General features: G+C 42.6%; 1 protein-coding gene across 1 annotated transcript; it reads right to left on the reverse strand.

The window, feature by feature from the left end:
* Nucleotides 1-35,247: 35,247 nt before the first annotated feature.
* Nucleotides 35,248-52,601, reverse strand: LOC138372583 (leucine-rich repeat-containing protein 37A3-like). The gene is made up of 2 exons (XM_069338066.1): nucleotides 52,530-52,601; nucleotides 35,248-38,238 (listed from the first exon to the last, which is right to left on the reverse strand). The coding sequence occupies exons 1-2, from the start codon at nucleotides 52,599-52,601 to the stop codon at nucleotides 35,248-35,250; spliced, it is 3,063 nt and encodes a 1,020-aa protein (XP_069194167.1).
* Nucleotides 52,602-72,089: the final 19,488 nt, after the last annotated feature.

A 72,089-nucleotide genomic window follows, 5' to 3' on the forward strand; every position in this document is an offset into this window, starting at 1 on the left:
TACCCACCTCAAGACTCCGCTCCAATATAGAAGCATCAAGAAATATGGACCAATAGGCTTTCTACAAACACTTCTATTCAATACCCATTGTTTCTGTTCTGTCTTGTGTTGATACTTTTAATACCCTATTAATATCCCCTAGTGTTCTGTCTTGTGTTAATGCCACATCACCCTTCCCACCTCACTCAAATGTAATGCCACATCACCCTTCCCACCTCACTCAAATGTAGATATAAAATCAGGGAAACGCAAGTTCTAATCAGTTGTGTATTTGTGAAGTCTTTGAAAATGTAATAAGTTTTACGAAACGCGCCCGTGTCGCGTCAGACTAGAAATAAAAATGAATTTTGGAGAAGTGATTTTTGATTTACCCCCAACAGTGAAGCGTAATGTACGAAAGATTGAGAAAATTCGTGTTAGAATTATTAATCTTACTTTTTCGGTCATATTTAATAATATATATATATATATATATATATATATATATATATATATATATATATATATATATATATATATATATATATATATATATATATATATATATATGTCGTACCTAGTAGCCAGAACGCAATTCTGAGCCTACAATGCAAGGCCCAATTTGCCTAATAAGCCAAGTTTTCATGAATTAATTGTTTTTAGACTACCTAACCAACCTAACCTAACCTAACTTTTTCTGCTACCTAACCTAACCTAACCTATAAAGATAGGTTAGGTTAGGTTAGGTAGGGTTGGTTAGGTTTGGTCATATATCTCCGTTAATTTTAACTCCAATAAAAAAAAATTGACCTCATACATAATGAAATGGGTAGCTTTATCATTTCATAAGAAAAAAATTAGAGAAAATATATTAATTCAGTAAAACTTGGCTTATTAGGCAAATCGGGCCTTGCATAGTAGGCTGAGAAGTGCGTTCTGGCTACTAGGTACGACATATATATATATATATATATATATATATATATATATATATATATATATATATATATATATATATATATATATATATATATATATATATTTATTTATTTATTTATATTTATATATATAAATATTTATATATATATCCGTAGAATATATATATATAAATATAAATAAATAAATAAATATATATATATATATATATATATATATATATATATATATATATATATATATATATATATATGTATAGACATATGTCGTACCTAGTAGCCAGAACGCACTTCTCAGCCTACTATGCAAGGCCCGATTTGCCTAATAAACCAAGTTTTCATGAATTAATTGTTTTTCGACTACCTAACCTACCTAACCTAACCTAACCTAACTTTTTCGGCTACCTAACCTAACCTATAAAGATAGGTTAGGTTAGGTTAGGTTAGGGAGCCGGTCGGCCGAGCGGACAGCACGCTGGACTTGTGATCCTGTGGTCCTGGGTTCGATCCCAGGCGCCGGCGAGAAACAATGGGCAGAGTTTCTTTCACCCTATGCCCTTGTTACCTAGCAGTAAAATAGGTACCTGGGTGTTAGTCAGCTGTCACGGCTAATATTATAATTTTGAGGTAATATAGAAGATAATTTATACCAGAAACTGATCCGTATATTAATGATAGGTTGTAAGCATCACATGGAAGAAAATAGGGTATTTGAATCCTCTCCCGTGGCCGAGTTGTGTGAGCGACGGGGTTCCAGTTCCCCCTAAGGCAGAAAAAATGAGATGTATCCCATTGACAGTCTGCGCCTCCTCGGGATCTCCACAGGTGTTTGAAGCATACACAATGAGGCCTGGAGAGTTAGAGAGGTGCGCTGCCTATGAGCAACAATATAGTCAATACAGTTCGGAGTACAACACATAAGCTCTGCCCAATAACATGTATACACAATGGAGGCGGGCGTTAGGTCTATATATTGGATTCACGACCCTTTATATAAATGGGAGCCGCCTGGTCCTATGAATACACAAATGTTATCTGACCCTATGTAATAACAATAACTGACCCGTATGTATACAAGATACAACCAAATCCCCTTATGTATACTCAAAATGCAGCTTGATTCTGTCTGAAAATCCTGAGCCCATTCCTGTGTATTTAAATGATAGCCTGACCCTATGCATTCTAAGATCACCCGAATTTATGTAAAAATATCAGCTACCTTATTTTGGGTATACACATGTATATCCTATGTATAAGCAATGTCTGTCAGACCCTATTTATACAACAGTATATCAAAGTCTGACCTTTGTGTATATTCTCAAGTATCCTGTGTATACACTAGAGCCACCAGACCTAAGTTGTACATAATGTTATGGATAGAATGTACTTCTTTACCCAGCATCCGTGCCCTACGTCCAAACCCTGCATCCGTGCCCTACGTCCAAACCCTGCATCCGTGCCCTACGTCCGTACCCGGCTTCCGTACGCAACGTCCGTGTCCTACCTACATCCTACGTCACTTCTATCCGTGTCGACTCTGCGTTTTTCCAGCGAACGTCCCTTGCGTTCATCCAATGCGTCCCAATCCTGCATACGTTCCCTGCGTCTGAACCCTGCGTCCGTCCTATGCGTCCGTTTCCCTTGCGTCTCTACCCTGCATGTTCCCCTGCGTTCTACGCCTCTGTGGGCACGTCCTACGCTCCAGCAAGTTCCATCACGGGAAGCAAAAATTTACCTCTGCTAACCCCGATACGCTTCCAGATAGAGATGAACAGGAAGTTAAAAGCAAACTTAAAGCACTTTTCCGCACGCAGACTGTTTGCCCCCGGGTGACTGACGCGAGAGACTGTCACTCAACCAGTCCTTCATCCGTAACTGAGCTTAGCAAGATAAATAGACGGGATAAGAACCACGAATTATCCGGATTTTCGCGAGGCTTATGGGATCAGCCGCCCTCAAATGGACATAATCCTTTCCATTAGGGGCGCACTAAGCTAGAAAATCAGTAGAAACCAGAGCAATAACATGCGTATTTGACCGGACTTTATCATATATACGACACCATTGATTTTGATTACGTCAAAATTAAGTTGAGTTATGATATTGTCTCCTGGAAGCCATTTGTGTTCCAGAAAATAATGGGTGTCAGTGTCATGAAATGTGATTGATTAAAAACTAAAAAAAAAATGCGCTCTTTTATGCGCAAAAGTTAATATAGAATGATTACAGTTTAAAATTTAAATTTGAACGACATGTGTGTCGAGGACATCTGTTGCTTAAGCTACTGTTGTCTGTTTGTAGAGCTACTGTTGTCAATTGGTACTACTCTTGTCTGTTTTTGGAGGTACTCTTGCCTGTTGAGGAGGTACTGCTGTCTGTTGTAGAGGTACTGTTGCCTGTTGAGGAGGTACTGTTGTCTGTTGTGGAGGTACTGTTCTCTGCTGGAAGAAATAAAGTGCTGTGCTTGTAGAGCTACTTTTGTATATTTGAAAAGAAACTGTTTTATGTTAACAGGGAAACTTTTGTATGTTAACAGGAAAACTCTTGCATGTTGACAGAGAACCTGTTTTATGCTAGCAAAGAAACTGTTGTAGGTTACAAAGAAACCATTGAATGTTGGCAAAGAAACTCTAATATGTTGGCAAGGAAACTGCTTTTTGTTGACAAAAAACTTTTGTATGAATTCAAAAAAACTATTGAATGTTGACAAAGAAAATGTTGAAGGTTCGCAAAGAAACTGTTGTATTTTGGCACTGAAAACGTTGAATGTTGACAAAGAAACTGATATATGTGAACAAAGAAATTGATATATGTTGACAAACAGATTGATATTTCTTGAAAAACAAATTGATGTATGTTGTCAAAGAAACCTGTATGATGACAATGAAACTGATGTATGTTGTCAAAGATACCTGCATGATGACAATGAAACTGATGTATGTTGACAAAGAAACCTGTATGATTACAATGAAACTGATGTATGTTGACAAAGAAACCTGTATGATGACAATGAAACTGATGTATGTTGACAAGGAAACTGATTTGTTGCAAAGAAACCGTTGAATGCAGGTACAACAATTCTGTTACTACACATGTAAAGAATACAACATTGAATTTCCTCATATATTACACATCATGCCTAAAAAAATAAAAAATCAGGAATACCAAAGCGCTTTCTGCCCGACGGAGCCAGCAGCTTCAGTGGTAAGATTCTTACCATTGAAGCTGGCCTTAATAATACCATCTGTCCTCTTACAAAGAATGTCGATTTTCGATCGTATGCGTTACATAAAATCAACAATTGTCGTACTAGAAAATGAAAGCAGCCGGCGAAAGTAACGTACTTTCACGTTTTCTGTTTTGGGTTCTCTGGTAGGATAGGAGAGGACACTTTAAATCGCCCGTCTTCTTGACGATGACCTTAGAAGGACGAACTGAATAAAAATAATAATAATAATAATAATAATAATAATAATAATAATAATAATAATAATAATAATACCATGGGATTAATCACACTAACGACAAGTATCAATGAGAAAATCCGTACGAGCCATGAAGAGGATTCGAACCTATGCTGTGGGTAGTACCACAGCACCCAGATTGTCTGGGGCGTCTGCGCGGGACTACCCACCGCATAGATTCGAATCCTCAATATGACCCCTAGAGATTTTCTCAATAATAATAATATTAACTAGTAGTAACTTATAGCAATAACAGTAAAACACTTAAAGATTAATAATTAGTAGCTAGAGTCAGCTTATATCAAGATCAACGGTGGCATGATGCAAAGTATTGCTCTAACCGTATAATATATATCATGATCGACGGTGGCATACTGCAAAGTATTGCTCTAACCGTAAAATATATATCATGATCGACGGTGGCATACTGCAATGTATTGCTCTAACCGTATAATATATATCATGATCGACGGTGGCATACTGCAAAGTATTGCTCTAACCGTAAAATATATATCATGATCGACGGTGGCATACTGCAATGTATTGCTCTAACCGTATAATATATATCATGATCGACGGTGGCATACTGCAAAGTATTGCTCTAACCGTAAAATATATATCATGATCGACGGTGGCATACTGCAAAGTATTGCTCTAACCGTATAATACGTTGTAGGAAACTCAGGAGCTCGGGGCTCGCTCCCTCTAGGATCCCGCCAACATAGACGGCCCTGAGTGAGGACCATAAAATCTGCTCCCTCGCCAGTAGTTACGACTAACGAGGCAACAGCCCAACGAGGCCGTTCGCTACCCTCGGCACGTGCAGACTCCAGCACTCTGAAATATTGACGCCTGTAAACTTATGTATCTGAGGGGGGCCGATTACAGCTAGTTCCTTCTTGTTGGTGACTGTGTAGTGCTGTAGTCACTGTTGGTGACTGTGTAGTGCTGTAGTCACTGTTGGTGACTGTGTGGTGCTGTAGTCACTGTTGGTGACTGTGTAGTGCTGTAGTCACTGTTGGTGACTGTGTGGTGCTGTAGTCACTGTTGGTGACTGTGTAGTGCTGTAGTCACTGTTGGTGACTGTGTGGTGCTGTAGTCACTGTTGGTGACTGTGTGGTGCTGTAGTCACTGTTGGTGACTGTGTGGTGCTGTTGTCACTGTTGGTGACTGTGTGGTGCTGTAGTCACTGTTGGTGACTGTGTAGTGCTGTAGTCACTGTTGGTGACTGTGTGGTGCTGTTGTCACTGTTGGTGACTGTGTAGTGCTGTAGTCACTGTTGGTGACTGTGTGGTGCTGTAGTCACTGTTGGTGACTGTGTAGTGCTGTAGTCACTGTTGGTGACTGTGTAGTGCTGTAGTCACTGTTGGTGACTGTGTAGTGCTGTAGTCACTGTTGGTGACTGTGTAGTGCTGTAGTCACTGTTGGTGACTGTGTGGTGCTGTAGTCACTGTTGGTGACTGTGTAGTGCTGTAGTCACTGTTGGTGACTGTGTGGTGCTGTAGTCACTGTTGGTGACTGTGTGGTGCTGTAGTCACTGTTGGTGGTTGGTGACTGTGTGGTGCTGTAGTCACTGTTGGTGACTGTCGTGCTGTAGTCACTGTTGGTGACTGTGTAGTGCTGTAGTCACTGTTGGTGACTGTGTAGTGCTGTAGTCACTGTTGGTGACTGTGTGGTGCTGTAGTCACTGTTGGTGACTGTGTAGTGCTGTTGTCACTGGTGGTAATTCTTGGTAATACCTCCCCCCCCCCCCCACAGATCCAGTGACCAGTTCTCTAATGCAATAACTCCTGACCAATTGTTCTGCTTTATAAATCATGAACGCAGATCTCTTCTTCATCCTGAGCACGTAGCTCACTCAATTTTACAACTTCTGTTAAGCTAAGACAAAAGTTTTGAGCATCTTTGTAGCTCTTCTGTTTCTCAAGCTTCCAGCCATGCCCTCAGGTTCAATCGGAATTTGTTATGAACTTATCTGTATTCAGTGTATCAATGCCGTGAATTATTGTATATATATGTTTTTTCCTTGTGTTTATCTCTCGTCTTTTCTAACGCCGTTAGGTCTAACTCTTTCAGTCTTTCTTCAAACCACATTCTTTAGCTCTTGGAGTCCGCCTATCTAACCAATCTATTGTTCCTCTTTTATGTTTACTACATATATTTCTCTCTAACACGCGCGCGCGCATACACACACACACACACACACACACACACATAACTTTGTATACCACATATGTCAGGCCAATCCTGGAGTATGCAGCCCCAGCATGGAGTCCATATCTAGTCAAGGATAAGACTAAACTGGAAAAGGTTTAAAGGTTTGCCACCAGACTAGTACCCGAGCTGAGAGGTATGAGCTACAAGGAGAGACTACGGGAATTAAACCTCACTTCGCTGGAAGACAGAAGAGTTAGGGGGGACATGATCACCACATTCAAGATTCTGAAGGGGATTGATAGGGTAGTTAAAGACAGTCTATTTAACACAAGGGGAACACGCACAAGGGGACACAGGTGAAAACTGAGTGCCCAAATGAGCCACAGAGATATTAGAAAGAACTTTTTTAGTGTCAGAGTGGTTGACAAATGGAATGCATTAGGGGATGATGTGGTGGAGGCTGTCTCCATACACAGTTTGAAGTGTAGATATGACAGAGCCCGATAGGCTCAGGAATCTGTACACCTGTTGTTTGACGGTTGAGAGGCGGGACCAAAGAGCCAGAGCTCAACCCCCGCAAACACAACTAGGTGAGTACAACTAGGTGAGTACACACACACACACACACATACTCACACACACACACACACATATATATATATATATAACCCTGTATACCACATATGTAAGACCAATCCTGGAGTATGCGGCCCCAGCATGGAGCTCGTACCTTGTCAAGCACAAGGCGAAGCTTGAAAAAGTTCAAGGATATGCCACCAGGCTAGTCCCGAAGCTAAGAGGCATGAGTTACGAAGAAAGGCTGCGAGAAATGCACCTCACGACTCTAGAAGACTGAAGAATAGGGGGAGACATGATCACAACCTACAAAATTCACAGAGAAATTTTCAGTGTAGATAAAGATAAACTATTTATAAATAAATGTTTATTTAGGTAAGGTACATACATACAAGAGATTTTACAGAGATTTTAATTTAACACGGGTGGTACGCGAACAAGGGGACACAGGTTGAAACTGAGTACCCAAATGAGCCACAGGAAAGTTAGAAAGAACTTTTTCAGTGTCAGAGTAGTTAACAGATGGAATGCATTAGGCAGTGATGTGGTGGAGGCTGACTCCATACACAGTTTCAAATGTAGATATGATAGAGTCCAGTAGGCTCAGGAATCTGTATATCAGTTGATTGACAGTTGAGAGGAGGGACCAAAGAGCCAGAGCTCAACCCCCGCAACCACAATTAGGTGAGTACAATTAGATGAGTTCACACACACACACATCCTCAGGAAGCAGCACGTAGCAGCTGTCTAACTCCAAGCTAAATATTTACTGCTTGATGAACAGCAGTAAATAAATACTTAACTTTGTGGTAAATAGGTACTTAACTAAATTAGCTTTGTAAATTAACCACAAATAGCAGTGAATTTACTTTCATCACGGTGAAAGAAACTCTGTTCATTTGTTACTGACTCGCCCGAGAATCGAACCCGGGCCCTTAGGGTCCGGGTTCCCTTCATCATGTACCGGCCTTTAGGTCTCTTGGCTCCTGATCCCATTTCCATCGCCGTATACTTGCTGGTGTTGAACTCTAGCAGCCATTTCTCGGACCGGCTCTGCCACCTTTTCAAGTCTTCCTGGAGAATCTTACAGTTCTCATGTGTCTCAATCTTCATCATTAGTTTTGCATCATCATGGACATATAAGAATCAACTCCTGTAGTCAAGTTGTTTACATAAATGAAAAATAATATGGGACCCATGACCGTTCCTTGAGGCACTCCGCTTGTTACTCTACGTCAGTCCGACACCTCGCCCCACACTGTCACTCTCTGACAAGTGTCTGTTAGGGAATTCCTTACTCATATTTATGCGTTTCCGTCTACTATCACCTGCCTCTCAAGTTTGTATAGTACCCTCCTGTGTGGTACTGTATCAAAGGCATTTTGGCAGTCCAGAAATATGCAATCTTCTCATCCTTCTCTGTATTGCCTTATTTTCGTTACTTTGTCATAAAACTCCAGGAGGTTCGTCAAGCATGATTTCCCTTCCCTAAAACCATGTTGTTGTTTACTTATAAACCCAAATCTTTCTAGGTGTGCAACTAGTCTTAGCCAGTTGAACAGTTGTGTGTACTCACCCATTTGTACTTACCTATTTGTTTGAAAGTGTGTGTGTGTGTGTGTGTGTGTCTGTATACTCACCTAGTTGTGGTTGCGGGGGTTGAGCTTTGGCTCTCTGGTCCCGCCACAGGACGCCTCCCGTCTTGTGTTTGTGTGTGTACTCACCTAGTTGTACTCACCAAGTTGTGTTTGCAGGGGTTGAGCTCTGGCTCTTTGGTCTCGCCTCTCAACCGTCAATCAACTGATGTACAGATTCCTGAGCCTACTGGGCGTGTGTGTGTGTGTGTGTGTGTGTGTGTGTGTGTGTGTGTGTGTATGTGTGTGTTTACATTTATAATCATACCGATATTCTTTTAATTTGAGTGCACGATCTACCTGCTTAACATGGTGCCCTTAAAAAACGCGCCTAAGTTAATTACCGGATTTCCACACCGTCGCTTAACGACGCGACGAGGAAACTGCAATCCTCATTAATCTTTCACCTGGTTCATGGGGGCTGTTGGTGCATGTTAACGGCAGCAACTGTCTAGTGCCTTGGAACGGTGCCTCGTCGCGGGTTCCTGGGGGCTAATGGTGCCTGTGGTCTTAAGATCATTAATATCGGTGTCTAGGAATAGCGATTATAACCTGATGCTTATGGTTATTAGCGCCTGGGAACGATGGCTATGATTTCCAAGGCTTGAGGATGGGGTATAGGAGTCCTGGCTACGGCTTTAGGATGACGTGGGGCGACACGGTCAGAAGAACATGGGAGGGGAAAAAAAGGAGAATGAGGGATAACGAAAGTTAAGGTTTGGTGAAAATTAAGTAAGTTTTGTATTCTCTTGAGATAAAAAAAACAAGAGTTCTGGAAAATTTGGAGGTATTCCATGCCATAAATTGAACATGGGATGGATTGCAGTGGGTGTGATATACAGATAAGGGGAAGATTGTAGTATATAAATGATATGTGGATGAGTTGTAGAGGGCATAATAAAAATATAAAGATTAGATACAGATTGCAGTTTACAGGATATACGAATGAGGGGTGACATGCAGTGTATATGATACACGGATGAGTTGTGAATAGCAGTATGTATGATAGAGAGATGAGGTAGTTGATTTCCAGCATATATCGCCAGAGCGTTATATGGAAGGTTTAACTCACAAATAAAGCAACAGCTGGCTGCTCTGACAGCCAGCTGTTGACAGTCTACTTATTCCTTAAGTAACAAGAATCATCATGGCTGGGTTAGAATAGATATTTCACGGAGGAAAATTTATTTATTAAAAAAATCTCCGAGGTTGAATGCAAAATAAATAACCTCATGCACTAATATTATATATATATATATATATATATATATATATATATATATATATATATATATATATATATATATATATATATATATATATATATATATGTTTCATTGAATATGACCGCATATTCTGTATTTATTATTTTCTGGTTTAGGGCTTCTATCCCTCTAACTATTTTCTTAGCATCAGGGCTTAATTGGAATAGGAGTTCTCCAAAACTCATTTTCGTACTTTTAAGGTGAAGAAAAGAAGTGATTTACTATAGAGTGTAAATCCTTTGTAGCATGTACAAAGGAAGCCCCTTTCATCAGTCCACAAGGAGACATGTATTTACAAATAGACGGAGTAGCAATGGGCTCCCCCTTAGGAGTTTTATTTGCTAATTTTTATATGGGAACCATCGAAGATAGGGTCTTCAGTAGCAGACAAAAACCAACTGTATACTGCCGTTATGTAGATGACATATTCGTAATAGTAAAAGACTCAGATGAACTAATTGACCTAAAAAGACACCTAGAGAGAGAGTCAGTACTCCGATTTACACAAGAAAATAGTGAAAATAACAGTCTGCCATTCTTGGATGTACTAATAACAAAAACAGGAACCTCTTTAAGCACCAACGTATATACCAAGCCCACCAACATAGGATTATGCCTGAACGGTAGAAGTGAGTGCCCCCAAAGATACAAAGCCAGTGTTCTCAATGCTTATATTCGTCGAGCGCTTACCCACTGCTCTGAATGGAGCAACGTGAGTAGAGAGTTTGAAAGAGTAACTCAGGTATTGGTGAACAACGGATATAGCAACGCGGAAATAAACGCTGCTATAAGAAGACACTTGGACCGTTGGTATAATTCAGAACCTAGAACAGAAACCACAACACCCCCAATAAAATTATATTACAAATCAACCATGCACAGTGAACATATAAAAGAGGAAAGAATAATGAAAGAAATAATCAGTAAAGGAGTAAAAAGCACTACTCCTAACCAAAACATAAACCTGATAATATTCTACAAAACCAAGAAGACTTCCGAACTCCTTATCAAAAACAGCCCGAAGCCGACGGAGAACCCTCTACAGCAGTCAAGCGTTGTATACATGTACACTTGCCCCCACGAAGGATGTAACCTTCAATGTAAGTACATAGGTATGACGTCGACCAAGCTGACGAGGCGTTTGACATGCCATCTTCAATCTGGTGCCCCTAGGAATCACATGAGACAAGCCCATGACATTACTCTAACAAGAGAAATGTTGAACAAGAATACTTGCATAATAGACAAAACCCAAGATTCAAGAAGATTACAAATTCTTGAGGCAATTCACATAAGAATAGAGCGACCTACCATGAACACCCAAATCACGGAACTATTTACTCTACCCACCATGAGAGTAAGGACAAGACAAGAACATATCGATGCCAACACAGAAGACAATGTCCAACATAACAGGCCAATTACACTGGATTAATCTTTGTGTTTAGATACGAGATGCCTCGTATGGGCCAATAAGCCTTCTGCAGCCCCTATGTTTATCCCTTATGTATCCCCCCATGTTTTTCACCTTCATTGTATTATCACCTGACCTAGTGCGGGTATAAAATCAACTAGTATTGTAAGATCTGTTCACTTGAGAATGAACCATGGAGGTTCGAAACGTCGTGCAAATTATACAAATAAGTGTAATACACTCTATAGTAAATCACTTCTTTTCTTCACCTTAAAAGTACGAAAATGAGTTTTGGAGAACTCCTATTACAATTAAGCCCTGATGCTAAGAAAATAGTTAGAGGGATAGAAGCCCTAAACCAGAAAATAATAAATACAGAATATGCGGTCATATTCAATGAAACATGTTTGAAAGAAAACCTGCTGCCAGTATACACCAATATATATATATGTATATATATATATATTATATATATATATATATATATATATATATATATATATATATATATATATATATATATATATATATGTCGTACCAAGTAGCCAGAACGCACTTCTCAGCCTATTATGCAAGGCCCGATTTGCCTAATAAGCCAAGTTTTAATGAAAAAATGTTTTTTCAACTACCTAACCTACCTAACCTAACCTAACCTAACTTTTTCGGCTACCTAACCTAACCTAACCTATAAAGATAGGTTAGGTTAGGTAGGGTTGGTTAGGTTCGGTCATATATCTACGTTAATTATAACTCCAATAAAAAAAAATTGACCTCATACATAATGAAATGGGTAGCTTTATCATTTCATAACAAAATAATTAGAGAAAATATATTAATTCAGGAAAACTTGGCTTATTAGGCAAATCGGGCCTTGCATAGTAGGCTGAAAAGTGCGTTCTGGCTACTAGGTACGACATATATATATATATATATATATATATATATATATATATATATATATATATATATATATATATATACACTATCTAATTCCCAGCATGATTTTATTTACAGACTTTTCCTAAATTGACAGAGGCTGTACGAGGGAACATATCTCTGCACCTTAATTGCGTTCGTTTCGAATTCGCAGAGTAAGCATTCTCAAAACTCTTTACTGCACTATAAATATTTTTACTTCTTTTTCAACCGGGCCGGAATATATTACAGGAGGGAAAAAGTGGTAATCACGTTCATCTTGTTGCTAGTTTGCTTGTTAAAAGATCCCCCTTTTATTTCACAGCAGCTGGTTGTGTTGTGTTGTGGGAGTGAGGCGTAGAGACTGTGCAGGCTGTTACGCTAGTTGGTTGTGGCGTATTGTGAATATGTGGTGATTAGCGTGTGTGGTTCTGACAGTCAGAACAGTCAGACTGGTCTGACTGCGGTAACAAGTTGGCTGTCGTGTCTTGTGTGTGTATGTAGGGACTGTAGTGACTGGTGTATGCAGGCTTAGTGCATGTAGCAGAACGAAGAAATGGTAGAAAGACACAGGTTACCGTCCTCTGTAGCGAAGATATTATAGAGTAAGGGTTAAAATGTTATAACAGGCGACATATTGGTATATACCGAAGCTCTTTACTGACAACACTGACTACCGAACATGGTAGTACTGCAGGGACTCCCCGACCGTCGAAGTGGTTGGGCATCATTCCTTCCCTCCCCGACCCACTCCAAATCCTTATCCTGACCCTTTTCCAGTGCTGTATAGTCGTAATGGCTTGGCGCTTTCCCGACAATTCCTTTCCCTTCTTCCCCTCCCTACCCCCTCTCTCCACGCTGGCTCACTCTCCCGTGAATGACAAAGTGGTGAACTTAAACTTATCAACACTCAATTAGTTATTACTAACTAAACTATTATTGCTGCACTTGCTCCTTGTTGGACTAATACGTTCTCTGCTAATACATGTATTATATTATCAGTAATGCTGCAGATGCCTTGCACCTCACCAAAATATTTACTTGCCCTGACATCCTCGGTACACAATTACAAAAATACGCATCATTTGTAAATATTTATCCTAATCGTTATTGCTCAGTGAGAGAATTACAATTAATTTTCTTGCACTAATTTCGTGAAGCAAAACGATGCTCAGGGAAAGAATTTGAGCTTTTTTTGCACATTATACAAATTATATACATTCAAAGGTTATTTATTTTTCTGATATGCAATCTAACCTGTTTTCCCAAAGGAAAACAACAGGAAGGAAATGAAAGACTATAAATAGCGAATAAAAAAACCTAATTATCATTTAGAAAATCAGTACGAGCCATGAGGAGGATTCGAACCTGTACACTTGGTCTCCTCAGCACACGCCCTAGACCACTACACCATGACATGTTAAAAAGCAGTGCAACCTGGGGTTTAGCTGCTTCAGGACCCATAGAAGAGTCTGGAGACTTCCACTGAAGCCCAGTAAGGATTTCAGCCAGTTGCCCCATGCACTCCTGGGCTGTGGTCCAAGAGTTCTCCCTCCAACGCTTCTCGTCAAATAGGGGCGTGTGTTTGGGAGTATCAGGTGTTTGGGTTCAAATCCTCCTCACGGCTCCTACTGATTTTATTGTTGATACATCACGTTAATGTGTTTTTTATTATCACATTTCGAAATTGTAATTGTGCACAATTATCATTATTATGATGGTTCGTTGTTGTTGTTTAAGATTAGCCACCCGGAACAAAAAGTTCCACGTAGCACGGGCTATGGTGAGCCCGTAATTATGATGGCAAAAGTCAACATAAGTAGTATCGATGAACCTAATACCAAGGCAAAGGATAGTTAGGGATAAATAACTAATATATCTTTTTATAAAGCTACTGGGTATCATACCAGAAGGTGTAGAAGTTAATGGGTATCATACCAGAAGGTGTAGAAGTTGATGGGTATCATACCAAAAGGTGTAGAAGTTGATGGGTATCATACCAGAAGGTGCAGAAATGATGGGTATTATACTAGAAGGTGTAAAAGTTGATGAGTATCATACCAGAAGGTGCAGAAATTGACGGGTATCATACCAGCAGGTGCAGAAATTGTTGGGTATCATACCAGAAGGTGCAGAAATTGAGGGGGTATCATACCAGCAGGTGCAGAAGTTGATGGGTATCATACCAGAAGGTGCAGAAGTTGATGGGTATCATACCAGAAGGTGCAAAAATTGATGGGTATCATACCAGAAGGTTCAGAAATTGATGGGTATCATACCAGAAAGTGTAGGTGTGTAGACCGGCAAGTCCACACCGGCAGGTGTGGAGGTGGAGAGGCATGATGCCAGCAGGTGAAGAGGCTGAGGGAAATGAATCTGTGTGTCATGGGAGAGGGTTCTGGCCTGAGTCAAGTGGGGGGAGGGGGGGAGAGAGGTTCAGGAGTCGGTGAATGAGATAAACTATACATGAATACATGAATCAGGAAGTTAGTGGTGGCGTGAGTCAGCGAAAACAATGACTGCATGAGTCATGGAGGCCTGAGTCAGAGATGTGGATGCCGGTGTGTAAGACAAGATCTCCCGTCACCTCGCCGCCTCCTCCCACCTGTTTATGGTTCAATCCTCTGCAGGTTCTGTCTTTTGCGCTTAGCGTAAGTGATTCCCTTTCGACTCTTTCTCCTAACTCATTTATTCATTCACCTGCCCTCATTCACTCACCGCAGGCTACTCAATGTTTTTCAACCGTGTTGAAAAACATAGCTGAATTGGCTGCTTTAAGTTGGTTGTTAATATATGAGCACTGTGGAGGTGGTCGGGTCTTTCCGGCTGTCCCTACATGGACGAGACCTGCCCTTCCCTGCTGCCTGCATGCCGTGGCGGAGGGGCTGCCCTTCCCTGCAGCCTGCATGCCGTGGCGGAGGGGCTGCCCTTCCCTGCTGCCTGCATGCCGTGGCGGAGGGGCTGCCCTTCCCTGCTGCCTGCATGCCGTGGCGGAGGGGCTGCCCTTCCCTGCTGCCTGCATGCGGTGGCGGAGGGGCTGCCCTTCCCTGCTGCCTGCATGCCGTGGCGGAGGGGCTGCCCTTCCCTTCAGCCCGCATGACGTGGGGGATGGGCTGCCCTTCCCTGCTGCCTGCATGCAGTGGCGGAGGGGCTGCCCTTCCCTGCTGCCTGCATGCCGTGGCGGAGGGGCTGCCCTTCCCTGCTGCCTGCATGCCGTGGCAGAGGGGCTGCCCTTCCCTGCTGCCTGCATGCCGTGGCGGAGGGGCTGCCCTTCCCTGCTGCCTGCATGCCGTGGCGGAGGGGCTGCCCTTCCCTGCTGCCTGCATGCCGTGGAGGATGGGCTGCCCTTCCCTTCTGCCCCAGCATGGGGGTTGATTATCCTCCCATGCTATCACAGCATGGGGGGTTGGTAATTGGTCCTCCCTGCCACCCCAGCATAAAGGATGGCAGCCCTTAACAACGCATGAAAGGATCATGCATGCAGGACCCTTTCCTGGAGTTCAATGATAGAAGAGTTCTGCCCTCTTCTGTAACACAAGAATGGAGGCTGTGCTGCCCTCTACTGTTACACAAGAGTGGAGGCTGTGCTGCCCTCTACTGTTACACAAGAATGGTGCGTGTGCTGCCCTCTACTGTAACACAAGAATGGAGGGCTTGCTGCCCTCTTCTGTTACACAAGAATGTAGGGTGTGCTGCCCTCTACTGTTACACAAGAATGTAGGGTGTGCTGCCCTCTACTGTTACACAAGAATGGAGGGTGTGCTGCCCTCTACTGTTACACAAGAATGTAGGGTGTGCTGCCCTCTACTGTAACACAAGAATGGAGGGTGTGCTGCCCTCTACTGTAACACAAGAATGGAGGGTGTGCTGCCCTCTATGAAAGCTGAAGAATGGAGATAGGCTGTCCGTTTCTGAAGCCTAAGAATATAGGGGGATACCCACGCCTACTGTCCATGAATGAAAGTGGGCTTCCCTCGCCTGCCATCCATGGATCTCTCTCTTCCCTCCCTCCTTCCCTCCTTCCTTCCTTCCTTCCTTCCTTCCTTCCTTCCTTCCTTCCTTCCTTCCTTCCTTCCTTCCTTCCTTCCTTCCTACCTACCTACCTTCCTTCCTTCCTTCCTTCCTTCCTTCCTTCCTTCCTTCCTTCCTTCCTTCCTTCCTTCCTTCCTACCTTCTTTCTTTCCTTCCTACCTTCTTTCTTTCCTTCCTTCCTTCCTTCCTTCCTTCCTTCCTTCCTTCCTTCCTTCCTTCCTTCCTTCCTTCCTTCTTACCTTCCTTCCTTCCTTCCTCTCAAGTACCACTTTCAGCCCACAGCAATTTATGGACCTTTTTACTAGTTTTATAGAGACTGGCAAATTCTCCTCGCACGCCTCCACCCCCCGTGTGGCTGGCGCTGGCCACGGCTCCTGCACTCTACGATAAAGGCAGTTTGTGGGCCACCTCACTTGGCTCCCACTACTCCCACAGTAAAGTGTCGCTTATCAACCTTGCAAGTGACGACATCTCGCCCAAAGTGTTGCAGCCGGAGTCATTTGATCAGGTTCTTAAGTTCCACACGACAGGCAGTGAACGCTCGTCATCACCAAGGTGTTATACACGACTCCTGTTACTCTTGTTATACCCGTTATTCAGTCTTGTTATACCCGTTATTCAGTCTTGTTATACCCGTTACTCAGCCCTGTTATACCCGTTATTCAGTCTTGTTACAGCCGTTACTCAGCCCTGTTATACCCATTACTCAGCTCTGATATAGCCGTTACTCAGCCCTGCTATACCCGTTACTCAGCCCTGTTATATCCATTTTACTCAGCCCTGTTATATCCAGTTTACTATACCTTACTTGTCCTTTCCCCAGCCCATGCTCTTCATTTTTCCTCTCCTTTCCTCTCCCTCTGTCGTACTCTCCAATCTCTCTCTCACTCTCTTTCTCTCTCTATACTTGCCTGTCCCCTCTCTAAACGTAGGAGAGAATGGGGGAAGACATAACCACAGAAGGCGTATTAGTCCTAAGCAAAGTCCTGTACTGTATATGTCCAGGAACTTTTCATTTCTCCTATCCCTCTCCTCAATACTCTTCACTCCTTTTCTCCTTCATCGCGTCTTATCACTCTACTGAGAACTCTCCTTTCCTTTCATTCTGCTCATTTTATCTCTTTCCTCTGTTTTCTTTTCTCCTTTGCAACGCCCCTCCCATCTCCACCAAATCCTTCCTCCGTACTGTTTTCTCTGTATCTTCATTTCCTCTATTTTATATTCTCTTCTCCCTCTCACCTACTACTCTTGTTCCTCTCCTCTCCTCTCCTCTACCTACACCTTCTCTCACCATCTCTCGTTTGCAAAACATTGAGGCCTGACGACTTGACGTGACAGCCTGTAGTGAGTTTATACGGCCACTAATGTATTCCACGCTGCTGCTTACACCTCCAACCCTTGTATTCCTCTCGCCAGTGTATTCTTTCAACCCTTGTATTCCTCTCACCAATGTATTCCTCCAACCATTGTATTTCTCCACTAATACATTCATCCAACTCTTGTATTCGACCCACCAATGTATTCTTTCCATCAATGTATTCCTGTCAGCAATATATTTCTTCCACCAATATATTTCGGTCTCAGCTATATATACTATCAAAATATTTATATATTATGCCCGGCAATTCAGATTATTCATAAAGGCAGAAATTATGCCTAAATATGCAGAACAAGACTTCAAAACGCTTCAAGACGACCTGAGAAGACCTTAGAGATGTACAAAAATACTGGTAGATGCAGTTTAATGTCGTCACGTGTGGGATCTTGAACCTAAGTCATGACAGAGACACCAGATGGTGAACAAATCCACAAGGGCCGTGATGAGGATTCGAACCTACGTCCGAGAGGATCCCAGACGCTCCTTAATCGACAGAGCTACGATATGGTTAAAAGAATTGCAACCAGGAGTTCACCGTTACCTAGGCAGCTCAGTCGATTAAGGCGCGTTTGGGATCCTCTCGGGTGTAGATTCGAACCCTCATCATGGCCCTGGTGGATTTGTTCATTTGATGCATCACGCTATTGTGATTTCTGTTTTACACCAGATGGTGCTGAATGTGAGGGAAAGATCTGGGAGCCATTATTACATTAGAATCCAAATCTAAAAAAAAAATATATATGTCATTACAAAAATGTTCGGAATAAAACTAATAGCATACAGGGATTTAATTCTATAAAAGTTAGCAATAGAGTAACTAATTATATCCATCAGCTTTATCTTGTATTAGTTAGACCTGGTTTAGAGTAGGTAGTTATATTGTTATTGTCTTACTGTAAAATGGACATGAATTCACTTGAACGAGTTCAGAAGGTGGGTGACAAAATTATTCCCAGGAATTACAAACCTTTCCACACAACTATGTATTCCAAACAACAATGTATCCCATACAACAATGTATCCCATACAACAAAGTATTCCACACAACAATGTATTCCACACAACAATGTATTCCATAGAACAATGTATTCCATACAACAATGTATTCCACACAACAATGTATTCCATACAACAATGTATTCAGCACAACAATGTATTCAGCACAACAATGTATTCCACACAACAATGTATTCCACACAACAATGTATTCCACATAACAATGTATTCCACATAACAATGTATTCCACACAACAATGTATTCCATACAACAATGTATTCCACACAACAATGTATTCCACACAACAATGTATTCCATACAACAAAGTATTCCATACAACAATGTATTCCACACAACAATGTATTCCACACAACTATGTATTCCACACAACATTGTATCCCACACAACATTGTATTCCACACAACAATGTATTCCACACAACAATGTATCCCACACAACATTGTATTCCACACAACAATGTATTCCACCCTATAATGTATTCGGGTGTCCAGCCACGGCTTAAGGTGTGAAGCGGCTTGAGGCAGGGCTTCAGAAGGGAAAGGAGGGAATTATCAGGTGAAAGCGCCAAACCATTACGACTATATAGCACTACGAAGGGGTCAGATTAAGGTTTTGGGATTAGACGGGGGGAAGGAATGGTGCCCAACCACTTAGACCGTCGGGGATTGAACGCCGACCTGCATGAAGCGAGACAATGAGCTTCCACCCTGCGGTCACCAGGCAGTGTGGTGAGGCCGAAGAAGGAGAGGTGATGCTGAGACCAAGCTGAGATGACGTAAGATGAAGAATGAGAGTAGGTGAGATTGGAGGCGAGAGAGAGAGAGTGAGAGAGAGAGAGAGAGAGAGAGAGAGAGAGAGAGAGAGAGAGAGAGAGAGAGAGAGAGAGAGAGAGAGAGAGAGAGAGAGAGAGAAAGACAGAGAGAGAGAGAGAGAGAGAGAGAGAGAGAGAGAGAGAGAGAGAGAGAGAGAGAGAGAGAGAGAGAGAGAGAGAGAGAGAGAGAGAGAGAGAGAGAGAGAGAGAGGGTGAGAGAGAGAGAGAGGGAGGGAGAGAGAGAGAGAGAGAGAGAGAGAGAGAGAGAGAGAGAGAGAGAGAGAGAGAGAGAGAGAGAGAGAGAGAGAGAGAGAGAGAGAGAGAGAGAGAAAGAGAGAATGGAGAGTACGACAGAGGGAGAGGAAAAATGAAGAGCATGGGCTGGAGAAAGGACAAGTAGGGTATAGTAAAGTGGACAAAGAGAGATTGTAAGAGAGAAAGAGGGAGAAGGAATGAACAGGGCAAAGTGAATAGTGAAATAACTACGAAATGTAAAAGTTGGAAAATGAAGAGACTAGTGAAGGGAGAGAAGAAAAAGGGAGGAAGAGAATGAGGGATTGTGAAACCGAATAACAAAGAACAGAACACAGACCTATTAAACAATAAAAGGGTAGTGAGCAAAAAAAAAAAAAACGAAAGTCACGAATAAACTTTAACAAATTGGAAAAGGATATGGAGAGTTCTCTGGGAAAAAAAATTATTAAAAGATCATACTTCCGATCAAGGGATTGTCTGTAGAAAACACTGATAACCAGTTATCTCGTTATCTGTATGAGTGTTGGTACTGATATTGCAACAGGATCCCTCCGGTGCAGAGGAGGCTAATAGAAATGTTGAAGGCTCTCTTCCAACTCTTCACTTCCTACAGCTCCCAGATTGCAGGGAATATGACTGAATCCGCCAAATCTCTTAGAAAAGCGAGAATGGAAAAGGAATAGATAATTCGTAACGATAAACCTAAATTGAATTTCTACCACTACTAATTACTGCTACACTACTAATGAACCGCTGCTGCTATTGCTAGTGTTATTACTGTCACTGAAATTACAATTAATAGTAAAAATAATACCACTGTAATCACTAATACTATAGATTCTTCTTCTCCTAATTTTTTTCCACCTAGTCTATTATAACCTTCTTTCGCCGAATCCATTTTCTCAGTAAAACTCTGACGTTAAAAGCACAGAATAGTTTAATATTATATTTAAAGGACTAATTCGTAAATAATGAAGCTGCCAGACACCAGCCACTACAGTCAGTTCTGGTGGACAAGGTGTACCAGTCAGAGATACATTGTTGGAACCTCACAACACTTTTTGGAGATTTGCTATGTGTATATTGTCTTTAATTAATATTGATATGCTCAAAGTGTCTATCAATCCTCTTCTTAAAAGATTGTATTATGTTGTGGTTTCAACATTTTAGGCATCATAATACAAGTTTATATATGTATATATATATATATATATATATATATATATATATATATATATATATATATATATATATATATATATATATATATATATATTGTGACGATAATCTCTTTCAAGAGAGATTGAGCCTGCTCTTCCCTATATCATTTACGTCATTCTACAAGTACAAGATGCTACATTAAAGATACGTCCACCAGTATCACAAAACGTTTTGCCCAGGAAGCAAAGCGTACCTTGCACCACCCGACACGCCGGCTCACCGCCCGCCGTCAACGAGCAAACTACCCATTCTCCACCTGCCTGCGCTTGATTGGCTGGTGTATCGCCGACAGCACACCTGCACCTGCACTCACGCCCTCTACCTGAGTCGACGTCTGGGCCAGCTCACGCCGTCCTCCTCAGAATATCTCTGTGCTCTTAGAAGTTGACATCTCTCTCTGGTAGACTAAGCCCTGGCTGTCGTGTACTAAGGGAGGTGGTAGCTCTAGCCAATATTCTCAGCACCTGATTATTATTGTTTTGCACATTATTTTATATTAGAGTAAATTTTCACATCTATTAATTATTCATGTTGTTTTGTTTGTTGACTTGTTTTGAATATTACGTAAGCCAAGGGATTGTCTTTGTTCATATCTTGTTTTCTAAAGTAATTAAAATTTCATTGTTCATATTTTGTGTTTTGCGTGTCTTCCCTTTACCTTACCACAGACAAACAGGCAAGCAGTCTCTTTTTTTTTATGTAAGTGTGACCAGGCATTGACACCTGCCATTGGAGGACTGCCGAACATCAACACTCCAACACTTTACCGTCACAATATATATATATATATATATATATATATATATATATATATATATATATATATATATATATATATATATATATATATATATATATATATAATATATATATATATAATGTCGTACCTAGTAGCCAGAATGCACTTCTCGGCCTACTATGCAAGGCCCGATTTGCCTAATAAGCCAAGTTTTCATAAATAATATATTTTCTCTATTTTTTCTTATGAAATGATAAAGCTACTCATTTCATTATGTATGAGTCAACTTTTTTTTATTGGAGTTAAAATTAACGTAGATATATGACCGAACCTAACCAACCCTACCTAACCTAACCTAACCTATCTTTATGGGTTAGGATAGGTAGCCGAAAAAGTTAGGTTAGGTAGTCGAAAAAAACATAATTCATGAAAACTTGGCTTATTAGGCAAATCGGGCCTTGCATAGTAGGCTGAGAAGTGCGTTCTGGCTACTAGGTACGACATATATAAATATATATATATTTCTTTCATTTGATGGATCAAATTTAAATTATTAATATTTTGGTCAATTGATATCAACTTCAAATAGCTTCTGATTGAATGTTTGAAATGCTTACTTTCCCCTGTTATCTTGCTCTACATGTTTTAAAATCGGCGTTAATTTAGTGCACTCTAATTATGTATTAATATTTAACTTAGAAATTTAGAAACAAAATAACATAAATACAGACTGTTAACATAATAGATGTAAGGAGCCTTTATTGTTTCAAGCGCAGGTTAGACATATATATATATATATAAATGAGCTTGGGTGGATATAAATACCTCTATGGACCAATGGGCCTTCTGCAGTTACCTTAATTCTCATGTTCTTATGTTGACCAGACCACACACTAGAAATTGAAGGGACGACGACGTTTCGGTCCATCCTGGACCATTCTCAAGTCGATTGTGATGAGGACAGGTAGGGACAGGCATTAAATAGGCAAGAGAGAGCTGAGGAGGAAAGTCAGGTGAAGGGGATAGTAGTAATGAGAACTGCAGCAGGCCTATTGGCCCATACGAGGCAGCTCCTATTATAACCACCGAAGGAGATAGTAATAGGAATAAGAAGAGGATAGCAAGGGAGCGTAGAAGACAATGAACAGAAAAAGGGGGAAGAGTCGTCGTCCCTTCAATTTCTAGTGTGTGGTCTGGTCAACATACTTCAGCCACGTTATTGTGACTCATCGCCTGCTCATGTTCTTATATTTATAAGTTCCTTTAAGGTGCGATTTGTGAATTCATTCCATTTCAATCCAATGATTTTATCCATATATGATTTCATATATACATATTTGACTAAATTAAAAAATTTTGAAGTTCATTAATTATTTCTGTTAAGGGAAAATAATAGCGTAACACTTGTCGGAAAATCCGACACCATTTAATAATATCATACAGACAGATAATAATTGCTGCTGTATTGTATAAACAAGTAACCCATAGAAAACGTAACTTGTAGTGGAATTACCGTCTATAGAAAACGGGATATCATTACCACATACTATTTTAAATTCACCACCTATTATGGTGGGAATTATTCTTAAATACATTAGTCTTTGGACTTTACCATCATAAAAACATCTCATATAAATTAACTTAATTATCAGTATTATAGTAGAGTAAATGTGACCCTTCTATCACTTTCTGTCATTTGAACAATGTAGGCCAGTAGCGTCAGGGTGAGGGAGTGGTCAGGCGATTGTTGTTGTCACCTCCGAGACGCGTGGAGCAAATTCGGCTCCTATCATATCTGGACAATGTCGGCCAGTAGCGTCAGTAGTATGGAGTGTTAGGCATTGTTGATATTGAGACCAGAGGTGCACGGGAGCAATTCGGCTCCTGTTAATTTTACTTGGACGAAGTGTTATGGAAACCAAAGGTGTACCATCATCAACACGCTGTCAACAAATTCAAGTTAAGTGTTCTACCGAAACCCATTTATCTATCATTAGTGGCCATTAATGTCATTGGATAGGGTGGGCCGATTAGAGCATAAGATTGCCTCATACCAAAGGTAATTAAGCCCAGGTCTTCATGGTTCCTTGTACAGTGTTTTCTCTGATATAGCTGTCATATATAGGATTCTGGCTTTACAGCTAGCGCCCTTTTGACAGGTCAAGACGAGGAAGCATGCTTTGTGCATCAGTTACCAGGGTGATGGAAGCTACCTCAAAGAGGGAAAATGTGGTGTCTACATCCTGGTTATACCTGGTGGACTAAGGCCTGCTGTACAAATAAGATAAGGAACCTCTTCAATGTATGTAGTCTAATACGGTAGTTTGTTTGGCTGCATATATATAAATTCAATTAATATAAACCCCCCTAATGTGTAGAGGATCGATTTGTGAGATTATTGCAGAAATACAGTCCACTTATCATTATACAAATTGCTATCGAAGTATATAAATTAACATAAATATAAATTCTATATAAATTCATATAAATTAAATAAATATAAATCTCACAGGTCAGTTCCCACAACACTTATACAGTGCACATAATTATAGCGACACATATTTAATATGTGTCGCTATAATTTATTATTAACATTATTTAATATTATATTAATATATTATACATAACATTATAAAATATATTATTTAATATTAATATATATATAATTATAATATATAAATGTTAATATTTAAAGCGATGCATCTTTAAAACGACATTCACCATTATGATGTAATACTGAATGAATAAAAATACACAATATACAATACCGATTGTTATGACTCTTATCATGACTAATTGTCATATTCATATTTTTAGGTTACGCCATTTAGCACCCTCTTAGCCACTGTAAACAACAGATAATTATAACACTGAGGAGCCTGTTAATTTTGTTATTAACGGTAAATTATAACGTCTAATAGACGTATAGATTTTTTAGTAACAATTATTTAAGACACCTAGCACCCTGTTGACGTTACCAGTAACGTGTAGTTATAACAGCCAGTAACCTGTTGACGTTGCCAGTAACGTGTAGTTATAACTCACAATAACCTGTTGACGTTGTTGCTAACAGCACTTACAGAAATCATCTCACATTTTATATTCTCCTGTGATCATCCAAACATTTCACCCAGCATGGGGGGGAAGAGAAAGAGAAAGTTTATAAATCGATGGACAATCTCTCATTCATGACAAGTCCGTAAGAGAGAGATTATTAGCAAATAAAAGAGAGGAGAGATGGAAAAGAGGGAAGAGGGAAGGAGACAAAATGAAGGATTGAGAGAGATACCAGAAGATGGAAGAGAACTGTGTGACGGAGCTGGATGTGAATGATCAATTATTGCCACCGCATTAATAGCGCTGGGATTAATTCAGTACAATGGCCAATGTGGTAGCTTTTGTCTGTTAAAAGTTTTGTCTCTCAGTGTCTGTCTCTATCTTCTTCTCTGTGTTTGTCTGTTTCGCTCTGTCTGCTTCCCCCTCCCCCCCCCTCTCTCTCTCTCTCTCTCTCTCTCTCTCTCTCTCTCTCTCTCTCTCTCTTCCTTTCTAAAACCCCTTATGTCCAATTCAAGCTTTAAATATTATAATTAACTTACGAATGGACTGTAGAAAGCTGAACGCTCAATTTGCATAATAATGCAACATCTAGACGGTCCCACGAAGGCAATAGTACACGTGGACCAACATGGAGAGCGACGAGGGAGGACAGGCAGGAGAGGAAAAAATAAACAGACCAGAGCGAGAGATAAGAAGAAGGTAATGAGAGAGGAAGGAGGAGAGAGAGGAAGAGTAAAATTGGAGGAAGAGGGAAATGGAAAGATGATGGGGTAAAGGAATTTATTAGTCGTGGGATATATGAATAGGTAACAATATGGAAAGATAATACAGATAAAAAAGTGTAAATAAGTAGGGAGATCAAGAGAAGTGGAGAGTTAGAGGAAAAACGGAGAGGAAAAGGAGGTAGAGAGAGATGGGGAAAGCGTTTATGTGATGAGGAGATGTAAGGGAAAAACGGGAGGTGAATTATGAGGGAGAAGCCGTTGAATAGACAATAATAGATAGGAGAGATAGATAGTATACAGTGGTAAGAGAGATGAGAGGATCTTGATGCGGCGGGGAGTGGATGCGATTCAGGAAGAACGGACATGAATGGGGAATAAACACGAGATATAAGGAATAGGAACGAGACAGAGGCAGAGGAGGGGGGATGAGAGGAGCAACGAACAACGCTACTGAGGGTGTAAAGGCGTTTAGCACCGAGCCAACTGCTCAATTAGAGAACAATAATTGCCATTTTAGAACAGCCGCATCTCGTTAAGGTTAAATTGTCCCGTTACGGGCCAGAGACTTTTGTGTGATGTTGGGGTTATGTTCTCAAGTGTGTCCGGTGAACTGGTGGTGTTGTGGTGGTTGTGGTTGTTATGGTGTTGTGGATTTTGTGGTGGTGGTGTGGTTGTTGTTGTGGTGGTGTGGTTGTTGTGGTGGTGGTGTTGTGGTTGTTGTGGTGGTGTGGTGGTGGTGTTGTGGTTGTTGTGGTGGTGTGGTTGTTGTGGTGGTGTTGTGGTGGTTGTTGTGGTGGTGTTGTAGTGGTGGTATTGTGGTTGTTGTGGTTGTTGTTATGGTGTTGTGGTTGTTGTTATGGTGGTGTAGTTGTTGTTGTGGTGGTGTGGTTGTTGTTGTGGTTGTTGTGGCGATGTTGTTGTGGTTGTGGTGGTAGTGTTGTGGTTGTTGTTGTGGTGGTGTTGTTGTTGTGGTGGTGGTGTTGTGGTTGTTGTGGTGGTGTGGTGGTGGTGTTGTGGTGGTTGTGTGGTCGTTGTGGTGGTGTTGTGGAGGTGTTGTGGTGGTGTTGTGGTTGTTCTTGTGGTGGTGTTGTGGTTGTTGTTGTGGTGTTGTGGTTGTTGTTGTGGTGTTGTGGTTGTTGTTGTGGTGGTGCTGTTGTGGGGGTGTTGTTGTGGTAGTGTTGTGGTTGTTGTGGTGGTGTTGTGGTTGTTGTTGTGGTTGTTGTGGTGGTGTTGTGGTTGTTGTTGAGGTGGTGTGGTTGTTGTTGTGGTGGTGTTGTGGTTGTTGTGGTGGTGTGGTGGTGGTGTTGTGGTTATTGTGGTGGTGTTGTGGTGGTGTTGTGGTGGTTGTGTGGTCGTTGTGGTGGTCGTTGTGGTGGTGTTGTGGTGGTGTTGTTGTTGTGGTAGTGTTGTGGTGGTGTTGTTGTTGTGGTGGTGGTGTGGTTGTTGTGGTGGTGGTGTTGTGGTTGTTGTAGTGGTGTGGTGGTGGTGTTGTGGTTGTTGTGGTGGTGTTGTGGTTGTTGTGGTGGTGTTGTGGTGGTTGTGTGGTCGTTGTGGTGGTTTTGTGGGGGTGTTGTGGTGGTGTGGTTGTTGTTGTTGTGGTTGTTGTGGTGGTGTTGTGGTTGTTGTGGTGTGGTTGTTGTGGTGGTGTTGTGGTTCTTGTGGTAGCGTTGTGGTTGTTGTGGTGGTGTTGTGGTTGTTGTGGTTGTTGTGGTGGTGTTGTGGTTGTTGTGGTGGTGCTGTGGTTGTTGTCGTGTTGTGGTTGTTGTGTTGTGGTTGTTGTGGTGGTGGTGTTGTGGTGGTGTGGTTGTTGTGGTGGTGTTGTTGATGTTGCGATGGTGTTGTGGTTGTTGTGGTGGTGCTGTGGTTGTTGTTGTGGTGGTGTTGTGGTTGTTGTTGTGGTGGTGTTGTGGTTGCTGTGGTGGTGTTGTGGTGGTGTTGTGGTTGTTGTGGTGGTGTTGTGGTTGTTGTGGTGGTGGTGTTGTGGGTGTGTGGTGGTGGTGTGGTTGTTGTGGTTGTGTGGTGGTGTTGTGGTTGTTGTGGTGGTGTTGTGGTAGTTGTTGTGGTGGTGTTGTGGGGGTTGTTGTGGTTGTTGTGTTGTGGTTGTTGTGGTGGTGGTGTGGTTGTTGTCGTGTTGTGGTTGTGTTGTGGTTGTTGTGGTGGTGTTGTGATTGTTGTGGTGTCGTTGTTGTGGAGGTGTTGTGGTGGTGTTGTGGTTGTTCTTGTGGTGGTGTTGTGGTTGTTGTTGTGGTGTTGTGGTTGTTGTTGTGGTGTTGTGGTTGTTGTTGTGGTGTTGTGGTTGTTGTTGTGGTGGTGCTGTTGTGGGGGTGTTGTTGTGGTAGTGTTGTGGTTGTTGTGGTGGAGTTGTAGTTGTTGTGTTGGTGTTGTGGTTGTTGTTGTGGTGGTGTTGTGGTTGTTATGTTGGTTCTGTGGTTGTTGTGGTGGTGTTGTGGTTGTTATGGTTGTTATGGTGGTGCTGTGGTTGTTGTGGTGGTGTTGTGGTTGTTGTTGTGGTGGTGTTGTGGTTGTGTTGTGATTGTTGTGGTGGTGTTGTGGTTGTTATGGTGGTGCTGTGGTTGTTGTGGTGGTGTTGTAGTTGTTGTGGTGGTGGTGTTTTGGTTGTATTGTGATTGTTGTGGTTGTTGTGGTGGTGTTGTGGTTGTTGTGGTGATGTTGTGGTTGTTATGGCGGTGCTGTGGTTGTTGTGGTGGTGTTGTGGTTGTTGTGGTAGTGGTGTTGTGGTTGTGTTGTGATTGTTGTGGTGGTGTTGTGGTTGTTATGGTGGTGTTGTGGTTGTTGTGGTGGTGTTGTGGTTGTTGTTGTTGTGGTGTTGTGGTTGTTATGGTGGGGCTGTGGTTGTTGTGGTGGTGTTGTGGTTGTTAAGGTGGTGCTGTGGTTGTTGTTGTGGTGGTGTTGTGGTTGTTGTGGTGGTGTGGTTGTTGTGGTTGTTGTGGTGGTGTTGTGGTTGTTGTGGTGGTGGTGTTGTGGTTGTTGTTGTGGTGGTGTGGTTGTTGTGGTGGTGTTGTGGTTGTTGTTGTGGTTGTTGTGGTGGTGTTGTGGTTGTTGTGGTGGTGGTGTTGTGGTTGTTGTGGTGGTGTGGTGGTGGTGTTGTGGTGGTGTGGTGGTGGTGTTGTGGTTGTTGTGGTGGTGTTTTGGTGGTGTTGTGGTGGTTGTGTGGTCGTTGTGGTGGTCGTTGTGGTGGTGTTGTGGTGGTGTTGTTGTTGTGGTAGTGTTGTGGTGGTGTTGTTGTTGTGGTGGTGGTGTGGTTGTTGTGGTGGTGGTATTGTGGTTGTTGTAGTGGTGTGGTGGTGGTGTTGTGGTTGTTGTGGTTGTTGTGGTGGTGTTGTGGTTGTTGTGGTGGTGTTGTGGTGGTTGTGTGGTCGTTGTGGTGGTGTTGTGGTGGTTTTGTGGGGGTGTTGTGGTGGTGTGGTGGTTGTTGTTGTGGTGGTGTTGTGGTTGTTGTGGTGTGGTTGTTGTGGTGGTGTTGTGGTTCTTGTGGTAGCGTTGTGGTTGTTGTGGTGGTGTTGTGGTTGTTGTGGTGGTGTTGTGGTTGTTGTGGTGGTGTTGTGGTTGTTGTGGTGATGCTGTGGTTGTTGTCGTGTTGTGGTTGTCGTGTTGTGGTTGTTGTGGTGGTGGTGTTGTGGTGGTGGTGTGGTTGTTGTGGTGGTGTTGTGGATGTTGCGATGGTGTTGTGGTTGTTGTGGTGGTGCTGTGGTTGTTGTTGTGGTGGTGTTGTGGTTGTTGTTGTGGTGGTATTGTGGTTGCTGTGGTGGTGTTGTGGTGGTGTTGTGGTTGTTGTGGTGGTGTTGTGGTTGTTGTGGTGGTGTTGTGGTGGTGGTGTTGTGGGTGTGAGGTGGTGTTGTGGTTGTGTGGTGGTGTTGTGGTTATTGTGGTGGTGTTGTGGTAGTTGTTGTGGTGGTGTTGTGGGGTTGTTGTGGTTGTTGTGTTGTGGTTGTTGTGGTGGTGGTGTGGTTGTTGTCGTGTTGTGGTTGTGTTGTGGTTGTTGTGGTGGTGTTGTGATTGTTGTGGTGTGGTTGTTGTGGTGTGGTTGTTCTGGAGGTGTTGTGGTGGTGTTGCGGTTGTTCTTGTGGTGGTGTTGTGGTTGTTGTTGTGGTGGTGTTGTTGTGGGGGTGTTGTTGTGGTGGTGTTGTGGTTGTTGTTGTGGTGGTGTTGTGGTTGTTGTTGTGGTGGTGTTGTTGTGGGGGTGTTGTTGTGGTGGTGTTGTGGTTGTTGTGGTGGTGTTGTGGTTGTTGTGTTGGTGTTGTGGTTGTTGTTGTGGTGGTGTTGTGGTTGTTATGTTGGTGCTGTGGTTGTTGTGGTGGTGTTGTGGTTGTTATGGTTGTTATGGTTGTTATGGTGGTGCTGTGGTTGTTGTGGTGGTGTTGTGGTTGTTGTGGTGGTGGTGTTGTGGTTGTGTTGTGATTGTTGTGGTGGTGGTGTGGTTGTTATGGTGGTGCTGTGGTTGTTGTGGTGGTGTTGTAGTTGTTGTGGTGGTGGTGTTTTGGTTGTATTGTGATTGTTGTGGTTGTTGTGGTGGTGTTGTGGTTGTTGTGGAGGTGTTGTGGTTGTTATGGTGGTGCTGTGGTTGTTGTGGTGGTGTTGTGGTTGTTGTGGTAGTGGTGTTGTGGTTGTGTTGTGATTGTTGTGGTGGTGTTGTGGTTGTTATGGTGGTGTTGTGGTGGTGTTGTGGCTGTTGTTGTTGTGGTGTTGTGGTTGTTATGGTGGGGCTGTGGTTGTTGTTGTGGTGTTGTGGTTGTTATGGTGGAGCTGTGGTTGTTGTGGTGGTGTTGTGGTTGTTATGGTGGTGCTGTGATTGTTGTGGTTTTGTTGTGGTTGTTATGGTGGTGCTGTGGTTGTTGTGGTGTTGTGATTGTTGTGGTGGTGTTTTGGTTGTTGTTGTAGTGTTGTTGTAGTGGTGTTGTGGTGGTGGTGTTGTGGTTGTGTTGTGATTGTTGTGGTGGTGTTGTGGTTGTTATGGTGGTGCTGTGGTTGTTGTGGTGGTTGTTGTTGTTGTGGTGTTGTGGTTGTTATGGTGGTGCTGTGGTTGTTGTGGTGGTGTTGTGGTTGTTATGGTGGTTCTGTCGTTGTTGTGGTTTTGTTGTGGTTGTTATGGTGGTGCTGTGATTGTTGTGGTGGTGTTGTGATTGTTGTGGTAGTGTTGTGGTTGTTGTGGTGGTGGTGTTGTTGTGGTGGTGTTGTTGTGGTGGTGTTGTGGTGGTGGTGTTGTGGTGGTAGAGTTGTGGTTGTGTTGTGGTGGTGTTGTGGTTGTTGTGGTGGTGTTGTTGTGGTGGTGTTGTTGTGGTGGTGTTGTGGTGGTGGTGTTGTTCTGGTGTTATGGATGTTGTTGTGGTGGTTGTTGTCGTGTTGTGGTTGTTGTGGTGATGATGAGTCTCTGGTGATTTTGCTGTAGGAGTTCTAGTTGTCGATGTGTTGTTGAGGTGTTGTGGTTGTTGTGGGGGAGTTGTAATTATTGGGTGGGGGGAGGATAGGGGTTGGTGTTGTAATTTTGTGGAGGTGTAGTGATTATTGTAGGAGTGTTGTGGTTGTTGGGGCGTGTTGTGGTTATTGTGTGTAGTGTTGTGGTTATTGTGTGTAGTGTTGTGGTTATTGTGAGCTGTGTTGTGGTTATTGTGTGTAGTGTTGTGGTTATTGTGAGTAGTGTTGTGGTTATTGTGAGCAGTGTTGTGGTTATTGTGTGTAGTGTTGTGGTTATTGTGAGTAGTGTTGTGGTTATTGTGAGTAGTGTTGTGGTTATTGTGTGTAGTGTTGTGGTTATTGTGAGTAGTGTTGTGGTTATTGTGAGCAGTGTTGTGGTTATTGTGTGTAGTGTTGTGGTTATTGTGTGTAGTGTTGTGGTTATTGTGAGCAGTGTTGTGGTTATTGTGTGTAGTGTTGTGGTTATTGTGAGTAGTGTTGTGGTTATTGTGTGTAGTGTTGTGGTTATTGTGAGTATTGTTGTGGTTATTGTGAGTAGTGTTGTGGTTATTGTGAGTAGTGTTGTGGTTATTGTGAGTAGTGTTGTGGTTATTGTGAGTAGTGTTGTGGTTATTGTGAGTAGTGTTGTGGTTATTGTGAGTAGTGTTGTGGTTATTGTGTGTAGTGTTGTGGTTATTGTGAGTAGTGTTGTGGTTATTGTGAGTAGTGTTGTGGTTATTGTGAGTAGTGTTGTGGTTATTGTGTGTAGTGTTGTGGTTATTGTGAGCAGTGTTGTGGTTATTGTGAGCAGTGTTGTGGTTATTTGGAAGTGATATACCTATTGTTCGGGGCTTGTGGTTGTTGGAGCGATGTTACGGGTATTATGGTGGTGTTGTGGCTATTAGCAGGGTGTTATGAGGGTATTTTATGTGCAATGTAGATATAATAATGTTGATGTGGTATATTGTAGTGGTTGAGAGGACACTGCAGGTGTTGCAGGCAATGATCGTGCAACAGGTTCTCAGTATTGTGTTGTTGTTGTCCATGCGGAGAGAGTTGGATGATGCAACAACTATTGTTATCACTTCAAGCAGCAGGTACTGATCTCTGCAACACCCTAGACACTGCACCATACACTCGCCTACCACCACCATGCCCTCTAACATACTGCAAACAAACGCAGAACCTCTTACGATGCATCACTCGACATATATTTTGGTTCAGCAAACTTTCAACATTAATTATCAATTTCCCTCCTGACCGGCCACTGGCAGTGTCCAGTCACCCTTCACCACAAAATGTACCAGCGCTCAGCCACTTCTTCATCTCCCTAACACTCCTCAAGTGGAACATTAACACCCTGGATCAAACCAAATGGCAAGACGCTGCCCATCTCCCAGACGCAGCACAAGACTATATGCAGTCACCTCACTCATACATTATGTGGCCACCCTGCTGGTGGAGCACACAGTGTGCTGGAGCAGTAGCATTAAGACCAAGAGACATCCGGACATGCAAAAAAACAGGGACACTCACCCACAGGGAGTAAAAGGTAAGATTTTCCAGTGGGTAAGGAAGTATCTAAGCGAGTAATTGTAAGGGAAAAGACCTTCGAGTGGCGGGATGTCCCCAGTGGAGTCTCACAGGGCTATGTACTTGGACCCATCGTGTTTCTGATACATGTAAAGATCTTCCAGAGGGTATAGACTCGTTCCTCTCAATGCTTGCAGATGATGCAAAAATTTTGAGAAGAATCAAGACAGATGAAGGTTCAACGAGACTACAGGACGACCTGGACAAACTGGAGGAATAGTCAAGAAAATGGCTACTAAAGTTTAACTTTAGTTAACCTTTACAGTCATTTAGAGAAGGGAGCAGAAGGCTGAACACAAGGTACCATCTGTGAGGTGAAATCCTGCAAGAATCAAATAGAGAGAAAGATCTGGGCGTTGATATCACACCGAACATGTCCCCAGAAGCCCTCATCAAAAGGTTATAATCAGCGGCTTATGCTGGATTTGGCCACATAAGAACTTCCTTTAGAAACTTGAGTAAGGAATCGTCCAGGACCTTATATACCACATATGTCAGACCAATCCTGACGTATGCAGCTCCAGCCTGGAGTCTGAGTCCATACCTAGCTGATCACATGACGAAGTTAGAGAAGATTAGGAGGAATACCACCAGACTAGTCCCAGAAATGAGAGGTATGAGCTACGAGGAAAGGCTACGAGAGCTAAACTTCAAGTTCCTGGAAGACAGAAGAGTAAGAGGAGACATGACACCCATTTACAAAATTCTTAGGGGAATTGACAGGGTGGACAAAGGCAAATTATTTAGCACGGGTGGAACACGAGCAGGCGGTGGGGGGGGGGCAGGTGTAAACATAGTACCCAAATGAGTCTTAGAGACATCAGAAAGAATTCTATCAGTGTTAGAGTAGTTTACAAACGGAATGCTGTTAAATTGTGTCAGTATTAGAGTAGTTAACAAATGACAGTGATGTGGTGGAGGCTGACTCCATGCAGAGTTTCTAATTAAGATTTGATAGAGCCTAATAAGCTCCAAAATCATTACACCAGATGTGAGACGGGACAAAAGAGCCAAAGCTTAACAACCACAAGCACAACTAGGTGAGAACAACTAGGCAATTACAACTAGGTGAGTACAGGGCCACCGGGGCCTCCCCCCCCCCCCTCCGAAAAAAGAAAGAATCGATACTGACAGCAGAGCGCGCATCATGGGGTAAATTCTGGTATAACCTCAAACCCATTTCACCAACATTCAAAAGTCATGGGTACGTTCAATAGCATTAAAGGTCGCCCAGCCATCTCCTCGTTGACCTTTAGGTGATCAATGGAACGCTCTCTCAAACACCTCACGAGGGCGCAAATGTTCCCTGTGAATACTTAAAAAAAAACTATCTCGACCTCTTTCGTCAAGCCCACGAACTCTCCCTCAAGCAAGAAATTGAATGCAGTCCACCTGCACTGTCCTACATCGATATCATTTACACATTAGGTGAGCTACATGAAAACTTGACCCCACCTACCCACAGGCAAGCCACTACGAGAGGACGGACGTCCATATGAACTCATTAAATACATCCCATCCACGGCACATAAAACCCACCTAGTCCATTTCAACATGATGCTCACACTGAGGGACCTCCTCAAAGTGGAAGTCTAACATCATTCTCCCATTCCTCATACCAGGAAAAGGCCCATCTCAACTAGCATCACACAGATCAATGTCGTTATTATCATGCCTCTCCTCTGGTGTTGCTGGTGTCCTGTTGGTGTTACAGGGGCTCTGGTGGTATTACAGGGGCTCTGATGGTGTTACAGGTGCTCTGGTGGTATTACAGGGGCTCTGGTGGTGTTACAGGTGCTCTGGTGGTATTACAGGGGCTCTGGTGGTGTTACAGGGGCTCTGGTGGTATTACAGAGGCTCTGGTGGTGTTACAGGTGCTCTGGTGGTATTACAGGGGCTCTGGTGGTGATACAGGTGCTCTGGTGGTATTACAGGGGCTCTGGTGGTGTTACAGGGGCTCTGGTGGTATTACAGAGGCTCTGGTGGTGTTACAGGTGCTCTGGTGGTATTACAGGGGCTCTGGTGGCGTTACAGGTGCTCTGGTGGTATTACAGGGGCTCTGGTGGTGATACAGGTGCTCTGGTGGTATTACAGGGGCTCTGGTGGTGATACAGGTGCTCTGGTGGTATTACAGTGGCTCTGATGGTGTAACAGGTGCTCTGGGCTTGTTACAGGTGCTCTGGTGGTATTACAGGGGCTCTAGTGGTGTTATAGGTGCTCTGGTTGTATTACAGGGGCTTTAGTGGTGATACAGGTGCTCTGGTGGTGATACAGGTATTCTGGTGGTATACAGGGGCTGTGGTGGTGTTACAGGTGCTCTGGTGGTGTTACAGGTGCTATGGTTGTGTAACATGGGCTCTGGTGAGGTTACAGATGCTCAGGTGGTGTTTCATGGGCTCTGGTGGTGTCAAAAGTGCTCTGGTAGTGTTACAGGTGTTATGGTGGTATTACATGGGCTCTAGTGGTGTTACAGGTGCTCAGGTGGTGTTACATAGGCTCTGGTGGTGTTACAGGTGCTATGGTGGTGTTACATGGGCTCTGGTGATGTTACAGATGCTCAGGTGGTGTTACATGGGCTCTGGTGGTGTTACAGGTACTCTGGTGGTGTTACAGGTGTTATGGTGGTATTACATGGGATCTAGTGGTGTTACAGATGCTCAGGTGGTGTTACATGGGCTCTGGTGGTGTTACATGGGCTCTGGTTGTGTTGCTGGTGGGCTTGTGATGCTGCAGGTGCTCAAGAGATGTTATAGGTTCTCTGGTGGTGTTGTAGGTGCTCCCGTGGTGTTGCAGGTTCTCTGGTGATGTTGCAGGTTCTCTGGTGATGTTGCAGGTTCTCTGGTGATGTTGCAGGTTCTCTGGTGATGTTGCAGGTGCTCTGGTAGTGCTGCAGGTTCTCTGGTGATGTTGCAGGTTCTCTGGTAGTGCTGCAGGTTCTCTGGTGGTGCTGCAGGTTCTCTGGTGATGTTGCAGGTTCTCTGGTAGTGCTGCAGGTTCTCTGGTGATGTTGCAGGTGCTCTGGTAGTGTTGCAGGTGCTCTGGTAGTGTTGCAGGTTCTCTGGTAGTGCTGCAGGTGCTCTGGTAGTGCTGCAGGTGCTCTGGTAGTGCTGCAGGTGCTCTGGTAGTGTTGCAGGTGCTCTGGTGGTGCTGCAGGTGCTCTGGTAGTGCTGCAGGTGCTCTGGTAGTGCTGCAGGTGCTCTGGTAGTGCTGCAGGTGCTCTGGTAGTGCTGCAGGTGCTCTGGTAGTGCTGCAGGTGCTCTGGTAGTGCTGCAGGTGCTCTGGTAGTGCTGCAGGTGCTCTGGTGGTGCTGCAGGTGCTCTGGTAGTGCTGCAGGTGCTCTGGTAGTGCTGCAGGTGCTCTGGTAGTGCTGCAGGTGCTCTGGTGGTGCTGCAGGTGCTCTGGTGGTGCTGCATGTGCTCTGGTGGTGCTGCAGGGGCTCTGGTAGTGTTGCAGGTGCTCTGGTAGTGTTGCAGGTGCTCTGGTGGTGCTGCAGGTGCTCTGGTAGTGCTGCAGGTGCTCTGGTAGTGTTGCAGGTGCTCTGGTAGTGTTGCAGGTGCTCTGGTAGTGCTGCAGGTGCTCTGGTAGTGTTGCAGGTGCTCTGGTAGTGCTGCAGGTGCTCTGGTAGTGCTGCAGGTGCTCTGGTAGTGCTGCAGGTGCTCTGGTAGTGCTGAAGGTTCTCTGGTAGTGTTGCAGGTGCTCTGGTGGTGCTGCAGGTGCTCTGGGAGTGCTGCAGGTGCTCTGGTAGTGTTGCAGGTGCTCTGGTAGTGTTGCAGGTGCTCTGGTAGTGCTGCAGGTGCTCTGGTAGTGTTGCAGGTGCTCTGGTAGTGTTGCAGGTGCTCTGGTAGTGCTGCAGGTGCTCTGGTAGTGCTGCAGGTGCTCTGGTAGTGCTGCAGGTGCTCTGGTAGAGTTGCAGGTGCTCTGGTAGTGTTGCAGATGCTCTGGTAGTGTTGCAGGTGCTCTGGTAGTGTTGCAGATGCTCTGGTAGTGTTGCAGGTGCTCTGGTAGTGCTGCAGGTGCTCTGGTGGTGCTGCAGTTGCTCTGGTAGTGCTGCAGGTGCTCTGGTAGTGCTGCAGGTGCTCTGGTAGTGTTGCAGGTGCTCTGGTAGTGTTGCAGGTTCTCTGGTGGTGCTGCAGGTGCTCTGGTAGTGCTGCAGGTGCTCTGGTAGTGCTGCAGGTGCTCTGGTAGTGCTGCAGGTGCTCTGGTAGTGCTGCAGGTGCTCTGGTAGTGTTGCAGGTGCTCTGGTAGTGTTGCAGATGCTCTGGTAGTGTTGCAGGTGCTCTGGTAGTGCTGCAGGTGCTCTGGTGGTGCTGCAGGTGCTCTGGTAGTGCTGCAGGTGCTCTGGTAGTGTTGCAGGTGCTCTGGTAGTGTTGCAGGTGCTCTGGTAGTGCTGCAGGTGCTCTGGTAGTGTTGCAGGTGCTCTGGTAGTGCTGCAGGTTCTCTGGTGATGTTGCAGGTTCTCTGGTAGTGTTGCAGGTTCTCTGGTAGTGTTGCAGGTGCTCTGGTGATGTTGCAGGTGCTCTGGTGGTGTGGCAGGTGCTCTGGTGATGTTGCAGGTTCTCTGGTGATGTTGCAGGTTCTCTGGTAGTGCTGCAGGTTCTCTGGTAGTGTTGCAGGTGCTCTGGTAGTGTTGCAGGTTCTCTGGTAGTGTTGCAGGTGCTCTGGTGATGTTGCAGGTTCTCTGGTGATGTTGCAGGTTCTCTGGTAGTGCTGCAGGTTCTCTGGTAGTGTTGCAGGTGCTCTGGTAGTGTTGCAGGTGCTCTGGTAGTGTTGCAGGTGCTCTGGTAGTGTTGCAGGTGCTCTGGTAGTGTTGCAGGTGCTCTGGTAGTGTTGCAGGTTCTCTGGTAGTGTTGCAGGTTCTCTGGTGGTGTTGCAGGTTCTCTGGTGATGTTGCAGGTGCTCTGGTGATGTTGCAGGTTCTCTGGTGATGTTGCAGGTTCTCTGGTAGTGCTGCAGGTGCTCTGGTGGTGTTGCAGGTGCTCTGGTAGTGTTGCAGGTGCTCTGGTGATGTTGCAGGTTCTCTGGTGGTGTTGCAGGTGCTCTGGTAGTGCTGCAGGTGCTCTGGTGGTGTTGCAGGTGCTCTGGTGATGTTGCAGGTTCTCTGGTAGTGTTGCAGGTGCTCTGGTAGTGTTGCAGGTTCTCTGGTAGTGTTGCAGGTGCTCTGGTAGTGCTGCAGGTGCTCTGGTAGTGCTGCAGGTGCTCTGGTAGTGTTGCAGGTTCTCTGGTAGTGTTGCAGGTTCTCTGGTGATGTTGCAGGTTCTCTGGTAGTGCTGCAGGTTCTCTGGTAGTGTTGCAGGTGCTCTGGTAGTGTTGCAGGTGCTCTGGTAGTGTTGCAGGTGCTCTGGTAGTGTTGCAGGTGCTCTGGTAGTGTTGCAGGTGCTCTGGTAGTGTTGCAGGTTCTCTGGTAGTGTTGCAGGTTCTCTGGTGGTGTTGCAGGTTCTCTGGTGATGTTGCAGGTTCTCTGGTAGTGTTGCAGGTGCTCTGGTAGTGCTGCAGGTGCTCTGGTAGTGCTGCAGGTGCTCTGGTAGTGTTGCAGGTGCTCTGATAGTGCTGCAGGTGCTCTGGTGATGTTGCAGGTTCTCTGGTAGTGTTGCAGGTGCTCTGGTAGTGTTGCAGGTTCTCTGGTAGTGTTGCAGGTGCTCTGGTAGTGCTGCAGGTGCTCTGGTTGTGTTACAAAAATCCTTTCCTTGAACTTTGGATTTCACAAGTTTTTTCAGTTTTTGTCCACTAAGTGTCAGTCACTGTTGAATACCTTTGACACGTTGCAACATTTTGCGAGATCAATCACTATGGGGGCTCTAGTAACACTTCACAAACACTATTCACTGTTATGCAATTGCAGACACTACGTACGAAGATCGATCGTGACCCACTCCGCTGGTGGCACTGGTGTTGCCGCAAGAAATGATTCTTTTTATTTTGTTTATCTAACGCTATAAGAATTCACTGTAATATCACTGCGCTGCTGTACACTGCATGGGACCGAAGACTATGTTTTGGTCTCAATGACACTTAACTGTTCTGGGATACTGATGTTAATTCACCGACGCTCTCTGACACGAGTCTCACTCCACTGGCGACTGTGTTGTGGAACTGTGTTGTGGAACTGTATTTGTGTTTGCGTTATAGGTATTGTTATAATCGTGTTGTAGTTATATGTAGATATTAAGCTGAGACTTTTTGAACTTGTTGTGATTGAGACGTTAGGCCATATTGAAGATAAGGTTAGGCTTCATCGTCACATTTTCCGTGGAACATGATCCGCTGATTTTCTAAAATCCAGGTCCAATTATATTGCTGAAAGCACAAGTGCGGTTTCCAATCATGCCACTGTGACCTGGGTTCGAACCCAGGTCAGAGAACGGCAGGGCTGTGAACGTTTTCGGGACCGAAGGGACATGCTATGACGCTTTGGCTGGAAAATTCAGTAGCTCGTTAGTCCCACCCATACTGCTGTTTAGATAGTACTTCTGTGACTATGTGCTCTGTACTCCAAACATTGACGTGTCTGAGGAATTAGACGTCATAAGTACTAAGTATGTATGAGTACTATGCAATTAAATAGTAGAATTTTGAACAATTCTCTTCATGGAATCTGAAAAAAATGTAGCCAGAAACAAACTTAAATATTCCTAGGCTTACTATAGCTCACATGTGTACTATATATTAGGCCTCGGATAGCATATATCAGACCTAGGAAGCTTAGGTTAGGTTTAAGTGTTTTTTTTTAAACATATGTAGAAAATCGTTTTCCGGTTTGTCCGAGTTCAATAATACGGATTTCTACTTTCTAATTGGGTTGAGCGTCGATGTATGTACTATGGTCCTGATCCTTCCTGTAAGTACTATTAAAACAGATTAATGGTCTGCGTTAATCATTTTTCGGAGCTGCGTGGATTATGTCACACACAAAGCTGTCCCAATGTTGCCTAACAGTTTCCACTGTTCGCGGCGAGTCAAAGAAGTCAATGTCTCTGAATCCCCCCCCCCCCCATACCCTGCCCCCCCCCCCCCACCTCGCGCAACACAATTTTCCCCTTCCACGTGTATTTGGCAACTGAAATCTAGTTCAGGTGTTCGGGGTTGTTGCGTAATTCCTAGAGGAGAAACTGTTTCCAGCGCTTCTGTGAATCACAAATGTTTTGCATAGTATTGAGTGCTCTGAGCCTCTGGCGGCGACGCCTCTGTCACATGGTCCCGCAGCTCATTTGTTTTTCTCCCAATAAATACCAAAGCGAAAAAAAATAAGTGATAGCTTTGTTATGTTCAAGTCTCTTCCTGGTTTGTGACAGGCTTGGGAGGGAGGAGAGGAGGGAGTTTTATACGAGAGAGATATAAGCGTATATATCTGATATAACGTGATATCCCACTGCGACATTCAGGTGTATAAGGCCGCCTGAGTACACACCTGGCATGCCCGTTGCTTCGTCACTACAGGTATACGTTGTTGTTGTTGTTATTTAACATTCGCTACTTGGAACAAAAAGTTCCAAGTAGCACGGGCTATGGTGAGCCCGCAGTACAGGTATACATATCTGGCGTCCAAATGCACGGTAACTAAGGCATGGGGGCTAAGTGGTGTTTTTCTCTCGCAATGTATGTGAGGAAGAGTTACGGGCGGCGGTGAATTATTGAAGTGCGCATCATCTCTCGTGTGCCACCCTGGCGTACGGCGACGGGAATCGATGAGCACAAGGACGCCGGGATGGTGACTATGGCGGCTGCTGTTGACACGGGAAGTCTGCGTGACTGTCTATTGGGTGACTGTCCTTAGTGTGTTCTTGTGGCGTTAGTAGGCACAAGGTAAAACTTCTTTATCGCTTTCCTTCCTTCTGTCTGCCTGTCTGTCTGTCTGTCTGTCTGTCTGTCTGTCTGTCTGTCTGTCTGCCTGCCTGTCTGTCTGTCTGTCTGTCTGTCTGTCTGTCTGTCTGCCTGCCAGCCTGTCTGCCTGCCTGCCTGTCTGTCTGTCTGTCTGTCTGTCTGTCTGCCTGCCTGCCTGTCTGTCTGTCTGTCTGTCTGTCTGTCTGTCTGTCTGTCTGCCTGCCTGTCTGTCTGTCTGTCTGTCTGTCTGTCTGTCTGTCTGCCTGTCTGCCTGTCTGTCTGTCTGTCTGCCTGTCTGTCTGTCTGTCTGTCTGTCTGTCTGTCTGTCTGCCTGCCTGTCTGTCTGTCTGTCTGTCTGCCTGCCTGTCTGTCTGTCTGTCTGCCTGTCTGTCTGTCTGTCTGCCTGCCTGTCTGTCTGTCTGTCTGTCTGTCTGTCTGTCTGTCTGTCTGTCTGTCTGTCTGTCTGTCTGTCTCTCTCTCTCTCTCTCTCTCTCTCTCTCTCTCTACCTATGGGTAAAGTGATGATTCGGTCGGAATGTGAGCGTTAATATATGTTGTGAGTGTTAAATACACCTGCCAAAGGGTTTAACACCTGCCAAAGGTCATGCCGCACCTGTCAAAGAGTTCAAAAGATCTGTCTAATGGTGTAACACTTGTCAAAGGTCATGCCACACCTGTCAAAGAGTTCAAAAGATCTGTCAAAGGGTTTAACACTTGTCAAAGGTCATGCCACACCTGTCAAAGAGTTCAAAAGATCTGTCTAATGGTGTAACACTTGTCAAAAGTCATGCCACACCTGTCAAAGAGTTCAAAAGATCTTTCAAAGGGTTTAACACTTGTCAAAGGTCATGCCACACCTGTCAAAGAGTTCAAAAGATCTGTCAAAGGGTTTAACACACTTATCCAAGAGTTGTGACGTTCTTGTATGAAGACTTAACATTGTGACTTTAATAAAAATATATGTTCTGAACACCGCGACCAATTATTTAAAATAATTTATATAAATCTGTGTAACTATGAAATTTGTTTGTCTTGTTTGAGCCCTTGAGTTTTTGCGGTTCTGCTCGGCTGTGAATTTGTGAGACTCTGAACTGATTTGTTTATAAGACTGTTAGCTTTTTAGTCTATATGTTAATATGTAAAATTTGGAGTCTGAATTTGGGAGTCTGTGAGTTTGTGAGTTTGTAAGTATGTGAGTTTGTTGGTCGGTGAGTCGTTAGGTCTTTGATTATGTTAGTCTGGCGTGTGTTTGTCTGTGCGTCTGTCACTGTGTGAGAATTGGTATCTATTCAGCGCCTGAAAAACATTTTTTTTTTTTTGAGTTCAGAAAAAATTAACAATTAATTTGCAATTACATACGCTAGTGCAAATTAGATTTTTGCACTTGTTAGACAAAAGGACAAATCACCGTGTTGAGAATTGTCTTTATAGGAATTTCTTTGAAATCAGGTTCAACGTGTCAATTAAGGTCAGCTGAATGTTACATAGAGCACTTTAACCAGAGCTGGTGAAGAGGACAATCTGAGTAGTAAAACTGTCTGGATCTGATTGTTTATTTGGCATTATATGGGTCGATCCTGTGCCACCAGGCTTCTCCTGCACATCATCCCACACCCTCCCAGGTCTCTCCTACACCTTCCCAGGTCTCTCCCACACCCTCCCAGGTCTCTCCCACACCCTCCCAGGTCTCTCCCACACTGTCGTTAACACAGTAAACATCGTCTCTACACACTGTTGTCAACACATTAAACATCTTCACTACACACTGTTGTCAACACAGTAAACATCTTCACTACACACTGTTGTCATCACAGTAAACATCTTCTCACCATACCCATACCCACCCACGCGTATTAATACTATATCACCATATTACCTTATCACACTGTAAAAAAAAATCACTATACAATATTACTGTAATCTAAAGGCTAATTTACCCAAAATGAAGATCTGTTATCTTAACATTCGTTTTAAATGTAAATATCTGGATGTGCTTTTTTTATTAACACATTTAGGTACACCTCATCTGCATTTATTTTTATTAATACATTAGGTACATGTGCATTTGGTCAGCTGCCCTAGACTATATGAAGGGGGAGTACAGTGTCAAAAAGCTAGCTACGTGATGTTAAAAAATACCGATCACACAGGATGTTTAGTCATACTGAGAAATGTGATAAGTAGTCTGCACTGGCAGACTCTAGAAGCATTATGAGGATATCATCAACACAAGAGTGAATAAGGCAGCAGTGATACTAAAAGTCCCCATCTCGCAGGATGGTTAGTCATACAGGCCACATGTTCAGTAGCCTGCACTGGCAAATTTTGTGTGCAATATGAGGTAAGGTGCTGCATTTAATGTATAAATTAATGTAGAACACTACGGACATTTCGTTGCATATTTCATATATCTACCGACCTCGTTAAAGAGATGCAGAAGCCGATTCACCTTTGAGGGGAGGATTGGAGTTGACCCTGACCACTCTTTTCGACTCCTGAATGAAACCATCAACCACTATGCAAAGACGTGTGAGGCTAGCCGCATGCATCTGGTTTCCATTCTTCCACACACAAACTATCTCTATTTATAGATAGATCGATTATCAAGCGAACTTTGGGTCTCTCTCTCTCTCTCTCTCTCTCTCTCTCTCTCTCTCTCTCTCCTCTCTCTCTCTCTCTCTCTCTCTCTCTCTCTCTCTCTCTCTCTCCCTCTCCCTCTCCCTCTCCCCCTCCCTCTCTCGCTCTCTCTCTCTCTCTCTCTCTCTTTCCCTCTCTCTCTCTCTCTTTCTCTCTCTCGCTCCCTCTCTCTCTCGCTCCCTCTCTCCCTCAAATTCACCCTCCCTTTCACGCTCTCTGCCGTTCTCTCTCCCTCTAACAGTCCTGTTCTATCACATCTCCCAGAGGGAGGAGACATGTTTGAATCACTGAATCACCATTCAATCAATATTTTATACGCGGAATCGTCGTCATCAACGTTACTAATGTTGGTAACAGCCGAGAAATATGTTGGTAAACATTCTACGGCTCGTCACACACACACACACATACTTCTGACTTCATAAGTGACGTTGTATGTCGCAATAGGAGCCACTCTTACTTAAGGGGGTAAACCCCAACCACCCTCTGACACTCGCCGTACAGTCCTAATTTACCATGGAACATTGTGTGAAGCTAACCGCTACCGTCTGGCACCTCAGTCAATCACACGGACAAACAAACAAACACCCGTTTTCTTTGAGAGGAAGAGAAAGGTTTATCTTTACAGCCTCCGTCAACCATTTTGTGGAAGCCATTATAAAAATAAGCATTTACATTCGCTAGAGGAGCTACTTGAGAGGTAAGTCTGGAGGAATTAGTGGGGCTTTGAAGGTCAGTCTGGAGGAATAGTGGGGGCTTTGAAGGTCAGTCTGGAGGAATAGTGGGGGCTTTGAAGGTCAGTCTGGAGGAATAGTGGGGGCTTTGAAGGTCAGTCTGGAGGAATAGTGGGGGCTTTGAAGGTCAGTCTGAAAAATTAGTGGTAATCAAGTGCAAGCTCTCATCATTAGTGGAGCTTAAAAGATCATTTTGGAACGTTAGTTGAACTTTGTGAAATCAGTCTGGCGGGACAACTAGACCATTGGCATCCTCCGATAATCGTTGAGCTTAGAAGGAATAATAGGAGCTCATCTTAAATAAGTTTTCTTCATCTTAACTATTCACTTAACGAGCAGCCATAACCAGGGAATTCTTTTAAACAGTATTATTGACCATCCTAAAAAAATACAGATAAAACGAAAATTTGTCAATTGAAGTTCGCGAAAAATAGAAAACTTGCGCCAAGAAAGAGTCATTTCTCCCGAGATGAGTGAAGAAGGGCAGAGGTGCGCCGTGTGTGCGGAGGTCCGTCCTCCGGAGGTAGTTCCCTCCCTCAGGGTTACAGGCGCTCGTCTGCAGCTAATTACCTCTTGAAATTGTTCCCGGGTGCCAAGGACTCCTAGGAGGTCCTACGACATGCCCTTGAGCCCCAGGAGAGAGAGTGAGAGAGAGAGTGAGAGAGAGAGAGAGAGAGTGAGAGAGAGAGAGAGAGAGAGAGAGAGAGAGAGAGAGAGAGAGAGAGAGAGAGAGAGAGAGAGAGAGAGAGAGAGAGAGAGAGAGAGAGAGAGAGTGAGAGTGAGAGTGAGAGAAAGAGCGAGAGAGAGAAAGAGAGAGAGAGAGAGAGAGAGAGAGAGAGAGAGAGAGAGAGAGAGAGAGAGAGAGAGAGAGAGAGAGACAGAGAGAGAGAGATGGGTCGTTTAAATGCTATTGGATGAGTAGTAATAATGACACGGAGGAGGAGGATTGGGAGGAAGAAAAGATTGACACACTGTGTGCACTCCAGTGTATATGTGCACTCCAGATTCTTGATGCGCAACAGCATCTTTGTGCACACTAGTGTCTAGATGAACTTCACCTTCTTGGTGCACGCCACTCTGCGTACCTCAGCCTTTTGATGAACTGAATCTTGGTGGACATAAGTGTCGTGGTGCATGCCAGCGTCTTCGACCGATTTAGTGCATTCTGGCTTCCTTGTGCACGCTAATATATTGGTGCACACCTGTGCACGTCTGCATCTTAATGCAAGAAGGCACTATGGTCTACAACAGCCTCTAGGGCGATTTTTATATACATTATTGTAATAGCGGCATTTTTGTTTAGGTGAGGTTGGCATGTTAGTTTTGATGATATACACAACTTTATGTCATTTGTTTTATGTTCATTGTATCACTTAAGCCCAGTTCGCTATTGGCTATAAGAGCAAGAGGAACACTTACATTATCAAGAAAATCTCAACTAATTCGTGAATGAGACGAATATCATGTGAGCCTGTACACTGCCACTTGCGGAACGGTGCTCACAACAATCACAATATGTTGGCAAGACAATAACATTTCGAAGGTGTCTGACAATACACAACCAGCAAAGCTGGAGTAATTAAAGATCATATCGTATTTACACACGACCAGAACATCACCAAAGATTTACTGATCAACAACACCGAAATGCACCAATGCAATAGAAGGCTGGACATAGCCGAAGCACTACATGTTAAATACTCTCATGAAAACATTAACTCTTTGTTTATACTTAGATACACCTTACCATCATAGGTTTACCATCACGATACCCTACCACAGTACCCCTAGTTTACCATCACACAACCCCACCACAGTACCCTCAGTTTACCATCACACTACCCCACCACAGTACCCTCAGTTTACCATCACACAACCCCACCACAGTACCCTCAGTTTACCATCACACAACCCCACCACAGTACCCTCAGTTTACCCAGATTTACCTTCACATCCAACAATCATTATAATTACCATAAATATCACCAAGGTTTTCATCATTAACACGTCCTTCAGTGCTCCTAATAACGTCTATTACTGCCAGCCCTGACCATCAGCTCCGCCAATCGCTTCGTCGAGCTCATTTACTCACAATATTATCAACCTCATCATCATCAATTTTGAGAGTATTCTAATCACCATCACCATTACCATCAGTATTATTACAATGTACAGCCTTCTCTGGCATAGTTATTGTGCTTCTGTGATGCCACAATGATTACGATCCTGCCTTCATCTCGTTGAAACAGTGATGCTGAGATATGGGTGAGACGCTCGCTCCAACTCTCATACGATTAATTTTTTTTTCCCTAAGATTTCCTCAATCATCGTGAATAACATATCAAGTTTTTGGTATATAAGAATATATAATTTCCAGGAGAAAGCTATAAATAACACTATAGAATTTGGGGTTACCACTTAGAACACTATATAGCAGTAGGATATACCACGAGGACCACTACTTAGCACTTGGATATATACCACTTGGAAGAGATCGAGTGTTGGATCTATGCGAGATTTAAACAACTTGGAAAAACTAGATTTTCCGTCGTGAATGTAAAGCCGTAGAAACAACTGCTGTCACAATGATCTAGCAGCTAAGATAACGGGCGGCTGTGAAACAATTGGTGCTGACACAATGATCTAGCAGCTAAGATAACGGGCGGCTGTGAAACAATTGGTGCTGACACAATCATCTAGCAGCTAAGATAACGGGCGGCTGTGAAACAAGTGATACAGCAACCACTTTTAGTGTCTTTAACCTCTCTCAAAAAGTATCGCGATATTTACCTCTTCGCTGGCTCACCTAACCATCTATAATTTCCATTTCTCCTCTCCTCCTCGTTCTAAAAAAATTGTCTTTCCCCCCTTTCCCTTATTTGTCTTTCCTTTCCTCTCATGCTATCTCCGAAACCTTTCCTCTTTTTCCTCCTCTTTTCTGCACAGCCCTTAAAATAAAAAAAAATTAAAGAAGAGAAGGTCCCTTCGTAATTGGACGTGTGTGTGTGTGTCTGCCACAGTCGGCCATCAGTTCATTTCCTCGTTGTCTGTCATTAGTCGAGGCTTTAGGGCCTGGCTCTTTCATCTGGCAAGTTTTCAGGGACCATCTTCTTTCATGTGATATTTTTAGCAGGTCTGGCCTGCTAGCTGCTGCCATTAGCGAGTTGCCGTAAACACCTCGTTATTTCCAGACGGTGATGCGGATTACAAGACCCGTCCGCAGGGTCGAGGTCTTAACACCTGCTTGATATGAGAAAATTAGATATATTCAACTGACAGAGATAGGAACAGACGTGAGATAAATTGATAGACAGGCAGATAGCCAGTTAAGGAGATGAAACTAAAAGAATGAACAGAGAAATACTAATCAAACATGTATATAGACAGACAGACAGAAATTTAAACAGAACTATAAACACACAACCAGACAGTCATGCAGGTAAATTGACAGACAAATAGAAAACAATAGCCCGAATAACATGGACAAAAAATATGATACTAAAACCCTAAGAAATTTCCCAGGTCTCTTGACTGAAATGATACGAATAAATATTTCCAGAGACACGAGAGAGGCGGCCTATACCGACCAGGCTATACGAGAGAGGCGGCCTATACCGCCCAGGCTGTACGAGAGAAGCGGTATATACCGCCCATGCTATACGAGAGAGGCGGCCTATACCGCCCATGCTATACGAGAGAGGCGGCCTATACAGCCCAGGCTATACGAGAGAGGTGGCCTATACCGCCCATGCTATACGAGAGAGGCGGCCTATACCGACCAGGCTATACGAGAGAGGCGGCCTATACAGCCCAGGCTATACGAGAGAGGCGGCCTATACCGCCCAGGCTATACGAGTACGGCGGGAAATCTACATAACGCCCTGGAACTGGCGGAGCCGAGACTCGCATCGCGAAGGAAGAGGAAAGTGGAAAGGACAATGTTATTATATCTGCCTTCCACGAACCATATGCAGGGAAGGGGGAGAGGGAGAGGAGTAAGGAATAATATTACGCCCGATTTCCTCGAATCAAAGAGGAAAGTGGAGGAGGGGGGGGGGAGGGTAAGAAGATGGAGAAGAGGGAGGAGCAAGATTTTATCCAAACTTCCAGACAAATGGCTCGTCTTCATTGTTCAGCTACTTCTGTTCTTCCTCTTCATCTTACGATTTCTTCTTTTCCTTTTCTAATGCTTCCTGCTCTTTCTCCTCCTCCTTCTCCTCCTCCTTATCCTCTTTCTCTTCCTGTTCCTCCTGGACTGATTAGGAGGATGATGCCACTTTATTCTTCTTGAGAGGCCAGGACGGCCCTGGTGGCACCCCCACGCTCAGAACCTCTCGTCTCAGAGCTGTAATATTTGTTCATTATTTAATATATTGTTTACGTCTGTGAGGCTGGAGAGTCAATTTAAATATTTTTTGTGTAGTATATGTTTGCAAAGCTTAGTTTTGTTTCTAAACAAGGTCTCGGTCTCTCTCTCTCTCTCTCTCTCGGTCTCTCGGTCTCTCTCTCTCTCTCGGTCTCTCGGTCTCTCTCTCGGTCTCTCTCTCTCTCTCTCGGTCTCTCTCTCTCTCTCTCTCTATCTCTATCTCTGTCTCTGTCTCTGTCTGTCTCTGTCTCTCTGTCTCTCTCTCTCTCTCTGTCTCTGTCTCTGTCTCTCTCTCTCTCTCTCTCTCTCTCTCTCTCTCTCTCTCTCTCTGTCTCTCTCTCTCTCTCTCTTTGTCTCTGTCTCTGTCTCTCTCTCTCTCTCTCTCTCTCTCTCTCTCTCTCTCTCTCTCTCTCTCTCTCTCTCTCTCTCTCTCTCTTTGTCTCTGTCTCTGTCTCTCTCTCTCTCTCTCTCTCTCTCTCTGTCTCTGTCTGTCTGTCTCTCTCTCTCTCTCTCTCTCTCTCTCTCTCTCTCTCTCTCTCTCTCTCTCTCTCTCTCTCTCTCTCTCTTCTTGACGTATGAAAACTCACAGGATATCGGTGAGAGCATGGAGCCAAGTGCCCCAGGACAGTTCTGGTATATCACTCCTGAATACTTTTATTATGTATGCCAAAAATAAAATAAGAGTATAACAAAGCACTTCGTGTGCAAGCAGTTTGACAAAATCTCCAGCACGTCAAACAGAATATAGTGCTACGGTAAAAATTAAACCCCAACGCCATAGATAAAAAACAAATGAAAGCATCTGCATTTTGGAAAATTAAAACACAAGATAAAACCAAACATTGAACATCACGCGGAATTAAAACGGCAGTAAAACCAGGTTTCAACAGCCGATGTGTAATTCTGGCTGTGGTAAGAGTGGTTGAGCCGGGTGATGCCACCACAACAGCTGGTGGCACCTTGTGTAATGTTACTCTCTGTCTGGCTCTCTCTCTCTGTCTCTCTTTCACTCTCTCTCTCTCTCTCTCTCTCTCTCTCTCTCTCTCTCTCTCTCTCTCTCTCTCTCTCTCTCTCTCTCTCTCTCTCTTTCTCTTTCTCTTTCTCTTTGCCTTTCTCGTTCGTTATGTGTGTCTTTCTATGTCGTTTTAAGTTTCTGAATTTAACTTTTCCTTTCGCTGCTTCCTTTCTTTCTTTTACTCATAAATTTTTACCCACTTTGGTAATCTATTTTATTATTTTGTCTATCTCACTGTCCCCTTTCGCTGTTATTATTTCCTTTTCTCCCTCAGTAGTTGTGGCTTAACCAGCTTGTCCAGAACACTCACGTTTCTTTGTTTCATTTAAGGCATTGTATGAGCTGACGAAGATACAATGGCAAATCATTTAAATAATTCTTATCATCCACATCAGGATATTATTCTTCCTTTCTCGTCAAAGCAAAGAGGCAAGTTCTGGACATGTGAACATGGCCTCTGTGTCAGAGAAAACTTTTAAGGCATTGTTTTTCCACTAATAAAATTTATAACTTACTATACTTTTGTAGACGTCTATAAAAGTATTAACTTTGTATTTCTTAAATGCCTTTCGAGACATTTGTTTGTGTTTCGAAGAACAAAGAAGCAGCGAAGAACTTATGTATCATCAAGAAGGTTTGGGACGTGGACAGCTTCTTTCTACTTTATGTTTATTAAATGGCCTCGTTGCTCTGGACGAATGCCACCGTTACCAAGCTCAATAGTAGTAGGCATCCATCGGTCTCAGGAGACTATGGAGTTGCGCTCTGGTTGTCGGTCTGGAGTGGCCTCTCCAGGGCGCAAAGCCAGGGTAAGTTGATACGGGAAAGGAAACCGAGATGGGGTAACGCAATATTATGTATTGCGTTACCTAGCGTAATACATAACCAGTATTAACGACTGTGCACTGTGTGTGCAACAGGCCAAAGAAAAAGTAAGGCTCCCTGGTAGTGTATAAGACATGAATTCTATGTATTAATTTGTGGTAATTATACTCAATATCTGGCTAGATATACAAAAGAAAATAAGAAAAGAAATTTAATTATCAAAATAATGCTCTTTTCATCAGCTCTATTTATGGGTTATAGTCTACATGCACCATATTTGTATGTTGGTGTCTACGCATCACATACTTATGTTGGTGGCTATGCACAACATGCATATGTTGATGTCTATGCACCATATACGTATGTTGGTTTCTATGCACCACATACGTATGTTGGTGTCTCTGCACCGCATGCATATGTTGGTGTCCATGGACCACATACGTATGTTGGTGTTTCTGCACCACATGCATATGTTTGGTGTCTATACACCACATGCGTATGTTGGTGTCTCTACATCACATACGTATGTTGATGTGTCTGCATCACATGCGTATGTTGGTGTCTATGCATCACATACGTATGTTGGTGGCTATGCACCACATGCATATGTTGGTGTCTTTGCTCCACATGCGTTTGTTGGTGTCTGCGCACCATATGAATATGTTGCTGTTTATTCACCACATGCGTATGTTGCTGTCTATGCCTGACGTGCGTATCTTGCTGTATATACACAGCATGCGTATGCTAGTGTACATGCACCACATGCGCATATTGGTGTCTATGCACCACATGCGTCTGTTATTGCACAGCAGAGATTTAATTTGTATTTAAATCAGCAAGGGGTGTCCCGGTGCTGGTGGTCCAACAGGCTCACAGACTATCAGGCTCATAGACTATCAGGCTCACAGACAATCAGGTACACAAACTATCAGGTTCATAGACTCTCAGGCTCACAGACTATCAGGCTCTCAGACTATCAGGCTCACAGACTATCAGGCTCACAGACTATCAGGTTCATAGACTCTCAGGCTCACAGACTATCAGGCTCACAGATTATCAGGCTCACAGACTATCAGGTTCACAGACTATCAGGTTCATAGACTTTCAGGCTCACAGACTATCAGGCTCTCAGACTATCAGGCTCACAGACTATCAGGTTCATAGACTCCCAGGCTCACAGACTATCAGGCTCACATACTATCAGGCACACAGACTATCTGCCTCAAAGATAATCAGCTTCACAGACAATCAGGTTCACAGACGATCAGGCTCACAGACTATCAGGCTCACAGACTATCGGGCACACAGACTATCTGGCTGAAAGACACTCAGATTCACAGACTATTAGGCTCAGAGACTATCAGGCTCACAGACTATCCTGCTCGCGCTTTCTCCTCATAGTTCCTTGAATGTATTTGTAAGCACTCCATGTATGTATTTGACTACGCTCAATATTTGTATTTGTTCACGCTTAACGTATTATGCTAATTATTGGTATTTTCTGCACGTCCATTGCATATATGTTTACCGCATTATATTTGCTTCCTACTGTTGCATGTATACAGTTTATACACTTGGCATGTATTTGCATGGAAATTCTGGCAGTGAATCATGAAACGCCTCAAATAGCTGGCACTAAGTAAAGCTGAGAAGGGAGGCCTGGAGATGACATCTGCCTCCGAGTGTAGAGAAGTAACCATCTATTGTCTTGAAGAGATTTAACCGGTTTAAGCGTAAGTGCACTAAGCACTAAGCACTAAGTGCGTTTAGCACTAAGACAAAATATAATACTTTATTTTTTCCCTTCTGGCTTTGTCTTTCTCTCAGTGATTCGGGGATTTAAATAAAGAATTGACGCCGTTTTGATTCTTTGGTTCCCGCGGTTTGGAGGGAATCTACTCCCTCGATCTGCTCTCCTTAGATGGTCATGTTGACACCTTTGTGTCAGTCTTCACTTGTCTACTGCAAACCTATGCACAGGGGAATGTACATGTATTTATTTTCTTACCCTCCGCCTTATGTTAAGAAAATTATCTCGTTTCCATCTTTCTCTTAGAGCCGTACGCACCAGTGACCCTCTTTTTCTTTATTTTAAAACGTCATTTCATTACAAGTCTTTCTTTTGGCACGGTTATCTCTTAAATTCTATCAACTGTCTATTCTAAAGGTAAGTAAAAATTTCATGGTTTTCCAAAAAAAAAAAAATCCAACAAGACAAACATCGCCTCTGGCTGTCTCTTCACATCTGACCTTAAAAATTGGACCAATACCCTTCGTCCTCTTGATATAAGACTCGCCTTGCGAAAAACTAACACACTTCGTAGTAATATGGTTCAAACTTCTCCTACTGTTTCCAATGCTGCTGGTATGTACTAAATTTCCTATTTGTTTTCTCCTCTTCAATATTTTTGTGAAATTTTTTGAATACTAAATAACTGACAATAAACAACCCGAATGAATTTGTAAATTTGCAGGCACAAACAAATGCTCTCATCTGTCATGTTAGGGGTTCAAATCATCCTTTAGATTGGTCTTCTAAATAATGTTTCCTGACTCTATTCTTCACAAACACCATCTGCTCCAATTGGCTCTCAAGCATAACATGTCCAACATGACCTTCAGTCATGGCTGTGTTGCTGTCGACTCTTGCCTCTTTCTCTCAGTACTAATTTAAATGTTTTAATCTTCATAATAAACGGGCTGACTTAGCTTCAGCCCGTTTAGGCTGTCTTTTCTTACTTTCTCTTATGAAGGAATGCATATTTCTTTGCCTTACCGTTTCTTTTCACCTTGTTCTCTTCATCGTTTGACTTATTGCAGTTTGATCTTTACTCCATCTTATTCCTGTACCTCTACTTTATTTTTTTACTTCCATCTTTTCCTGTATTTCTACCTGATTCTTTACTTAAATTTTTATTTCATGCATCTACTTTAACCACACACTTTTACCTTATTTCTATAATTCACCTTAATTCTAATTTCCTCTCATACCTCAACCTTATACCTATACTTCTACCTTATCTTTCTCCTCATTTTCTTTCCATATAAATTGTCCTTCTCTCCCACTCTTTTTCAGTAGAGTGCTTGATAATGGTTAAGGACTGATGAACCGTCTTCAGATCATATATTCTCTATTGTGTAGTTTGGGTGTATCGTCTTCAAGCACGTTATTATGACGTGCTGTCTAAATAATTAGTGTATTTGCGTCATTTTGAAGTAATTGCTTTAGTTTAGAGTGATTGGTGTGCCTGGCGTTATGAAACAGCACTCGCAGATGTGCCTGTAGTCATCGAACCGCTGTGTCCCGAGCCGCAAATCTGTTATGCTTCGGACCGTCGAACAGTTGTTTCTGCGCCCGAGAAAGAGTAGTTGCAGGAGCCGATGAACTGTTGTTGCTAGAGTTAGAGAATAACTATATCTGGAGCCGTGGAATAACTGTATCTGGAGCTGGTGGACAACTGTGCCTGAGCCACGGGACAGCTGTCCATGAGCCACGGGACAGCTGTCCCTGAGCAGCGGATGAGCCGTTGCTGGAGACGTGGAACAGCTGTGCCTAAAGCTATGAAACAGCTTTGCCTGAATCTGTGGAACATCTGTGCCTGGAGCGGCGGAACATCTGTGCTTGGAGCCGTGGAACAGGTGTGCCTGGAGCCGTGGAACAGGTGTGCCTGGAGTCGTGGAACATCTGTGCCTGGAGCCGCGGAACATCTGTGCCTGGAGCCGTGGAACATCTGTGCCTGGAGCCGCGGAACATCTGTGCCTGGATCCGCGCACTTGCGTCATTATCCTGAGTGTTGGTAATTACCTTCACTTTAAAGTTATTGCCCCAACCTGTTGCTCCTCCTCGGGGCTTTTGCTGTCGCTTATCGAAGCCGTTTAGGGCGTGGCATGAGGAACGCGACATGAAACTAAGACTTGGGAAAGTAGAGACAGTAGAGGAAGAGAGAGAGATGACTTGGGTGAGGATAGTGAAGAGAGAAGATAAGATAATGAAATGATCAAGAGAATATGGAACTGCAAGGAAAAATCGAGGCCATTAAGGAGAGAGAGAGAGAGAGAGAGAGAGAGAGAGAGAGAGAGAGAGAGAGAGAGAGAGAGAGAGAGAGAGAGAGAGAGAGAGAGAGAAAGAGAGAGGGAGAAAAATAGTAGAGGTGCGAACAAAATAGGGGAAGTAAACATTGGGAATAGCAAAGGTTGATAGATTCGTGTATTAAATCCTAATTCTTTAACTTAAGATAAACAGCGATACCATGGCTCAGAAAATGTCACGAATGACGTACTCAATAAACAAGTAAAAGAAAATAAGAAAGGCAAGATTTGTAAACATAAGTAAACACTGTTTGTAAACTTTAAAAGACGCTAAAGTATATTTTATTAGGCACGAAAGTAAACTCTAATACAAAATGCTGTAAACACGTATAGACACTGATTTAAACATTAATATGCACTACTGTAGACCTATATTAGACTACAGGAACAAATTAATAGAGATCAGAGTAGTACATATGTATATGCAATAATGTATACACTAATAGGCACTAAAGTAAACATTAGCAGGCACTAATTTATTCACTAAAAGACACCATCAAAACCAATAGACAATAATGTACAATAATATATAAATACTAGTTTAAACACTATTATTCATTAATGTTAACAATGTTATTCACTAGTTGAAAAATTATTAGCAATTAATGAAAACATCAATATACACTAATCTGATTATTGGTCAGCACTAATGCAAACATTAATAGACCCGGGAGCAATGAAGGTTACCTTATTTGGTAACGTATATCTTTTAGATAATATATATATATATATATATATATATATATATATATATATATATATATATATATATATATATATATATATATGCGGAAAATCCACAGAGAAATATGAAATGAGGTGAACGTTTCGGCTTGTTAAAGCCTTTGTCAACACCAGACTGACTGGTGTTTGAGAAAGTCTGGTGTTGACAAAGGCTTTAACAAGCCGAAACGTTCACCTCATTTCATATTTCTCTGTGGATTTTCCGCATAAAATGATCAGTGTTTTGTGATCGTCAATTGCATATATATATATATATATATATATATATATATATATATATATATATATATATATATATATATATATATATATATATATAAATATATATATATATATATATTTCCGTGAAAACACGGAAATCATATCGATAGATACAGCGATAGCAGGCGGCTTGATATCTGCGAGGCACTACACATTAAGAAGTCGACACCAGCAATCAACAGCCACTTGATGCACAACTATATTCTACCCACTTCAAGACTCCGTACCAATATAGAAGCATCAAGAAATATGGGTCAATAGGCCCTTTGCAGTTACTTCCATCCTTCCCTTTAACTTAAATAATATTATACCCATTGTTTCGTGTTCTGTCTTGTGTTGAAAGTTTGTTTTCACCTCATCCAAAACTGTTGTAACATATCACCTTACCCAAATGCAGGTATAAAATCAAAGCTGTTTAAATTCTGTTTAGTGTTTGCAAGTTATAGTTGTGTGTGTGTGTAAACTAAAGTCTTTGAAAATGTAATAGGTTATTACGAAACTTGTTCATGTATCGCGTCAGACTAGAAATAAAAATGAATTTTGGAGAATTGATTTTTCATTTACCATCAACATTGAAAATAAATATAAGAAATATTGAGAAAATTCGTGTTAAAATTATTAATCTTACTTTTTCGGTCATATTTAATAATATATGTCTACAGGAAAGACTGCTACCAAAATATACTAATTATATATATATATATATATATATATATATATATATATATATATATATATATATATATATATATATATATATATATTACAAATTCTCGATAACTCCTTCAAGGTTTCCAATGTGTAGAAATATATTTACAAGTCTAGACATAACACTGCCTTCCAAGATGCCGCCCGATGACATGTACGTTTACGTGGCATTAGTAACGAATAGTGATTAGTGCATCACTTATAACGAGGCATTAACGTCGAAGTTCAGCGACTCACACACCAATCTCGAGGCGCGTTAGTGGCCAAACTCTCTCACTAATGTAAACAGAGAGTGAGAGTTATAGAGCATTATCTCGACCATAACTATTTTACACACATAATCTGCAGACGAAAGGTGGAAAATCTACAGAAACACAAAGGAGGTAAATGCTAATGAGGTGAGGGGGGAGGGGGTGACCTCAATAGCACTATTCTGGCCCGAAATTCTGTTTGGTCATGCACGTTGCGTTTCCTTGAGGCACTGTTTTGCCCCGAGGGCTGACCCTCAGGTCGTCCTCGTCACGTTCTCATGCGGAACGACAGACGGCCGTCGTTCTCAAGCTTGATTTGGCCGTGGACGACACGCTCTCGTGACTCACCGGTTGATGAACGTCGCTGCCACACAAACCCCCTGTCACTCACAACCCTCCACGATCACAACCTACCACGATCACAACCTACGACGATCACAACCAACCACGATCACAACCTACCACGATCACAACCCACCACGATCACAGCCCACCACGATGACAACCCACCACGATCACAACCCACCACGATCACAATTCATCTCAAACCAAACCGAACTCGATCACAACCTACCACCCCCAACACAACCCTCTTCAATAACAAACCACCTCGAAAACAACCCAGCAAGATCATAATCCCCCTCCAACACGACCCACCTCGATTGACCAGCCTCAGTCACAACCCCCCCCCTCCTCGGTCACAACCCCCCGCCCTCGGTCACAACCCCCCCCCCTCGGTCACAACCTACACCTGATCCATACCAAAGAACCAAAGGACACCGTGATCACAGTGCCACCCCCCCCCCCCACTATGTGTCCCCTACCTCCCCCACATATATCATTAATACAAGACATGCACAGCCGCCACACGTCACTACGTAAGCCACACCCATCTACGCACCACCATACATCAACACACACGTCACTACGTAAGCCACACCCATCTACGCACCACCATACATCAACACACAACACTCTTTGGGACCAAAGAGCCAGGGGCCAGATTCACGAAAGCACTTACGCCAGCACTTACGAACCTGTACATCTTTTCTCAATCTTTGGCGGCTTTGTTTACAATTATTAAACAGTTAATGAGCTCCGAAGCACCAGGAGGCTGTTTATAACAATAACAACAGTTGATTGGCAAGTTTTCGTACTTGTAAACTGTTTAATAAATATAACCAAAGCCGTCAAATATTGATGAAAGATGTACACGTTCGTAAGTGCTTGCATAAGTGCTTTCGTGAATCAGGACCCAGAGCTCAACCTCCGCAAGCACAAATAGGTGAGTACATACCGTCATACAGCACCGCGCACCCCAACCCAACACCACACACAACCGTGCACCACCACTCACCACCATACACCATCAAACATCACCACACACCACCAGACATCACTACACGCTACCACACATTACCATACACGGTCATTCACCACCATACACAACCACCATACACTACCCCACGCAATGATCCAACATCACTCACATCCATCAACCACCACTTACAACCAGGTACCACCTCTTACCGCCATGTACCACACCTAACCGTGCACCATCAATTATAATCATGCATCACCATATAAACCGTGCACCATCACTCACAGCAATGCGTCACTACTCACAATCTTCGGCCAGCAAACATAGCCATGAATTTCCACAAACAGCCATGCATATCCTCATAGAACCTTGCTCCATCACACACAACCCAACCCATCCTCCGAATTGACAGTACGGTTTAATACTTTGTGTAATAAGTATATTTCCTTACTGTCATACATAGTACATAATTGCACTTATGGGGCTGTTACAATTACCTCCACATATATTCTCCTCGTTTTCTGTTCAGACACTCAGAATTTTAGGATGAAGTTTTCAAGATTAACGCACTGTAAACAAGTTTTAAATATCAAGAACTTCTTTTTCAATTTTATTAAACAATAGAGATTTTATACAAAATTTGAAAATATCCTGTTACTTTACAATTTATTGATATATTTTAGTTTTGTTTTATTAGTTTTATAAAATTGTAATATCAATATAGCTATAGGTTAAGTACTAATTGTAATTAAGAACCAATAAAACGTTTGTCTTCAAACACTAAGAAGGTTAAGTTAGGTCATGGTTTTCTATTCAGCTAAACTCAAATATTTAAGATATATTTGACAGTACGGTCCAATACTAAGTGAAAATAAGTACAATTCCAGACTGCTATGAATAGTAAATAATTGCACTTACTTGTGCTATTACATTTACCTCCCCATTTTTGAAGGACGGGCTGCACAACCACACACTCAACCCGACAACCATGCACAACTATACACAACTTTTACAAAAACATACACAAACACACTTTTATTCATTCGTAATATTCTGCATTAAATACTACACATAACGTTGGACAAAATCCTCACTAAACCAAAACAGCCACAAAGAGTATTACTAATACTGATTCTTAAAACCAGGGGAAAAATTGCTTCCCAGTAGCCCGTCCTCGTAAACAAAGAACAAAGTTCATTCCATGCACGCACCAAACCCAATGTTTAAGAATGAAAAACGGTTTACACACGACTCACAACTCATGACGTTCGAACACTTCCGGAACAAGTGCGTCACAGACGAATTTTGTTCGAACCACAACGCTATAAATGCTTCACGCATGTACTACAAATACAAATAATCGCCAACAGAACCTAAACACCTAACCTAACCTAACCTATGCCTATATATGCATAATAGGCTAATATAATGTAATATTAATTTATATTTGAGAACATTCCAGTTTTGAGTGAACAGCATGTTAAAATTTATGAATACGTCTGTGGGGTCGACCGCAAAAAAATTCCAGTTTTGAGATACGTATTTCATAAAATATTTATGAAATATATATAAAATGCGTACCATAAAATACGTATCAGAGACCGACTCTGTCAGTCGATAGAGTTCCGGCTTCACACGTGTAGAATCCGCGGTTCGAGTCTCCTAGTGCCCACGTGAATGGAACGTATTCCATCTTAGTTTATCATTTCTGTAACGCGGTTCACAGGCTGCCTACTCACTCGAGGGTCGGCAGGGGCACCTCCTTCAGACAGGGGTGCCTGAAGGAGGTGCCTCTTAACTACCTGTTTCAACCTTTGTCTTTCTGGGCAGGACTTTCTTTGCAATATTTCTCTTGTTGTGATTCACAGAGCCAAACATTTTAACTGAGCGACCAATTAAACACAACAATAGATGAAACTGAAGATGGCCTATTGGCCAAAGTGGAGCGATTATACTAAACTTCTCCCACTCTAGCCCACTCAAGCCCACTCTCGACTTTGTCTATCGTCACAAGTCAATTGTGTTACCTGCCAACATCTCCAACACTGTTCTAAACCAATATTTTCCGATACTCTTCTAAATCTATACTTATTACATATGCAGCTCGTACTTATAAACAAAGGTCAAAGGCTCGTTAATCCCGCCGCCAAGCCTCTTGAGTACGAACGATAACACGTTACACATGACTCAACTGATGCATTTTGTATTGTTATCGGACAGTAGTTCGCTAACCTGACCTGAGGCTAGACTTTTTAAAGCGGTGGAGATCCCTGAGACGCATTCTTCATATATAACGAATTTGAATTCAAATTATTTTGTCCACATACATAAATTATATTATTATATATTAGAATTATATGTATAGTTAGTCAAAGGCTAGGTTAGGTGTTTATATCCTTATGTTAGGTGTATCGAACAGTGCTTGTCAGCCAGCCAGTTCTTAGGCCAGGCTCGTTAAAGCAGCGGCCATCACCCAAGACGCACTCATTAACGTGCCGACCTGCCTGAAGCGAGACCGTCGCTCTACCGTTCAGCCTAAGTGGTTATGTGAGAACCGCGTAGGAGGTAGGATACGAGGATGAGTGAAATAACGGTTCCAAACCAGTAGGAGTTTCAAGGATCGAGCTCCGGCTCTGCAAGAAGCAACACTCAAAATTCTCTCTGTAACGCAGTTCTCCCTTCAATTCTGTTATTATCCTCTTCCACCTCAACCAAAGTCTTCATTAACGGCTGGCTTTTAGGTCTCCAGTTTTTGCTAGCCGGAAATCAACCCAAAATTATCTGCCCCGTGAAATTGAGTCATAATTGACCATATTTCAGCAAGATAATGCCATGCTGGCCTACCATACGGTTGAAAATACGCTTCTCAATCAGAACAAAATAACCCGGGTCAAAAGGGATTATAGAGCTATACAACACCTACACTAAGGTCGGAAAGCCGGGTTCAGGTGAGTATAAACATGACCAGCAAGAACTAAAACTTGTCCCAAAAGCTAACCAGTCTCAACGACCATCCATATAATTTATGGGTTTTCTTTTGTGAGGTCCGTGCGTGATGGATGAGCGTGCCTCTGATCCACTCAGGGAATACCTTCTGTTGTCGACCATATACTTGTTCTCAAGGATGTGTTGCTGGGTTCCCAGTCTCTGGCCACCAGGTGGTTAACGGTGAGCGGGGTTCATTGACTGGTTTAATTTACTGACTGGTAGGGATAGGTTTCTTTGGTTTACTGTGTTCACTAGCCGGTGGGTTGTTTCACTGGCTGTGTTGGTTCCCTGATTGGCTTTCGTTCACCTGCTGTCTTTGTTCATTGGCTGGCTTGGTCCGTTTGCTGCCGCTGTTCACTGGTTGCTTGCCTCACTGGGTGACTTGGTTCACTAATTGGCTTTTTTTCACTGAGTGATGTGGTTCACTAGTAAACTTGGTTCGCTAATAGGCTGGGTTCACTGCCCGGCATGGTTCACTAACTGTTTCTATTCATTTTCAAACTATATTTAATGTTCGGTCCATTACATTGCGTGGTCAGGTTCAGTGACTGTCTGGCCTCACCGCCAGGTTGGGAACACTGCCTCACCTCACCTTACAGTGCCTGCTATGATTTTCTGCCTCGTTGGGTCCACCGATTGGCTAAGTTGACTACCTGCTTGGATTCACTTCCTCATAAAGCTCTCTAACTGGTTAGCTTCACTGGTGAATTAAACTCACTAATTGGCTAGGCTCATTGACCTGGCTCACTACAAGATGAGTAACCCATGAATAAAGAGATGAACACCCAGATGAGAGTATCTGCTACTAGACAGCATCCTCATGTTGAAGACACGAAAAAAATTCACATTTTCAACTTGAAGTAGTTTAGCTTTCATTCCGCATATAATCTTTGAGTTTACTAGCTGGCAGCTTTAGCTGACTAGCTGGCAGCTTTAGCTGACTAGGTTGCATTAGATATTTACAGTTTTATATGTCATAATAAGTAGGTATACGTGGTTTATAACATGTTTTAATATATAAATTTTAACACTTAATATACCCTTCTTCGTAAAAAAATAACCTTATGAATTTTGATAATTCAACAGAAACAAAGCGCAGTTACAGTAAGCATTTGCAGTGTGAAAGAGTCTGGGAATTTAATTTCTAGGACAAGCATTTGTACAGATATAGAGTAGATAACAAATAGAATGCATTAGGAAGGGATGTGCTGGAAGCTGACTCCATACACAGTTTCAAGTGTGGATATGATAGAACCTAGTAGGGTCAGGAACCTGTACACCAGTTGATTCAGAGTTAAGATGCTTGACCAAAGAGCCGAAGCTCAACCCCTCCTACCAAGGTGGTAACATGCATCACGAAACTCTTTACCCCAGAAGGATTCGAACCCAGACAGCCAGGGTTCCATGCCCCCTTGGTGTGTCCAGTACTGCTACCGCTAGGCCCCATGCACTGACTGTACAAAAGATCGACTCTAAGAATGTTCGGATGGGGGAGCTAGGAGCTTTGCTCGACCCTGCAAGCTTATCTAGTTAAGTACACACACACACACACACACACACACAGTGTGTGTACCTCGTAGGGGCCTCGTAGCCTGGTGGATAGCGCGCAGGACTCGTAATTCTGTGGCGCGGGTTCGATTCCCGCACGAGGCAGAAACAAATGGGCAAAGTTTCTTTCACCCTAAGTGCCCCTGTTACCTAGCAATAAATAGGTACCTGGGAGTTAGTCAGCTGTCACGGGCTGCTTCCTGGGGTGTGTGTGTGTGGTGTGTAAAAAAAAAAAAAAAAAAAAAAAAAGTAGTTAGTAAACAGTTGATTGACAGTTGAGAGGCGGGCCGAAAGAGCAAAGCTCAACCCCCGCAAAAACACAACTAGTAAACACACACACACACACACACACACACACACACACACACACACACACACACACACACATGCCCTGTAGATATGATAGAGCCCAGTAGGCTCAGGAATCTGTACCCCAGTTGATTGACAGTTGAGAGGCGGGACCAAAGAGCCAAAGCTCAACCCCCGCAAGCACAAAAAGGTGAGTACACACACACACACACACACACACACTTCTACTTAGTAGTTTCAAAGCGTTATATGACAAAGAGTGCTCGGAAGACGGGACACCACGAGCGTAGCTCTCATCCTTTAACTACACTTAGGTAATTACACACACACACACACACACACACACACACACACACACACACACACAAACACATATTCGCAGACTAATTTCCTCTTCTCTATTCTGCAATTTCCTCACGAGGACGGGAGACACCCACTCAAGTATCGTACAGGGCGTGTCAGACCTCGTGAGGACGAGATGGAGAGATAACAGTATCACGAGCGGATGTTGAGTCCCAGGATAAGATATCCAGTGCGTGCCCCATAAAATGGATGGAATACAACCCACTGCTAAAGACACCACCTTGGTAGCAGGCAATGAGGGTGGCTCTGAATGTTCACTAGTCAGTTTGTTGTCGCGTCTGGTGTTCATTCTACAGGTCGTGGCGGGTATGGTGATCGTTCAGTCGTCCCGACCAATCGGTTTATATTCACTGATATTTTACCTATGGACCAGGCTCAGGACTTCTGTATACCTACTGATTAGTCAGTGAGCAATAATTACCCTTTAGAAGTTGAAATGCCTTAAGCCCAACACATAGAAATAAGGTCGTTAGGTTCACTGGCGAAATTGACGTGTTCAGAGATCCAATCGTCGTTTTCACAATTAAATTCTTCCTGTTCAAAAGATTAGTAATTGAGTTGAGAGGTTCAGTCGTTAAGTTCAGCAGCCGTGTTGTAAGTCTTGGAGAAAGATGGGACTGCTAAGCCTCAAAGTTACTGACTTTCGCATCATTTTTAACATTTTTCAAATGATATTATTTTAAGCAAACAATAGGCCGCACTTAAATGATCTTGTAACCAAATGTTTAGAAGAGTTCTCTTCTAACAGAAATATGGTACCATTTTGAGACAGAAATAAAGTAGTTCATTTAAGGAATAAATAATGCTGTCGATTTAAATGTTGTTCATTTAACGGGTTGCTGTACTGAAGTTAAGAACTTTTTATGAAGGGCATTTTGCAACAAAATGCATATACTGATATTTTAAGATAAACACTATCATGCTTAAACTGTAATTGCAGTCGCTGAGAATCTGGTACACGACTTTCAACCATCGCGCTTAGCTGAGTAAGGGTGATGGTCCTAGGCCGGCCACGCCCCACTAAGCATGCAAGCCGCCCAGCCAGCAGCTCCTATAGGAAGCTCCGGCTCCTTGATGGTATATTGTGCCTTTGTAAGTGTCTAAATAACTCTGGGCTCCAGAGGCTGAAGATTAGACCACTTCGAGGCCTCGACCCATAGTTAGGAACGACCTGTTACACTGTAGAGTGAGGCGAGGAGAGCAAGAGAGAGGTGAGGAGAGCAGGAGAAATAGATGAGGAGAGAAGGAGAGAGAGAGGTTAGGAGTGTAAGAGAGAGTGTGGAAGAGGAGAGAGTGTGGAAGAGGAGAGGTGAGAGAGGATGAATAAGAGAACTGACGATAAATGCAGAAATCTTCAGTTACAGAACGAAATGTGGACGGATCACTTATTTAATACTACTACAGGCAAAATATTATAATTAAGAAAATTACGCCAATCTTCCCAAATTGAATGCATATTTATTCTCATTAATGTATAAAAAAAAACTGTTATAAAATATGTATTTCTCATATATTTAGGCGTAGCAAGCGAGAAGTGAGAAAATCAGTAATAGGGGGTCACTATTTGACTGTGTCTCGTTGTTCACTATTGAATTATGGCAACCCTAACTAGCCTATATCAGACCCGTGAACTAGACTATTTCTCTGCAAGTTGGTTCAGGATACCCTGAAGCGTCTATCCTCTATCCCTCTGCTGACAGCAAGACTGACAGACTCTCTCATACTCTCTTTCCAATATAGATTGAAATGTTTAATCCCAATCTCATATATGGAAAACCAAAAAGGAGCAAAATTGCATACGATATTTTGGTGTGTTTTGGAACACATTGGGGAGAGTTTACGCTCCACCATGGCGGCTCTATCCAATGTAAACTTCACTGTGTTCTAGTGCTCATCCCGAGGCCTATGGCGTTTGGTCACTGAGGTACAGCTGGTGTACGGTTAGTTAGGCGTAGGTCGGGGTGAGGTCATTGAGAGGTGCTACGTTCCTGGAGGTGAAACTGTAGTGAGGCCAGTGAGTCTAGTGTGATGTGACCAGTGAGGTGGACGTGTGTGTTGAGGATACTGAAGCTAAGGTGGATATCAGGCATCTAAGGTTACTGTGTGGAGAGGCCACTGACGTGAACGTGGTTGAAGACAGACATACAGTATTGTGTAGAAAGTGAAGAGACGACGACGTTTCGGTCCTTCCTGGACCCTTATCAAGTCGATTGTCGTGATAACAAATATATTTTCGATTGTCTTGATAACAAATATATTTTCGATTGTCTTCATAACAAATATATTTTTCAGCAACGTTATTCTGACTCCTCATCTGCAGTATTGTGTAATTAATTGCATACCTTAGAAGCCATAATTCTACTAGAGGAGCACTAGTGTTGACCTGTTCTTTATAATGATATTCATTGTCAGCCTTTATATATGTAACTTGACATTAGATTAAAAATCAAAGTAATCCTATATCCCGCAAATTTCCACCATGTTAATTTGTTGAGATCATCGTTGGAAATTATCAGGAGTTTCCGACAAGATATCTCATATCTCTGCGGTCCTAACTTGTAGTGGGAAATATGAGGATAAAGAGAGTGACTGGGAATGAGAGAAAAATGAGATATGGGTTACAGTTTGAGAAATAATGCGAGAAAAAATATGAGTGCCATGATGCAAATAGTTGAGAGACCCTAGGTTCTCAAGCCTAGGAGAAGATTTAAAGTGAGTAGAGGAAGTGATAGATTACAAAAAATGATAGATGGGGAGGTAAAAGGTGGGAACAAGAGGACTGAAGAAGAGAGGGGGTGAAAAGGCAGTTGAAAGTAGGGCGGGTGAACGAGAAGGTGGGAGATGAAGGAAATGTGTGGGGGAAGGTTAAAGAGAAAGGAACGAGATGAAGACGATGGATGGGAATGACACATGGAAAGTTGTACATAGGGGAGAGTGAGAGGGTAACTTGGAATAGGAGAAAATGAGAAGGCCTATATGAATGTTTAAGAGGGCATGATAGCTAGAAAAGGTAGATAGCAGGAAAGGTGAGACAGAGTACGCGAGGGCTGAACAGAATGGAAAAACTTAAAAAAAGTAATAGTGCATGAAAGAGAGAGGGGGAAAACTGGAAAGGCAAGGAAAAGGTTTGGAATATAACATGGTGAGAGTAAAATGGAAAAGGTGGGAGATGGAGAGACGTAGAGTGTGAGGATGAAAGCAGCAAGAAGAGAGGGCTGGGAGGAGACACAAAGACATTGGGAGGGGGAGGGGGGGCTGGAAGTAGATAGATTTTTTTCGTAGAGAGAGTGAGAGGGAAAGATATTGAGTGATAAGGACGAAGATGGAGCAGTTGTAAAACTGGAAGAAGGGAAGGGAACTATCTGGAGAAAGCACCAAGCCATTAGGAATATATAGCACTGGGAAGGGGTCAGATAAAGGATTTGGGATGGGACGGGGTCGGAAGGAATGGTGGCCAACCACTTGGACGGTTGGGGATTGAACGCCGACCAGCATGAAGCGAGACCGTCGCTCTACCGTCCAGCCCAAGGGATTGGGTGTAAAACTGGAAGAGAGAAGTAGTAAAACTGGAAGACAGATTTCGGGAGAGGTAATGAGAGAGTGAGAGATAGAAGGGAAAGGGCACGAATATGAGTGAGAGAGGAAGGCAAGGAGGGAGAGAGGATGGGATGAAAAGGATGATATGGTAGCGATGAGACATGACAATGAGATGAGTGGCAGAGAGCAGGGAAATGTCAAAGAGCAAAGGAGTACGAAGAATAAAGAGGAGAGACAAGGAAGAGAGGGAAACAGTAGTTGCAACAAATAGAAGCCAGGATATACAGGTGGAGGATGGTAATGGGAGGCTAAGATTTAAGGAAGAAAGGAGAAATTAAGAGTGCACAAGAGAATAGAAAATAAAAAAAATAATTTTTTGTTATAAGTTTTAGCAATAATAATAATAATAATAATAATAATAATAATAATAATAATACACAGAGAAATCACATTAACGTTATATATCAGTAAACAAATCAACGGGAGCCGTGATGAGGGTTCGAGCCTATGTGCTGGGTGTTCCCAGACGCGCTCTGGAGTACTCCTGCACCCACAAGGGTCCAGAGGTTTCCACTAAAGCAGTAGTACCCAAGGTTGAAATTCTTTTACTATGTCGTAGTGCAGTCGACTAGAATGCGCCAGGGAACACCTGGCTTCGAACCCTCATCAAGGCTCTTGTTGATTTGTTACATAATAATAATAATAATAATAATAATAATAATAATAATAATAATAATAATAATAATAATAATATTAACAATAATAATAATAATAATAATAATAATAAAAATAATAATAATAATAAATTTATATGGCAAGAATTAGAATTCAGATCTTTTAAGTAATAATTGTCATATCTATTATTGCTAATGTTGCTATTATTTTCAGTGTTTGTTTAATATAGATTAGGAGGAGTATCTGCACCAAGAAGCAGTAAATCTGCTCTCCCTCTGTGATGAGGCCACCAGCGGAATACTTTTACTCCTGCTGGCAAAATGACTGTCTCTCCGCCTTCAACAAAGCGTGTGATTCGCAATTAACAGGAGCGGCTCCTGTCAAATATATCTTCCAGCATAAAAATCTTTATTAATTTGCTCGGTTAATTACACTTTCCATCTTTCCCTCTCGTTCTGCCTCTCTCTTTATGTCTCTCTCGCTCTATTTCCGCTTCTGTTTTATTAACTAAGATTAGGGTTCATTGTGCGAGCATTGACTATTCTTTGTAAATTATATAAAAAACGATCTGTTATCTAACGACTGTTAATTTTAAAGCCTGAGGATTGTAAGTGATTATATATGGGTTTTATTTTAATATATACATTTCTTATAATATTTGACAACTTTCGTACTTGGCACAGGATGAAGCTGGAACCATCGGAGGACAAAGTCTGACAATGTCAGTTCCCTTAAAAATGACGAATATCTACTTATTGTGAAAACACAGTTTAAGTTAAAGTATGGCAAGGAATGCATATCTCCGATGGTGTGATGTCCCGGGCAAGGACACGACGGGAGACATTAGTGATCGCTGATACTGACCTCCCAAGGAAGAAAAATGTACTGACTGAACGTCTTTGTCCAAATTAAGCCCATTGTTGTTGTTGTTGCAGTGGTCCAGTGTTGTTGTTGTTGCAGTGGTCCAGTGTTGTTGTTGTTGCAGTGGTCCAGTGTTGTTGTTGTTGCAGTGGTCCAGTGTTGTTGTTGCAGTGGTCCAGTGTTGTTGTTGTTGCAGTGGTCCAGTGTTGTTGTTGCAGTGGTCCAGTGTTGTTGTTGTTGCAGTGGTCCAGTGTTGTTGTTGCAGTGGTCCAGTGTTGTTGTTGTTGCAGTGGTCCAGTGTTGTTGTTGCAGTGGTCCAGTGTTGTTGTTGTTGCAGTGGTCCAGTGTTGTTGTTGCAGTGGTCCAGTGTTGTTGTTGCAGTGGTCCAGTGTTGTTGTTGCAGTGGTCCAGTGTTGTTGTTGCAGTGGTCCAGTGTTGTTGCAGGGGTCCAGTGTTGTTGTTGCAGTGGTCCAGTGTTGTTGTTGCAGTGGTCCAGTGTTTGCAGTGGTCCAGTGTTGTTGTTGCAGTGGTCCAGTGTTGTTGCAGTGGTCCAGTGTTGTTGTTGTTGCAGTGGTCCAGTGTTGTTGTTGCAGTGGTCCAGTGTTGTTGCAGGGGTCCAGTGTTGTTGTTGTTGCAGTGGTCCAGTGTTGTTGTTGCAGTGGTCCAGTGTTGTTGCAGTGGTCCAGTGTTTGCAGTGGTCCAGTGTTGTTGTTGCAGCGGTCCAGTGTTGTTGCAGTGGTCCAGTGTTGTTGTTGTTGCAGTGGTCCAGTGTTGTTGTTGCAGTGGTCCAGTGTTGTTGTTGCAGTGGTCCAGTGTTGTTGTTGCAGTGGTCCAGTGTTGTTGTTGTTGCAGTGGTCCAGTGTTGTTGTTGCAGTGGTCCAGTGTTGTTGTTGCAGTGGTCCAGTGGTGTTGCAGTGGTCCAGTGTTGTTGTTGTTGCAGTGGTCCAGTGTTGTTGTTGCAGTGGTCCAGTGTTGTTGTTGTTGCAGTGGTCCAGTGTTGTTGTTGCAGTGGTCCAGTGTTGTTGTTGCAGTGGTCCAGTGTTGTTGTTGTTGCAGTGGTCCAGTGTTGTTATTGCAGTGGTCCAGTGCTGTTGCAGGGGTCCAGTGTTGTTGTTGTTGCAGTGGTCCAGTGTTGTTGTTGCAGTGGTCCAGTGTTGTTGCAGTGGTCCAGTGTTGTTGCAGTGGTCCAGTGTTTGCAGTGGTCCAGTGTTGTTGTTGCAGCGGTCCAGTGTTGTTGCAGTGGTCCAGTGTTGTTGTTGTTGCAGTGGTCCAGTGTTGTTGTTGCAGTGGTCCAGTGTTGTTGTTGCAGGGGTCCAGTGTTGTTGCAGGGGTCCAGTGTTGTTGTTGTTGCAGTGGTCCAGTGTTGTTGTTGCAGTGGTCCAGTGTTGTTGTTGCAGTGGTCCAGTGTTGTTGCAGTGGTCCAGTGTTGTTGTTGTTGCAGTGGTCCAGTGTTGTTGTTGCAGTGGTCCAGTGTTGTTGTTGCAGTGGTCCAGTGTTGTTGTTGTTGCAGTGGTCCAGTGTTGTTGTTGCAGTGGTCCAGTGTTGTTGTTGTTGCAGTGGTCCAGTGTTGTTGTTGCAGTGGTCCAGTGTTGTTGTTGCAGTGGTCCAGTGTTTGCAGTGGTCCAGTGTTGTTGTTGCAGCGGTCCAGTGTTATTGCAGTGGTCCAGTGTTGTTGTTGTTGCAGTGGTCCAGTGTTGTTATTGCAGTGGTCCAGTGTTGTTGTTGCAGTGGTCCAGTGTTGTTGCAGTGGTCCAGTGTTTGCAGTGGTCCAGTGTTGTTGTTGCAGTGGTCCAGTGTTGTTGCAGGGGTCCAGTGTTGTTGTTGTTGCAGTGGTCCAGTGTTGTTGCAGGGGTCCAGTGTTGTTGTTGTTGCAGTGGTCCAGTGTTGTTGTTGCAGTGGTCCAGTGTTGTTGCAGTGGTCCAGTGTTGTTGTTGCAGTGGTCCAGTGTTGTTGCAGTGGTCCAGTGTTGTTGTCTTCATTGTCGTCTTCATTGGTATATATATATATATATATATATATATATATATATATATATATATATATATTTATATATTTATATATATATATATATATATATATATATATATATATATATATTAAATATGACTGAAAAAGTAAGATTAATAATTCTAACACGAATTTTCTCAATCTTTCTTACATTTCTTTTCACTGTTGATGGTAATTCAAAGATCAATTCTCCAAAATTCATTTTTTTATATATAGGCAAGACAACAACATCTCTTTCTAGGCGTTTAACGATGCATAAGCAACAGGGCTCCATTAAGGAACATATAGCCTCTTCCCACAACCAAACCATCACCAGAGAAATCTTAGCAAACAACACAGAAATCATTGATAGATACAGCGATAGCAGGCGGCTCGACGTCTGCGAGGCACTACACATCAAGAAATCAACATCAACAATCAACAGCCAATTAATGCACAACTATATTCTACCCACTTCAAGACTCCGCTCCAATATAGAAGCACCAAGAAATATGGACCAATAGGCTTTCTACAATTACTTCCATTCAATACCCATTGTTTCGTGTTCTGTCTTGTGTTGGAATTTAATACCCATTCAATACCCATTGTTGAAAGTTTGTTTTCACCTCATCCACCTCACCCAAATGTAGATATAAAATCAAAGATGTGTAAGCTCTATTCAGTTTCAGTTGTGTGTTTGTAAACTAAAGTCTTTGAAAATGTAATAAGTTTTACGAAACGCGCTCAAGTGTCGCGTCAGACTAGAAAAAAAATGAATTTTGGAGAATTGATCTTTGAATTACCATCAACAGTGAAAAGAAATGTAAGAAAGATCGAGAAAATTCGTGTTAGAATTATTAATCTTACTTTTTTGGTCATATTTAATAATATATGTCTACAGGAAAGACTGCTACCAAAATATACTAAGATATATATATATATATATATATATATATATATATATATATATATATATATATATATATATATATATATATATATATGTCGTACCTAGTAGCCAGAACTCACTTCTCAGTCTACTATGCAAGGCCCGATTTGCCTAATAAGCCAAGTTTTCATGAATTAATGTTTTTTCGTCTACCTAACCTACCTAACCTCACCTAACCTAGCTTTTTTTGGCTACCTAACCTAACCTTACCTATAAAGATAGGTTAGATTAGGTTAGGTAGGGTTGGTTAGGTTCGGTCATATATCTACGTTAATTTTAACTCCAATAAAAAAAATTGACCTCATACATAATGAAATGGGAAGCATTATTATTTCATAAGAAAAAAATTATATAAAATATTTTAATTCAGGAAAACTTGGCTTATTAGGCAAATCGGGCCTTGCATAGTAGGCTGAGAAGTGAGTTCTGGCTACTAGGTACGATATATATATATATATATATATATATATATATATATATATATATATATGTCGTACCTAGTAGCCAGAACTCACTTCTCAGCCTACTATTCAAGGCCCGATTTGCCTAATAAGCCAAGTTTTCCTGAATTAATATATTTACTATAATTTTTTTCTTATGAAATGATAAAGCTACCCTTTTCTCTATGTATGAGGTCAATTTTTTTTTATTGGAGTTAAAATTAACGTAGATATATGACCGAACCTAACCAACCCTACCTAACCTAACCTAACCTATATTTATAGGTAAGGATAGGTTAGGTAGCCAAAAAAGGCTAGGTTAGGTTAGGTTAGGTAGGTTAGGTAGACGAAAAAACATTAATTCATGAAAACTTGGCTTATTAGGCAAATCGGGCCTTGAATAGTAGGCTGAGAAGTGCGTTCTGGCTATTAGGTACGACATATATATATATATATATATATATATATATATATATATATATGTCGTACCTAGTAGCCAGAATGCACTTCTCAGCCTACTATGCAAGGCCCGATTTGCCTAATAAGCCAAGTTTTCTTGAATTAATATATTTTCTCTAATTTTTTTCTTATGAAATGATAAAGCTACCCATTTCATTATGTATGAGGTCAATTTTTTTTTATTGGAGTTAAAATTGACGTAGATATGTGACCGAACCTAACCAACCCTACCTAACTTAACCTAACCTATCTTTATAAGTTAGGTTAGGTTAGGTAGCCGAAAAAGTTAGGTTAGGTTAGGTTAGGTAGGTTAGGTAGCCGAAAAACAATTAATTCATGAAAACTTGGCTTACTAGGCAAATTGGGCCTTGCAAAGTAGGCTGAGAAGTGCGTTCTGGCTACTAGGTACGACATATATATATATATATATATATATATATATATATATATATATATATATATATATATATATATATATATATATATATATATATATATATATTTATATATATATATATATATATTTATATATATATATATATATATATTTATATATATATACATATATATATATATATAAATATATATATATATATGTCGTACCTAGTAGCCAGAACGCACTTCT

This window comes from Procambarus clarkii, chromosome 39, assembly GCF_040958095.1.
Source record: "Procambarus clarkii isolate CNS0578487 chromosome 39, FALCON_Pclarkii_2.0, whole genome shotgun sequence".
Classification (NCBI taxonomy): Eukaryota; Metazoa; Arthropoda; class Malacostraca; order Decapoda; family Cambaridae; genus Procambarus; species Procambarus clarkii.

What these genes read in the sequence shown, in the direction of transcription:
- LOC138372583 (XM_069338066.1), bottom strand. Translation starts at nt 52,601, where the DNA reads ATGACTGAAGGTCATGTTGGACATGTTATGCTTGAGAGCCAATTGGAG. An exon ending in TGGTGTTTGTGAAGAATAGA is followed by an intron (nt 38,239 to 52,529) that starts GTCAGGAAACAT and finishes TAACACAACCAG; the next exon opens with AGCACCTGCAGCACTACCAG.